Here is a 71,288-nt window from a genome sequence, read left to right as displayed (position 1 = left end):
ATGGCTCTCTCTCTCTCTCTCTCTCTCTCTCTCTCTCTCAAACAGCCAGTACTATCATAGAAAAAAAAAAAAAAGAAAAAAAAAAAAGGGAAGGGTGACTAGCCCAAACTTGAAACTACTTCGGCCTTACATAATCCCAATCCAAATATCTTCCGGGTCTAGATCTCTAATCATTTGTTGTCTGAATTGCTAATAATTCTAACAGTAATCACAAGTTTTTTTATAGGACAAACCTGCCCAAGCACGTGGGCAAACAACCCAAAATTTGCTTGAACAGGTCACACGTGAGCTCCATATATATTAACTCTCACATTTGATGTCTAAATTAATAGCATTCCAGGTAGCAATCCAGGTAAAAAAATTGCTGGAGATCTATCCAAATCTTTCTTGTAAATCTATCCATATCTTTCTTGTAGTGATCATGAAACTCCACAACATTTTGTGCATTTGGAAGTGGAAATTTTTAGCACAACATTTTTCCTGTCCATATGTTCAAACGCACAAACATCCAATCTTCAGGGCATTGTCCTTCATACATAACAGAAACTATAAGTCCCAGTTATGGCACCAAAAAGAGGTATAAGTAAGAAAAGGGAGTGCCCTTCCAAAAAAAAAAAAAAAAAGTAAGAAAAGGGAGTGAGTAGTCTTCAAAGAAACGAGCAACGGCAGCTCTTTTTCTGCTCATTTTAAATCCCCAATTCACAGCTGCAGGGTTTGACTTGTCCTGTCCACGGAAGAGTAATAATGCGATTCAAGCTCCTTGAGACTGGCAGCTGCCTCCTCTCCAATTCTAGCCAACATGCGGTCTGTCTTCTCTGCCTGCTGGTTAAACTCAGCTGTTCTTTGATCCACATGGTCATTAAGGGATGCAAATCCAGAAAAGATTGCTGTTTGCTTAAGCTCCGACACTAACTTAAGTAGAGAGTCAGATGCTTGAACCTACAGTAGAACGTGTAAGCATTCAATATCTAAAATAACAAAATGTTTAGAAAGCTTGCAAATTTATTTTGGGTCAAATTGATGAGGCTAAAGAGACTTCAACTAAGCACCATTAACATTTCTATCTTTTCAATCCACAATTGACAGCATTACTTTGGCAACAAACTCAGAATACTACCCAAAAAATGACTCATCCATAAATTGTCAAAGGATGGACACCCCTGAATTTGCCAAGCTCATATTTACTCTATGCCAAGTATATAGGTTAAATTTGTGGTGAGCGAAATCTCTCCAAATTCCTTGGCAATTAAAACCTTCTCTTTTCTCCATAACAACTTTCCCAAGTTCCAAATCTAAATATAGACGAACGCGATTTCAGCAACTGCTCTTACCATTCTAGCTGCACGCATCTCCATCATGAGAGATTCTTGTGAATTTCTGACTGGTGGATCATTCACCTACAATATACAAGGTTGTATCAAAACATATCTTATTTCATAGAACTTCCAAGCATATTGAGTACAACTTTTCAGAAATTATAAAAACATATTTCAATATTATAGCTGATATTTTTAAGAAAAAACAAATAATCCCTTGGAAGATCACTAACCTCTTTTTTGCAGTATACACCAGTATTAACATGGTAGTTTCAAACCTAAACTGGCCAATACTAGCGAATGTATTGTTATATATGCCTTGCAAATATTAGGAATAAGGCTCCCTCCCCTTTTACAGATCAAAATTTCTCATTCATACATAAAAGAATAGAAAAGATCCTTGCTGGCCCCCCAGGACAAGGTGTCACCAAACATAAGCAACAAAACAAAACATATAAAACAAAACATATAAAACAACTCAAGTTTCAAAATAACTGCAAAACATTATCAATAGTCAACAATAAAATTCCAGTTTCATTAAATCAAGGCAATGAACTCATTGGCACAAAAATTCAAAGCTGAATATGTTTAGGCATTCGCCAGGAGGCATCGTGCAGATAAGGTTTCTTTTCATTTTATTTTCTATTCCTTGCTGGTCATAAAGCTAGTTGTGATCATTCAATTAAACTAAAAAAAAATGAGAGAATTGAGTATGCTATTAAAAAAATGTTTTTTCCTTAATAATCAAACCCATCTGTTTCTTTAGGCAGCCCCTATATGTGAGCGCTCACCGACACAGCATGTGTGATGAATCACAATCTCAGTTTTGGGTATGCTTGTGTTGTGTGTCACCTTGACAAGATGCCTTGCATTGAGCGCTCACCTTTCTGTAAAGTTCAGTCAAGATAGTAATGGCAGAATGCACTAGATGATAAAGCCCAATGCCTCAAGGCATAACATCTCCAGTCAGCCCTTGAATGTTTCACACGTGGATGCCAATATCATATAAACCATGTACAAATGGAATGGCAAGAACACAAATCCAGTCAAGTAGCAACATCCAAAATATGTTTATGGTGAGTAGAATGGGACTGCAGTAGGTGAAAATCACCCAAAACAAAAGTTCCATTACCTTCGCCTTGTTCCTAGCCTCAAAACTCTTACAAACTAACGTGGTAGTCTACTTGGCACTCATCCAAATTGTGTTGTCAGTCACTAAAAAATTAAATTTACATGTCAAATTTTGTTATAAGGGATTGTAGCAAAAAGTTGTTGTACCTAAAGTATTTTCCTTTCCAATTAACTCAATATGAGAGTCCTCTGACATGCTTGTGGTTTCTAATTTCAGCTCCATGTGATATGTTTAATATGTTTATGAGATGGCCCATTAGTTTTTTTGGATCTTGAAGATTCATCTCTCCACTCAAATCAGACAAGAATCAAATTATTGAAGCATTCAGACATGAATTAGCAACAAACAATCATGGCAAATGATTATTATTATTTTTTAAAATAAAAGTATGGTAATTTTTGGAAAATGCATCCACAAGAACGAATATAAATTAAAAAGAAAAAGAAACAGGGAAAGATTACCCGGGAGACATTGACGAGGTGGCTGAAGTTGTCCACGATGCTGCCAATGTCGTTTTCGACTCTCTGCAGCAACATCTTCTGCTTCTGAGCTGCGGATGCCGCTGCCGCTGCGGTGGGCCCACTTCCGCCACCACCACCCCCACTTCCCAAGCCGCCGACTCCTCCTGCTCCACCTTTATTCATTTCCTACCCCTCCTCTCTCCTCTCTCTCTCTCCCTCTCTCTGTGAAGTTACTGTCACTTTTTAGAAACTAAAGAAATTATATTGAGCTTGGGCCAGAAAATGATGGCGCAGACAGATCAATGAAAACCCTCAAGACAGAAAATGATGGATGATGAACCGTTGGAGAGGCGACGAAGATGGAGGCCTTAATGCTGTGAGAAAGTCGAGAGGGTATCTTCTTTAGAGATTTTTATTGCCGGGAAAAAATAATCCAGAGCTCTGGGGTTTAATTTTTCAAACATTCATCTTTACCAATAGTTACCTGATTCAGATATGAGATCCAATTCTAGTAGATATTTCCCATATTTTCCCAACGGTCAGCTTAATAACCAAGAAATCAAGTGAAATCCAATTCTAGAATATATGAAAGCCAAAACCCAGATATGAGACTGGTCTGGTTTATTACCAACACATTTTCTAAAAGTTGGAAAAAATACTATTTTCAATCTTAGTTGACAGATGTAATAAAAACAAAATTGATACAAAAGTAGCAGCACACCAATCACCTTGACCATCAAATAGCATGTCGCAGTTGAAAACAAGTCTATCGCTCCAGCAAATCATCACAATCAAAATTTTAACTAAACCCTAACTCCACCATTCTGTTTGTTTACTAGGAAAATAATAAGATACAGAATAAAATAATATCATCTCTGAGCACAGTACAGTACCCGAAAGAACAAAAAAGTATAAAAACCCAAAGTTTCGGAGCCTATGTTGTTATTCTGAGATCCCAAAATGAAAAATCGGACATCCAAAGGTTTCCGAATCAATACTTCCCCACCTTTTCTAAGCAACCAAACATAGCATAATTTCAAAACGGGCGTAAAACACTGACTCGGTCATTCTGAACACGAAATAAATCAACTCAATGGCAAAATCATAAACATATATAAATCTTAGATCAAAGTTTTCGGAACAGGGATTTGAGACTGTAATAAAAAAAGCATACGAAACGTCCGATGCTATTGAATAGAGTACTTACCGATTTGGAGAGTTGACTCAGTGAGCGAGCGAATGATCCATCCGATGTAGAAGAAGAAAGCAGCGGCGACTCTGAACCCTAGCAGAGAGTGAGGGAAAAGCAGAGACGCCAATGTAAAGGCTTGACGGCGACCTCCCTCAGATTTTGTAGCGGATATGTTGTGGCATTTGTAAGCAGAGAAACATGCTGCCACATTTTGGAAGCTTAAGAGTTAAGAGGATGAGAGCTTCAGTAGATGGAGGATGAAGGATGAGAGATTTACTTTTGGACTTTTTCTAAAAGTTGGTTTTTTAATAGCATTAATATAAAAAAAATAATTGCATTATTGGCCTTTGAAGTTGGCCTATATTAAAAATTACTCCCTATGGCATAAAAAGTTAATGGATGGTCGATGTAGTAAATTAATTACGAATTACTCTCTAAACCCGTTTTTTGTCCACCAAATTAACAGATTCTGTTAGTTTGTCATGTCATACTTAATAGGAAATCGACACGTGGTCACCCTAGGCCTAGGGGAGGCTGTGCGTCACCCCCAGACGTGGTTGGGCCACCCCAGCAAGGCGGCAACCACCCCTTTGCTATTTTCTATTTTTTTAAAAAAAAAAAATAAATAATTTTAAGTTTTATTTATTTATATTTTTTTGATTGTAATGGACACGTGTCGATTTTTTATTGGATATGTCGTGACAAATTAACGGAATCTGTTAATTTGGTGGACGAAAATGGGTTTAGGAAGTGATTTGTAATTTAGATCAACCTCAAAGATCAATGGTGCAAGTATCCCTTATAATATATACTTTTCACATGCTTAAATGACACATGTCATTTTTATATGTGGGTTGTAGAAAATTTCTTACAAACTGATTTGTAGGAAATTTTTGTCCTTTTATTAATGTTATTAAAAAAACATGTAAGAAACACATGTTATTAAAACAACATATGATTCTCAAATGTTAAGAGACAATGTCACACTTATATATGTTATATATGGGTTGTAAGAAATTTCCTACAAACCCGTTTGTATAAAATTTATGTCTATAAAATAAAAATAAAAAATAAAAAAGTGATTTTCGCATGCTTAAAAGACACATGTCACTATTATATGTGGATTGTAAGAAATTTCCTACAAACCGACTTGTAGAAAAATTTTATCCCTTACTTTTTAGGGATAAAGTTGGAAAGGGAGAAATGAGGGGTTGCGATAGCAAAGGGTCTCGTTAGATATGCATGGTGAATAAAGAATATTCTCAAAAAAAGCCCAAAATTTGGTAAATATCTCAAAAAAGCTCACTCCAACAAGTTCTCTATAACTTTTCTATTTTGGCTCGGGTCAGAGTTTCATCCCAAATTTGACTCACAAATTCTATGAATTATTTAATTTTTTATTATTTTCGCTTTCAATTCCCACCTCTTTTTGACTTTCAAAACATTTTTTTTCTTTTTACTCTTTAAATCTAACAAAAGTTTAAAACTGCGTTTCGGAAGAATTTAGAATAATTTCCTCACACCCTATTTGGAAGAAAATTTTGATAATTTTTTTTTTTTTTTTAATATCACCAATTGGATTGATTGTTAAGCTGTAACTAATTATTGATATGATTTTCTTTCTTTATTTCGATAATAAAGCTTTTCCTTTCTATATCCATCTCGATCTCTTAATTCTTATTTACTGATTATCCAAATCCTAAAGGAACTCTAACATGCATGTATAGTGTTGTTGTTGTTTTTTTTTTTTTTTTTTTTTTTTCTAAAAAAAAATAAAAAAATAAAATAAAATTGAAGTGGTTCAATCTTGTAAAAATCTAATTATTATGTAGCTAATTATAATTAAGGAAAGGTTTTCCTTTCTCAATCCATCTCGATCTCTTCTTTAATTATCTCTCGTAGTTTTATCCTTCTTTTTAACTCCTTCCAATTCATTAATAATTATTGATTATCCAAATCATAGACAAACTCTAACATGCATGCATAGTTGTTGACTAGCTTGTACGTGATACTTTGAAACTGCCTAAGGATAGAATTCTTATTAGAGTAGTACTAGTAATTCTACGTACCATGCATTCATATCCGTATTATAGTATGAGATCTCCAGCGCCGGCATCGCCTATATAAGCTTCACATCTGATTTGATTCTCTATAATTTCCTTACTCCGATCGATCCTTCTTTCTCTGTTTCCGGCCATACTAGCTAGCTCCACTGCTTTCTCTGCAAATTAGGTTAAAATGGCTGGAGGAGTTATTGGTTCGTCCAATGGAAAAGACTACCCAGGAAACCTCACTTGCAAGGTGCTCGTAACATGCATCGTCGCTGCTATGGGTGGTCTTATTTTTGGTTACGATCTTGGAATTTCAGGTAACAATTACTATTATTATAGTTTATTTAATTACCATGTTTTCATATCATTACTTCTTTTTTTTCTTTTGATAATTAACCCGGGAATTGAAGCTTACATGGGTATACATATATATGTTTTTTGGTGTACGTGTTAATTATAGGTGGAGTTACATCCATGGATTCCTTCTTGGAACGATTTTTTCCGGCTGTTTACAGAAAGGAAGCATCAGTGAAGCCTTCCGATGATCAGTACTGCAAATTTAATAATCAGACATTGACGCTATTCACTTCGTCGCTGTATCTTGCTGCTTTGATCTCGTCCATTTTTGCAGCATTGATAACCCGAAAGTTTGGGAGGCGTATTACGATGCTTTGTGGTGGACTACTTTTCTGCGCCGGTGCACTTGTCAATGGCCTTGCTCAAGGGGTGTGGATGCTCATTGTTGGTCGCATGCTTCTTGGTTTTGGTATTGGATTTGCCAATCAGGTATGTACGTAGAATAATTTAGCTTAATTTAGATTCACATGTAGAATAAGCTAAGAGTACGTACTACTGCATGTCTTTTAATTTTTAATTAAGCTTAATATGATTCAATGGTACTGATGATTACATATGGTTAACGAATTTGATGGATTACTAGATTTTTTTAATACCCTCCTGGCTCTCCTTTTTATATTTAGCTTCTATTTAATTTATTGGGGTTGGTCGCCTGCTTCTTGGTTTTATATTAATTGGTATATTGGATGTGTCAATCAGGTAGAATAATTAAGCTTAATATCTCTCTTATCGCAAGAAAACCACTTCGTTTTGATGGACTTCTAATTTAGATTCACATGTAGAATAAGAGTCTGACGTCGATCTGTGTATTTTAGTTTTAATTAAGCTTAAAGGTTTTTGTTTTTTCTTTTTGTTTTTTTCTTTCTTTTTTCTTGAATTCAAGAAGAGAAATTATGTTACTATTGAACCAATTTTTATTTATTTTTTATTTTTTCAATGGTGATGATGACATAATAATAACGAATTTGATGTTTTACTAGCTAGATTATTTTTTAATACCCTGGCTCTCCTTTTTACATTTAGCTTCTATTGGTCATTTAATTTATTGGGTTTTTTTTTTTCTTTTCAATATTACATATTAAAAGGCTGTCTTTTCTTGAACACTAGAAGAAGAGAAAATTATGTTAATTTTGAACCCTTTGTTTCTTTTTTCTTTTTCTTTTTTTTGTTCCAATGATGATCATGATTCCATATTATTGTCTGATTTTCTTTTATTTTTGTTTGCAGTCTGTGCCAATCTACGTCTCTGAGATGGCTCCGTACAAATACCGAGGTGCTCTGAACATGATGTTCCAATTGGCAATTACAATCGGCATCCTCGTCGCCAATTTGCTAAACTATTTCTTTGCTCAGATCAAAGGCGGTTGGGGATGGCGCTTGAGCTTAGGCGGTGCCATCGTCCCTGCTCTGATAATCATTGTTGGCTCGTTTTGTCTTCCTGACACACCCAACTCTCTAATTGAACGTGGCCATTTGAAGGAAGCCAAGGAGCAATTGGTGAAGATCCGCGGAATTCCCGGCGTAGACGACGAGTTTAAGGATCTTGTTGCCGCCAGTGAAGGCTCTAAACAAGTGAAACACCCTTGGATTGCTATTTTGGAGAGAAAGTACAGACCTCAGCTGACAATGGCCATTGCCATACCCTTCTTCCAGCAACTCACTGGCATGAACGTGATCACGTTTTATGCGCCTGTTTTGTTCAAAACAATTGGTTTTGGAAGCAATGCTTCGCTCATTTCTGCTGTAATTACAGGAGGCGTCAATTTTCTTGCCACGATTCTTTCAATTCTCACTGTTGATAAGGTGGGAAGAAAGTCTCTTTTTTTGACAGGTGGTGTTCAGATGTTCATCTGTCAGGTATTCCATAAACTCATAAGCCTCTTTTCTTTCATTTTCTAATGTAGAAATATATGTATATGATGGGGTATAATATTTATATATAGGTCATTATTACAATTGCTATTGGCGCAAAATTTGGAGTGAGTGGAAACCCTGGCGACTTGCCCAAGTGGTATGCTTTTGGGTTGGTCTTCTTCATATGTCTATACGTGGCTGGATTTGCATATTCTTGGGGACCTCTAGGCTGGCTGGTACCTAGTGAGATTTTCCCTCTAGAAATCCGGTCGGCTGCTCAGAGCATCAATGTCTCAGTCAACATGATCTTCACCTTCGCCATTGCACAAGTCTTCACGTCAATGTTGTGCCACTTGAAGTTTGGCCTCTTCATCTTCTTTGCATGCTGGGTTGTGATAATGAGCTTCTTCATTAACAAGTTCTTACCGGAGACGAAAGGTGTCCCAATAGAAGAAATGGCAGTTGTGTGGCGAAATCACCCTTTCTGGCGCAAATTTGTTTGTTCCGATGGAGATGCTTCTGCAGATGGAAATATTCAGATGGGTAAAAGAGTAGACACTGCTTGATTATTGTATTATTTAAAGCATTTTCATTTCATTTTAATTAACAATTTAGTTTCATGGATTTTTTTTTAGTAATTCATCCAGATATGTTCATAATTTTGCATTTCATTGAATAGTCATAAGTTTTATGTAATCGTGATGAGCACTTCCGAACTGACACAAACTCAACACGAAATTAGTAAATTGAGATTGAGGTATCTAGCTAGCCCGTTTAATTAAATGAATTAGGTTAGATTTGACTTATATATTCTTATAGTCATGGCTTGAAACGACTCGAAATCCGTCACACGAACACGAATTGCATTTCACCCCTACGTGGCACAATATAAATGAAAAAAGAATTAAGCAACAAAATTTGGACAAAATTGTCCAAATTTAGCATGTCATTTGAACTTCTCCCATCTAAAGTCGATAGAATCAAGCAAATAGATACACAATGTTTGCTATGGTGTGAGGTGTCAAAGGTTCAATTAATTGACTTATACAGTTGATAATTCTAATTATAATACAAAACATGTCAAATTTGGTACTTTATATATATATAATAGAATTTGTATTTTTTGAACAATTTACTCTTCAAATATGGAAGGAATGCTACTATCTTCAATTTAATTTTCATTGGCCTACACAAGTAGTCCAGAAAAATGGAGGACTGTTGGAATGGAAGTTTACATTCCCCATTGGCCTAATAAATGGCCGATCCAATATCCATATGGCCCAAGCGTAATTTTACGGTTAGGTAGGAGCTTGCAAGTAGCCATAAGACATCTAACTTGAGGCATAACAAACACATAGCTAACAAGGAAACAAATTCCCACGATTATGAGGCAACAAATCACTATCATAAAGAAGGAAATGAGCGTCCGCCAAATGAATCACCTAAAATACTTTAATGTAATCAAAGGTCCGATCAGCCACTAAATCAATGATATTAGTTTTACACATGCATCCAATCAAGCCCAAACTACATCTATTAAGGGTGTACAAGTGAGGTGGTTATTAACCATTAGTAACTGCTAACTGTTAATAACTGCCAACAACTGTTAATCGCATAACTACAAATAACTGCAATTGAATCACCGCATGTGGTCCCTGTATAAATTAATACTAGTATTTACATAAATAAAATAAAGAGAAAAGTATTAAAAAAAAACAAAAAAAAACCATGAATTAACAATCGTTTTTAAAATAGCCATATGAAATGACAAGCGTGCTAAAGTGATACATCAATGATCAAACAATCAAGGTATGTCAAAAATGCCACCTTTTTTTTTTTTAATTATTATATTCCTATAATACCCTTATTCTCTTAAAAACTAAAATAATAATAATAATAAAAAAAATAAAACAAAACTATTTGTTTAAGCCCAAGGGGGTGGACTAACACAAACAAAAAATAAATAAACTTTTTTTTTTTTTTTAGATAAATGCAAAATCAGTCAATAGTCCATGTATTTCACCTAAATTTCAAATTGCTTCCTGAAGTGAAAGAATAATTTAGAGGTCTTCGAAGTAAGCTAAAATAGAAATTTAGTCATTCCAGTCAAATTCTGTCAAAAAATTTGACAAATTTTGTTAGTGTGTCACGTTAGCACCAATAGTATGATGAAACATGTCACTCTTAATAAAAAATATGTAAATTAGAAATTTAAAAATTATATATATATAAAAGAAAGAAAAGTTAAAAAAGAAATGGGAAAGGTGGCTATAGCCACCCCGTTGGGGGAGGGGGGTGTCCTATGAGCCACCCACAGAATTGGCTGTGGATGGTTTACCGCTAGCCTCGACCCATGGGCGTGGCTGCATGGCCACACTCATGAGCTAGGGCCTAGGGGTGGCTAGTAATGCTACTCCAACCTTGAGGGTGGCCCGCAAACACCCCAAATTGCGTCAAGAGTGGCTTGCAAACCACCCCATCCCTTGCCGCCATGCCCTTTTCCCATTTTTTTTTTCTTTTATAAAAAATATTTATTTTAAAGTTTTTAATTTTAATATATTTACATTTTTTTATTAAAATGACACATGCAATGATTCTATTAGTGCTGACATAACATAGTAACGGAATTCATCTAGTGTTTTTATGAAATTGTTCTAAAAAAAAAAAAAATGCTTTCTTTTTCACATTGCCTCCTTCTCGTTTGTCCGTTTTCACATTGGCTCCTTCTCCTTCTGATAGACAATGTAGGGAGAGGAATGGGTGACAGTGACCATGGTGAGATCTGCTCGGTGTCGTTTCATGGGCTATTTCATCGTTTTGAATCTGTTCCTCGCGGGATTCATTCCAGAGGTTACTTTCTCCGCTGGGTGTTGACTATTTTTGCCCCAATATCTATCAGTAATTTGTGAGTAATCTGGGAGATTGATTTTGTGGTGTTCTTGGATGAATTTTGGACGACCAATTCATGTAGATTATGTATGGGTTGGTTTCGAATATAAGTTTTTTTTGGGTTTAATTAATTTGCTTTTCTGTTAGAAATAATTAAATAACAATTATTTCTTTAACCTAACATGCGCAGCGGAAAATTAAATAGAACAGTTTTAGGCATACCTCTAGCCATATTTGCTCAAGCGTCTCCACGATCCATCTGAAGAACAAGAAAGATTATTTGAGGGATCTTCTAACCTATGCCTATTACCGAATTGCCGTACTGATGGTGTACACAGGCTGTTTATTTATAGGCTAGGTCAGGGACCCTTAAATATGGTAAATACCGTATTGTTTCCTTCCATCAAGGAGACAATATTGTTAATTGATTTTTAAAATCAATTAACCGATTCCATATTTACGGTAATCTAAATTAATAGAAATAACCATAATACCGATTCCATATTTACGATAATCTAAATTAATAGAAATAATCATCATACCGTATATGTTTATTAAAAAAATAATAAACATAACAAACACCGCAAAATGTGATATAAAGGCCACATAAGGGAATAATATCTTACATTCTCCCACTTGGCCTTTATGACACATGACCTTATGGTATTAGATTCTTTAGTTTGGCCAATCACTTATGGAATCCTCCCACTCAGATAAGAAATGTTTCACACGAATCATGGCGGTAAAACCATTATAAAATTAGGTCGTCCCTTCCATGTATCACAATGTAAAACACTCCTTACATGAGTACCTTATGGATAATCAAGCTTTATGAATGAACTTCCTATAAGTCATTCGGGTCCAACTTTATTTATCCTCATGGATAAAATAACAAATGTGCACAAAATCTTTATTATAATAACTTTATGTCTATAGACCAAAATAGACAAACCAAGCAAAAAATGAATTAATGAGTCTCATATATTTCGCATGACTTTATTCTTTCTTTACTGGTAAACTTTAAGTCATAGGATCCGCAATCATTGATTCAGTACTTATATGCTCAATAGACCCTTTATGTCTCTTAATGTTATCTCTCGTACTGAGATACTTGATGTCGATTTACTTCTGCTTCTACTCTTTATTCTGATAAAAGAAGATTATAGTAGAATTACCGCAGAGTATCTTTATGGTCTAACTGTAAAATCGACAATATTGAGACTTTCAACAAAATGTCTCAACCATCATGCTTGTGTACTAAATTCATAGCACGCTAGACTTTTTAGCTTTCTTGGTAGACGTAGCAACTATAGTCTACATACAGCATCTTTAAGATATATCTCTCAATAAAAAGAAATATACCCTAAAGTAGACTTTCTTCTATCTACACAATCAGCAAAACAACTAACCACCTTCAAATGGAAAGTGTATCCTTAGGTTAAATTGTACTTCTTGGTTCCTTGCATTTACCGCAAGACTTTATTTGCAGCACTTTATTGACCCAATGTTCTTATTGTCAGTCATATGGTTGTGCATAATGCAGACGCTTTAAAAACTTTTCATCTGCCCTTATTCCAATACTTTTGGGACATTAATCTGTATTTAATTGGTCCCTCTTAATTGCTACTGAAGGTGCATAATCCTTCATTCTAAATCTTCCCAAAACTTTTTCAATGTAGGCCTTCCGAGACAATGTTAATATTCTTTATGTCTCTGTGAATCTCTATGTCAAAAGACATAAGAGGTTTCACTCAAATCCTTCATTTCAAAGTTTTGTGAAATGAACTTTATGTAGCAAACCTAAATCACTACTTGCAAAAAAAATATCTACATATAGGACTAGAAAGATTATTGTACTCCCACTGACCTTAAAGTATATATACTAATTAACAAGGTTTTCAATAAACAATAAAACATTAACCTTGTAAAAAGTATATTACCGATGAGAGATCTATCACAGCCCATAAATAGAATTCTTTAATTTGCAAGCTTTCTAACTGTTATTTTATAAAACGTTTTAGGTTGTGTCATGTAAACCCCATCTTTAAAATCCCTGTTCAGAAAAGTTGTTTTCGCATCCACTTGATGTAGCTCTAGATCAAAAATAAGCTACTAATGCTATGATCATCTTGATGAACCATCCTTAGACACTGGAGAGAATGTTTCACGATAATCAATGCCTTCCTTATGAGTAAAACCATTGGCTACGAGTCTAGCTTGACTTTTGAGCAACGGATTTAACTCTTACTTCATGGCACTGAATCTCAATGTGGAGTTTTCTCCATTTATAGCATGTGAAAACAATTTTGGATCATCTTTATATCCAATGTCAACATCAGACTCTGGGAGATATACAACATGATCACTAAGAATTGTTGATCTCCTTATTCTATAGGATTTTTCTTAATTCTACTTCCTCTGCATTTTGCAATGGGAGAATAGATTTTGAACCTGTTCTGTATGAGTTGGTTGTTCTAGAAGTGATTGTGGCTCAGGATAATCAATCTGATTTTCCCTGAATACAATCAATCATCCTCTATGAGGAGGAGATTTGACCAACTCTAGTGCTTCCTCAAATTTCAATTTATGTGAATGAGCACTCCCACTAGGTTTCGCATCCTCTAGAAATTTTACAATCAACAACTCTAGGATTATATGAAGGATAATAAAACATTAAAACCCTTTAAAGTTTACTAGATAGCTTATAAAAGATCCGCTGGTTGTCCTTGAATCTAATTTCCTAAGGTGAGGATTATAAATCATCTCTTTAGCAAGGCAACCCCATATGTGTAAATAATTTAAACTAAGCTTCCATCTATTTCATACTTTAAAAGGTGTCTTATGGACAACCTTAGATGGAATACTGTTTAACATATACACAACGGTCTTCAAAGCTTTACTCTATAAGGGTAATAGCAGATTAGTATTACTAATCATTTCCCTTTATGTGTACCTACCTTAATACTCTATGCCTATATTAAATCTTATGATCTTCAAATTGTTTCTCCTCTTCTTCCTTATAGGTATTAAAAACATTCAATACCCTAACTTTAATATTTAGAAGATAGAGATACATAAACTTTATATGGTCATCACTAAAAGAGATAAAAATATCTCTGACCATTTAGGCAATGAGTATGGAAAGGTTAACACCTTTCAATGTACATGATCTCAAGAATTTTAAAAGGCTCTCTTTGGCACCTCTAATGGTCTTGTTGGTATGCTTTCCCTTATGCAGTCCACACAAGTACCAAAGTCAGTAAATTACCGACTTTTATTTTCTGTATAGAGATATATTTCAATCTCCAAAGCCATAACAAGAGCATTTTTAAATTCTCAAAGACTCTACTTTACGTCAACATCAGTATGCAGAAACAAACAAATAATTTTGTTTCAAAATTGGGATGTAGGTCAATTTTAAATAGACTTTAAATAAACCACAACCAATATTCCACCTAAAATAAGAAAATTTTCAAAAATAAAATTGAAATTTTTAACAAACCAAACTAGAAAATAAATTTCTAAAAGATTATGGAATATAAATCATTTTTTAGGTAAAAAATATAACTGAATCTCAAAATTAACCTATAGATCCCAACAACCTCAAATTATAAACACTTGTTATTCACTTTTAAAAAGACTCTGCATTTGTGTTGACAACGTGGATTGTTAAACCATAATCAATTCACAACATATTTGAATGAGTCACTAAAAGAGATTCACGACATACTAGATATATGAGATTATCTTTATTTTAAGTCATTTCTCATACTTCACGCAATCTTTCTTTATATGCCCTTAATTTTTCTTATTGCATGAGAAATAGGTATCTTGATTGCCATAATACTTTATTGGCACCTTATTCTCATACTTTAAGTGTTGAGCATGATTGCATTTATCGGTCTTTCCCTTGACATGAATAACCATGTGAACCCTTTATGAATTCTCTCATATCCTTGAACACACATGGTTAGAAGTTCACTTACTAACCATTTATCCTTATGTGTGTTAAAAGATAAAATTCTACACTTAGAAGAGAGAATTCAAAAAATGAAATAGACCAACAATGACTCAAAAAATCTCAATCTTTATAGACTTAGGCTAAGCTATAATTTCCTTCATTCCCATAATGAGATTATAAACACTTTAGAAACTGTAAAAGGTTTGTCTTTAAAGCTTTTTTCTATTAGGGTTCTGGCCAAGTTTTGTTTGAACTTACTAAATGTTCATAAACAACCTTTATAAAACTTTGGCTCTAAAACATTTGAGAATAAATCCCTGATGACTTTAGTGACATGAGATTTCATGAACATCTAACTTAAGTGATTAAATCACTCCCACCGTTCATGCTTAATAATCTCACGTGGCGTACTTAATTCCGCGGGAGTAGGTGGTTTGTCCACACGGAGCACCAAAATTTTTAACACCCCAAATAAAAAAGCATATTAATATTTTTCGGTCAGAAAAAATATTACCTTAAAGTATTGGAATATAAAACTACCAAAAGTAGAGTAATACGAATAGCTGCAATGACTAAGAATATAAAAATACTTTAATGCTATGAAGTAACTTTATTTTAAATTAGCCAATGCCAATTTAAATAGTAAATTTCAACCTACCTTTGGGCAAAGGTTGCATCACGCATGAAATTTACTCTTTATTGATAAGACTAATAAATTTAAATATTAATAAATAAAATTCTTCGTACCTTTGGGCAACCAAAAGAAATTTTACTTTTAATACTAAATTTGTTATCTCATTCTAATTAAGTCATAAAAATAAAAACTTCCCTTTGGAGATAGGTAATTAAATTTATGAGTTAATTACAATACGATGTTAATTTTTCTATATGAAGTTCATATGTACGATCCTTATGCAATTATTACAAAATTAGGATGCTTTGGCTCTCCCAAAATCATAATAATCACGCTGTAATTCATGAACATCTAATAAATCTTTATGAGGTTCATGCGTGTGATCCTGATGTAATTATCATACAAAAATGGGATGCTTTGGCTCTCCCATAATTATTATGATAATTACGTGTGTGTAATCTTGATGCAATTGTTATTCAAAATTGGGATGCTGTGGCTCTCCCAAAATTATCATGATAATTGCTACTTCATTAACATCTAACAACTTTATAGATGCCCCCTTAATAGCCCCAGGAATATAACAAACCAATACTTAAATGGGGTAAACAGCATTTTCCAAGGTGCAAGCAGATGAGCTCCCAGGAAAGTGAGAGGGGTCACACCGGACACACTTAAATCTCAAGACTTTCCTTGCCAGAACTTTCCCCGACATTGCATTCTTAGATATTATTGTAAACACACCAGTATATATGGTATTGTTAATTATTCTTAGGTCTAGGCATCAAGCAATTTATATTTAAACAATATAAATTCAACAATTAAAAATATATTCTTCAATTCATGTATTAAATAAACAATAATTTTAATACACAGTACTGTAAATAATAAAAGGAATAAAACCTTAATGTGAAAGCATAAAACCAGGCTTAGCTCAATGGTTTGAAGCTTGTCACTTTATGGACATGAAGGTCCCAAGTTCGAACCCCATATGAGCCAAATCTTTTATTTTATTTAAATGCTACTGTAATTGGCTACTATATTGGGTTGGGCTTCTGGGTCACAAGACTCCAAATGGGCTACTGTATTTGGGCAATTGGGTCAACCCACTTAATTGAGTCAGGCCTCTGGGTCTATGTATAGTGCTGGCCCAAACCAGGTCAGCCCACTTAAATGGCCCAAAACTGCATGGGTTTTTAAAAAACCATACCCGAAAAATATATCCAACCCAAAAACTTTAATGGGTCGAAACCCTACCCAGTCACCAACCAACCCGACCCGTAATGTTCCAGATGGGTTGAAAACCCTAAAAATGGAACCCTAGCTGCCACCCCTTTATGAAAATACCCATATCAAGATTACAACTCAAAATTAGGCAGTATATCACAATACACAGAATAGTGATAAAATAAAAAATAGTTATATCAAATTTATGGGTTTTCACACACAGTACGTGAACAACAAATATTCACAAAATAATCGCTAATGCGTTTCTATCATGTCACAAAAGACGAAATATTGCTCAAACAATATTGACAAACAGAAGTGAATAATATCAAATAGAATATACTTGATTCAATATTGATAACCAATAAAAAATACTTGATTCAATATTGATAACGCATAGTAAAATTATACGCTAAGCAAAATAGCACAGAGGATGGCTCTGATACCACATGTTAGAAATAATTAAATAACAATTATTTCTTTAACCTAACATGCGTAGCGGAAAATTAAATAGAACAGTTTTAGGCATACCTCTAGCCATATTTGCTCAAGCGTCTCCACGATCCATCTGAAGAACAAGAAAGATTATTTGAGGGATCTTCTAACCTATGCCTATTACCGAATTGCCGTACTGATGGTGTACACAGGCTGTTTATTTATAGGCTAGGTCAGGGACCCTCAAATATGGTAAATACCGTATTGTTTCCTTCCATCAATGAGACAATATTGTTAATTGATTTTTAAAATCAATTAACCGATTCCATATTTACGGTAATCTAAATTAATAGAAATAACCATAATACCGATTCCATATTTACGATAATCTAAATTAATAGAAATAATCATAATACCGTATATGTTTATTAAAATAATAATAAACATAACAAACACCGTAAAATGTGATATAAAGGCCACATAAGGGAATAATATCTTACATTTTCTTCTAAGTTCTTGAGAGACCCATTAATTTGATTAAACTCGATTTTTGAATGAGTTAGATTAATTTGAGTTGTTAAAGTGGTTGCTCTTAAAACCAATAAAAAAAAATAATATTTAGTTAAAATAGTGAAATATTTAAAGAGTTTGATGGAGGAAGTTTTCGAAAAGTAATAGATAAAAAAAAAAAAAAAAAAAAAAAAAAAGTAAATTGTTTAGCTAAACTTTGAATAAAATTTAGAGAGCTCACTAGGGATGCTCGATTCCATTTGTGTTCACTATTTTTTTTTTTAAAAAAAAAAAGACACTCTTTCGAATCCTACTTCCTTGATAATTATTATGTAGCTAATTATAATTAAGGAAAGGTTTTCCTTTCTCAATTAATCCATCTCGATCTCTTCTTTAATTATCTCTCGTAGTTTTATCCTTCTTTTTAACTCCTTCCAATTCATTAATAATTATTGATTATCCAAATCATAAACAAACTCTAACATGCATGCATTGTTGTTGACTAGCTTGTACGTGATACTTTGAAACTGCCTAAGGATAGAATTCTTCTTAGAGTAGTACTAGTTCTACGTACCATGGATTCATATCCGTATTATAGTATGAGATCTCCAGCGCCGGCATCGCCTATATAAGCTTCACATCTGATTTGATTCTCTATAATTTCCTTACTCCGATCGATCCTTCTTTCTCTGTTTCCGGCCATACTAGCTAGCTCCACTGCTTTCTCTGCAAATTAGGTTAAAATGGCTGGAGGAGTTATTGGTTCGTCCAATGGAAAAGACTACCCGGGAAACCTCACTTGCAAGGTGCTCGTAACATGCATCGTCGCTGCTATGGGTGGTCTTATTTTTGGTTACGATCTTGGAATTTCAGGTAACAATTACTATTATTATAGTTTATTTAATTACCATGTTTTCATATCATTACTTTTTTTTTTTTCTTTTGATAATTAACCCGGGAATTGAAGCTTACATGGGTATACATATATATGTTTTTTGGTGTACGTGTTAATTATAGGTGGAGTTACATCCATGGATTCCTTCTTGGAACGATTTTTTCCGGCTGTTTACAGGAAGGAAGCGTCAGTGAAGCCTTCCGATGATCAGTACTGCAAATTTAACAATCAGACATTGACGCTATTCACTTCGTCGCTGTATCTTGCTGCTTTGATCTCGTCCATTTTTGCAGCATTGATAACCCGAAAGTTTGGGAGGCGTATTACGATGCTTTGTGGTGGACTACTTTTCTGCGCCGGTGCACTTGTCAATGGCCTTGCTCAAGGGGTGTGGATGCTCATTGTTGGTCGCATGCTTCTTGGTTTTGGTATTGGATTTGCCAATCAGGTATGTACGTAGAATAATTAAGCTTAATTTAGATTCACATGTAGAATAAGCTAAGAGTACGAACTACTGCATGTCTTTTAATTTTTAATTAAGCTTAATATGATTCAATGGTACCATTAATTACATGTGGTTAACGAATTTGATGGATTACTAGATTTTTTAATACCCTCCAGGCTCTCCTTTTTACATTTAGCTTCTATTTAATTTATTGGGGTTGGTCGCCTGCTTCTTGGTTTTAATTGGTATATTGGATGTGCCAATCAGGTAGAATAATTAAGCTTAATATCTCTCTTATCACAAGAAAACCACTTCGTTTTGATGGACTTCTAATTTAGATTCACATGTTGAATAAGAGTCTGACGTCGATCTGTGTATTTTAGTTTTAATTAAGCTTAAAGGTTTTTGTTTTTTCTTTTTCTTTTTTTCTTGAATTCAAGAAGAGAAATTATGTTACTATTGAACCAATTTTTATTTATTTTTTATTTTTTCAATGGTGATGATTACATAATAATAACGAATTTGATGTATTACTAGCTAGATTATTTTTTAATACCCTGGCTCTCCTTTTTACATTTAGCTTCTATTGGTCATTTAATTTATTGGGTTTTTTTTTTTCTTTTCAATATTACATTAAAAGGCTGTCTTTTCTTGAACACTAGAAGAAGAGAAAATTATGTTAATTTTGAACCCTTTGTTTTTTTTTTTTTTTTTTTGTTCCAATGATGATCATGATTCCATATTATTGTCTGATTTTCTTATATTTTTGTTTGCAGTCTGTGCCAATCTACGTCTCTGAGATGGCTCCGTACCGATACCGAGGTGCTCTGAACATGATGTTCCAATTGGCAATTACAATCGGCATCCTCGTCGCCAATTTGCTAAACTATTTCTTTGCTCAGATCAAAGGCGGTTGGGGATGGCGCTTGAGCTTAGGTGGTGCCATCGTCCCTGCTCTGATAATCATTGTTGGCTCGTTTTGTCTTCCTGACACACCCAACTCTCTAATTGAACGTGGCCATTTGAAGGAAGCCAAGGAGCAATTGGTGAAGATTCGCGGAATTCCCGGCGTAGACGACGAGTTTAAGGATCTTGTTGCCGCCAGTGAAGGCTCTAAACAAGTGAAACACCCTTGGATTGCTATTTTGGAGAGAAAGTACAGACCTCAGCTGACAATGGCCATTGCCATACCCTTCTTCCAGCAACTCACTGGCATGAACGTGATCACGTTTTATGCGCCTGTTTTGTTCAAAACAATTGGTTTTGGAAGCAATGCTTCGCTCATTTCTGCTGTAATTACAGGAGGCGTCAATTTTCTTGCCACGATTCTTTCAATTCTCACTGTTGATAAGGTGGGAAGAAAGTCTCTTTTTTTGACAGGTGGTGTTCAGATGTTCATCTGTCAGGTATTCCATAAACTCATAAGCCTCTTTTCTTTCATTTTCTAATGTAGAAATATATGTATATGATGGGGTATAATATTTATATATAGGTCATTATTACAATTGCTATTGGCGCAAAATTTGGAGTGAGTGGAAACCCTGGTGACTTGCCCAAGTGGTATGCTTTTGGGTTGGTCTTCTTCATATGTCTATACGTGGCTGGATTTGCATATTCCTGGGGACCTCTAGGCTGGCTGGTACCTAGTGAGATTTTCCCTCTAGAAATCCGGTCGGCTGCTCAGAGCATCAATGTCTCAGTCAACATGATCTTCACCTTCGCCATTGCACAAGTCTTCACGTCAATGTTGTGCCACTTGAAGTTTGGCCTCTTCATCTTCTTTGCATGCTGGGTTGTGATAATGAGCTTCTTCATTAACAAGTTCTTACCGGAGACGAAAGGTGTCCCAATAGAAGAAATGGCAGTTGTGTGGCGAAATCACCCTTTCTGGCGCAAGTTTGTTTGTTCCGATGGAGATGCTTCTGCAGATGGAAATATTCAGATGGGTAAAAGAGTAGACACTGCTTGATTATTGTATTATTTAAAGCATTTTCATTTCATTTTAATTAACAATTTAGTTTCATGGATTTTTTTTTTAGTAATTCATTCAGATATGTTCATAATTTTGCATTTCATTGAATAGTCATAAGTTTTATGTAATCATGATGAGCACCTCCGAACTGACACAAACTCAACACGAAATTAATGAATTGAGATTGAGGTATCTAGCTAACCCGTTTAATTAAATGAATTAGGTTAGATTTGACTTATATATTCTTATAGTCATGGCTCGAAACGACTCGAAATCCGTCACACGAACACGAATTGCATTTCACCCCTACGTGGCACAATATAAATGAAAAAAGAATTAAGCAACAAAATTTGGACAAAATTGTCCAAATTTAGCATGTCATTTGAACTTCTCCCATCTAAAGTCGATAGAATCAAGCAAATAGATACACAATATTTGCTATGGCGTGAGGTGTCAAAGGTTCAACTAATTGACTTATACAGTTGATAATTCTAATTATAATACAAAACATGTCAAATTTGGTACTTTATATATATATATATAATAGAATTTGTATTTTTTGAACAATTTACTCTTCAAATATGGAAGGAATGCTACTATCTTCAATTTAATTTTCATTGGCCTACACAAGTAGTCTAGAAAAATGGAGGACTATTGGAATGGAAGTTTACATTCCCCATTGGCCTAATAAACGGCCGATCCAATATCCATATGGCCAAAGCGTAATTTTACGGTTAGGTAGGAGCTTGCAAGTAGCCATCAGACATCTAACTTGAGACATAACAAACACATAGCCAAAAAGGAAACAAATCCCCACGATTATGAGGCAACAAATCACTATCATAAAGAAGGAAATGAGCGTCCGCCAAATGAATCACCTAAAATACTTCAATGTAATCAAAGGTCCGATCAGCCACTAAATCAATGATATTAGTTTTACACATGCATCCAATCAAGCCCAAACTACATCTATTAGGGGTGTACAAGTGAGGTGGTTATTAACCATTAATAACTGCTAACTGTTAATAACTGCCAACAATTGTTAATCGCATAACTACAAATAACTGCAACTGAATCACCGCATGTGGTCCCTGTATAAATTAATACTAGTATTTACATAAATAAAATAAAGAGAAAAGTATTGAAACAAAAAAAAAAAAAAAAAAAAAAAAAAAAAAAACCATGAATTAACAATCGTTTTTAAAATAGCCATATGAAATGACAAGCGTGCTAAAGTGATACATCAATGATCATACAACCAAGGTATGTCAAAAATGCCACTTTTTTTTTTATTATTATTATATTCCTATAATACCCTTATTCTCTTAAAAACTAAAATAATAATAATAATAAAAAAAAACTAAACTAAACTATTTGTTTAAGCCCAAGGGGGTGGACTAACACAAACAAAAAATAAATAAACTTTTTTTTTTTTTTTTTGGATAAATGCAAAATCAGTCAATAGTCCATGTATTTCACCTAAATTTCAAATTGCTTCCTGAAGTGAAAAAATAATTTAGAGGTCTTCGAAGTAAGCTAAAATAGAAATTTAGTCATTCCAGTCAAATTCTGTCAAAAAATTTGACAGATTTTGTTAGTGTGTCACGTCAGCACCAATAGCATGATGAAACATTTCACTCTTAATAAAAAATATGTAAATTAGAAATTTAAAAATTATATATATATAAAAGAAAGAAAAGTAAAAAAAGAAATGGGAAAGGTGGCTATAGCCACCCCTTTGAGGGAGGGGGATGTCCTATGAGCCACCCACAAAATTGGCTGTGGATGGTTTACCGCTAGCCTCGACCTATGGGCGTGGCTGCATGGCCACACTCATGAGCTAGGGCCTAGGGGTGGCTAGTAATGCTACTCCAACCTTGAGGGTGGCCCGCAAACCACCCCAAATGGCGTCGAGAGTAGCTTGCAGGCCACCCCCTCCCTTGCCTCCAGGCCCTTTCCCCATTATTTTTTTGTTCTTTTATAAAAAATATCTATTTTAAAGTTTTTAATTTTAATATATTTACATTTTATTTTTATTAAAATGACACATGTAATGATTCTATTAGTGCTGACATAACATAGTAACGGAATTCATCTAGTGTTTTTATGAAATTGTTCATAAAAAAAAAATGCTTTCTTTTTCACATTGCCTCCTTCTCGTTTGTCGGAATGGGTGACAGTGACCATGGTGAGATCTGCTCGGTGTCGTTTCATGGGCTATTTCATCGTTTTGAATCTGTTCCTCGCGGGATTCATTCCAGAGGTTACTTTCTCCGCTGGGTGTTGACTATTTTTGCCCCAATATATATCTATCAGTAATTTGTGAGTAATCTGGGAGATTGATTTTGTGGTGTTCTTGGATGAATTTTGGACGACCAATTCATGTAGATTATGTATGGGTTGGTTTCGAAGTTATGTTTTTTTTGGGTTTAATTAATTTGCTTTTCTTCTAAGTTCTTGAGAGACCCATTAATTTGATCAAACTCGATTTTTGAATGAGTTAGATTAATTTGAATCGTTAAAGTGGTTGCTTTTAAAACCAATAAAAAAAATAATATTTAGTTAAAATAGTGAAATATTTAAAGAGTTTGATGGATGAAGTTTTTTAAAAATAATAGATAAAAAAAAAAAAAAAAAAAAGTAAATTGTTTAGCTAAAATTTGAATAAAATTTAGAGAGCTCACTAGGGATGCTCAATTCCGTTTGTGTTTACGATTTTAAAAAATGATTTTTTTAAAACACAGTTAAGCGTTTGACAAAATTGTAATTTGACCTTTAAAATCGCAAGTTAGCCTTTTAAAATTTGAATAATGATTCAATGCCACCTAAATATACAACTTTTCACCACCTTTCATATGTGACAAGGTGGTCCCTCACTACTTTTTGAGTTTTTTTATTTTTTAAAAATAAATTAAAGTGGGGGACCACCTTGCCACATAGATAAGGTGGTGAAAAGTTGTATATTTAGGTGATAGTGAATCATTGCTCTTAAAAATTTGCGTTTAAAAAAAAAACACCTCATTGACATTGCCTTTGATGTGAAAAAGTAATTTTCTGTGTTATCAAATTATAATTTTTTAAAAACTCAATTTTCAAACGGTTCATTTTCTATGATTTGGTTTAAAATCGCACTTTTTGTCTACGAAATCGCAAGCCCAAACACACCTTAAGAACATTTCATGAGTTATTAAATATTTTATCATTTTTCGTTTCGTTTCCCACCTTTCTCACTTCTTCACTTTTCTCTCTCCTGCTTTGTCACTCTCTTTTATTCTCTATGTTTCTATGATTGAGCCAAGAAATGACGGTGGCACCATCAGCTCGCGAGAAGAACATGTACATGGCGAAGCTGGCCAAGCGCTACGAGGACTCGAGGAGATGGTGGAGTTCACGAAGAAGGTGACAGCTGCGGTGGAGAGCGAAGAGCTAAGTGTAGAGGAGCGGAACCTGCTCTCAGTGGCCTACGATCCAGTAGAAGGAGCAGCGCTGTAGCAACGAGGACCACGTGGCCTTATAGCATTCCTAACGGCCTCACAAAAATAGTTAAAAAATTATTTTAAACAAACTTTAGCAGCCTCACTATTATAATCAAAGAGTTTGGTAAGTGAACAATACTCACCAACAATAGTGAGTGCTGTTCACTCACCAACAATAGTGAGTATTGTTCACTCACCAAATGATTAAAATATCATTAAATTTGTCTCTCTCTCTCTCTCCTTCTCCCTTTTATTTTATTTTATTTTTCGTTTCTCTCCCACACAGCCCCTTTTCTTCGTTCATCTCCCTTGTAATGTTGATTGCTGAGTAATGGTTTGATGAAAAACTTGAACATATTTCTTTATCTTACAGTTTTTGAGGTGTTGGGTTGTTTTAATTAATTAGGTGGTTTTTTCCTATATTTTCTTAGCATCCAAACAAAAATGTTCTAAAATGCTAATATGAGAGCACATTTTCGTATTCATAAAGATGACCATTAGGAGAAAAACAAAATTTTATAAATATAACAATTAGGAAAAGATAAACGTTCAAAAAAGATTATGGAAAAAGAATAAAGAAATTTGAAAAAAGATTATTTAAATAGAATAGTGATAGTTGAAATAATGAGGCTTCCGTGGATACTTTAAAAAAACTAATGGCTAAAAAAGAAAAAAGTGGATTTTAGCTGTTTTGTCTAGTAAAATTTAGAAGTACCAAATCATTTACTAAGAGATGATTACTAAAATGATGTGAAGCTCATTAATTGGCATCCATAATAAATCTTTTACCAATAGATGGGTACGAAAATGACGTAAAACTTATTCATTTTAAAAAAGTACCTCTAATATTTGTCTTTGAAAATAAGCTCCTTGCAATTTCAAAAAATGAAAATAATTTATTTTACAATTAAAATTTTATTTTTTTATATTTAACAATATACATAATGTCACATTATTTAAACATGGTGCCTTATCGAAAAAATTAAAATTATTACTTATGTGAAATCTAATATAAATTCTTTTCATTTTACCTCTAGCCAGGTAAATTAATGCTCCTTCAAGTTAAAGCCTCATTTGAATTAAAAAAAAAAGAAAGAAAAAAGAAAGAAAGAAAGTTGAAGCCTCATGGGCCTTATGAAAGCTTTGGGCTAAAGACAACCAGCCCATGGACCACGCTAAAATGACATAAATACCACTCCTCCCCTCCCAAAACCCTAATCTATCATTCCCCCCTATATAAATACAACCCCTTTCCAGTTTCATCCTTCATCCACCGCTGTGCTCTCATTTTCATCGGTTTTTTTTTTTTTTTTTAAGGGTTGTGTTATTCTTTGTTGAACAAAGCAAGGATAGCTTCTTGATCGGTGCCAACAAATGGTCCCTTGTCAATTCTTCTTTACAGACCTTGCGATATTCAAATCGCCGGCATCACTCGCCTGAACTTGACCTTCTCTCTGATTTTTCAGGCCCTTTTACTGCCGGCACATCGCTCTATTGTTTCAAATCTTGTGTTTTTTCTTCTGGATCTTCTTGGTTTCATCGTATCGGAAGCAAACGCACTCTGTCCCAAGACCGTCTGTTTGGACGATGATTTGTGGCAATTTCTTCGTTTGCGACATTCACGGATTCCGCTCCCGACTTACTCGCCCAAATGGTCTGTTCTTCAGTGGTCGTCTTGGGCACATTGTTGGGAGATATGTCAATTTTTTTTTTTGAATTATTTATTAATACTTTTGTTTTGAATTATCGAAGAAAATTAATTGTTTTTGAGTTGATTTAGGGTTTTCAAAATTAAGGATTATAAAATGTAATTAGCGAAAAAGTGGTTGAAGGCAACAAATTAGAGTCTCTGATGTGCTTTGTTGATAGCGTATTCAGTGCTGTACGTTGCCAATAGCGATGTGGGAGAGCTGTGATTCTGGCATTTGCCTTTCGTAGGGCTTTTGCATTCAGATTTTTCCTACAATTAGTTTTATAACCCAAAATCTTTTAGTTTTAATGGAATGGGCACCCTTGTGCCCAGATTTTCTCAAAGCTTTTTGGATCCTCAAACCTGTTCCCGCAGGCAACACTTGTAGTAGAATGGACAAATTCATAAAGAAAGAAGAAAATTTTGGCTCTTCATTTCTCCTAATAAAGATGATTTTAAAAGCCTTGTTGTATTTGGAGATAAATAGGGATAAGGGTCCTGCTCCTTGAAAAAATTTATGTTTTTAGACTTTTTATTGAGGAATAAAAACTGAGGAATCCAAATAAAAAGAGTCAAAAAATGGGTCATTAACATTTAATTGGACATTTTTTATCTGCAAAAAAAAAAAAAAAATTGGACATTTTTTTTTGGCAACACAAGGGAAGTGGGGGAATTAAAATACTTCAAAAGAAACACAGAAAATTAATGGAGCTGCCCAGGAAACACCCAAAAACAATTAGCACGGTGCAACTTAAACTTGAAAACCATGGAAATGGGACTGCTTGAATCTTGGCTCACTGCCCAAAAAAATCACCACCATAAACGGCAGTTTGATGCGCACTCCAAAGGCGGAATTGCTTGCAGGAACACTAACTACATCACCAAGGAAGGAGCGTATTAAGAAGTGAGGAGCAGTATCTCTCTAGAATTCTCTCTACCTTCTCTCTAGAATTCTCTGGTGTCCTCTATGAAAGTCTCCATGGGAGGGAAGCTTTGTGCTTCTCTCCCGCTCACCCATCACTGTTCCTTACCTCATCTCTTCATCCTTCCTGCCACCCATCCACCCTTCTCACCTTCCGTCATCCGTCTTCCTTTTTTAAGGTGTTTTAAGCCACTGGAGATAAGGCATAAACTCCATCTATCCCACTATCCTTTTCGATGTTTTAAGCCACTGGAGATAAGGCGAAATCTCCATCTACCCCTCTATCCTTTCAAGTTTTTCCACGCTTTCTGGTTTGTCACCACACAGCATATGTCTCTGGTTTTTCCCTCCGCCCCTCACCGTGTTCTTTGTAAATTTTGGAACGGTTTTAGGATCGAAATTTTCGAATCTAGATCTACTCTCCTCCTTCGATTTTTACATGACACGCTCCTCACCAATGGGTTCTCCGGCGTCCCCGGCTTCCACCGATAGTCTCCAGTTCTTCCACCGCCGCCTCCTCCCTAGCGCGTGGCTTGCACGCTCCAGAGCGTTTTTCGCTCTGGCCGGCGCGTGACCACCCTGTTTGCTCCCACAGCCTCCCACCACTTCGGCCATCGGTGGTTCCGGACGAAACCGGCGTTTCCTGTTGCTGAGAGGTCTCCCCTCGGCGGCGCGTGTACCTCACGCGCCGTCACGGCTGCTGGCTCCCACTGCTCCTCCTCCTACCGGACTTCTGCTGTTACTGTTTGTGTTTTTATTTTGTTGTTTTGGGCTTATTTGTTGTATCCCTCCCCCCCGGTTTACCCCTGTAATTGTGTTTGGGTCTTTGTGACTCAATACACTTGTGATATCACCTTTACTGGTGACCCCGGCTTTGTGGCATCAGTGCCTCGAGCCAATGGGCCCGCATCTTCGGAAGCATTGCCCCCGCGTACTTTCATTCTTAGTTTTCAATTTGGGTTGCCCAAGCCCTCTTGTTTTTGTTTTTGTTGTTTTAAGTTTTAATTGTAATAGTTTCTGATGTACTTATAAAAAAAAAAAAAAAAAAAAAACTACATCACCAAGGAAGTACCTAGGTCGAGACGGTTAGCATTTTTAAAAGTAGGCGAAAGCGTTTAATAGTTGTTAACTGCCTATTCTTTTAATAATAATAATAATAATATTATTGTGTTTTGTTACATTTTAAAGCCTTCTAATTATTTATAAAAGTCCATAACCATTAAAAATAGGCTCTAAAAAGAACTTCAAGTAATGTCCAAAATTTCAAAATGGATCAATTTTTAAAAAGCGGTTGTACAGTGCGTTTATGACTTTCAATAATCGTTAAATGACGGTTATTTTAAAACCGCTAACCACCTAAAGCGGAACAGTTATGATTACAAAAATTTGATAACTACCTAACGGTTGGCGGTTGGAAACAATAATCCATAACTGCAACTGTTTATACACTCCTATCATTAGGAGTGAGCAAAGTTACTTGTCGGATTAGCTTGGCTCGAGATCGATTCATTTATTAAATAATCAGAACTTGAAGAAAAAGTTCAAGTTCATATAAAATTTAGGCTCGGCTCATTTAAGTTCGTATAACTTTATTTTTAATTTTGTAATGAAAACACGTTAAGTAATTAAAAAAATAAAAAAATAAATGTTATTCATAATGTTATAAATATAAGTTAAATTATTGAATGGTGAGTCTGAATATAAATATAAGTGTCTTTATGGGTAGTCCGACCACGTCTCATGAAGCGGAAGTCACTAGTTCGGATCCCCCCTCCCACCTTTTGTGTGGACATGTAAAAAAGAAAAAAAAAAGTCTTTATGGGTATATGAGTGAGCTTGTGTATGTGTATATATATATATATATATATATATATATATATATATATATATATATATATATATAGACATGATTCGTGCAAATGTTGTACAGGATGAGTCTCACCATCTGGGTCTTACATGGGACCCACTCCATGTCTCTTGTCTCTTGCACAACTGTTATGCGAGAGACATTTCTAATATATATATATATATATATATATATGTATGTGTGTGTGTGTGTGTGTGTGTAATAATAATAATAAGAATAAGATAAACATATAAAAACAATATAATACTCAAAATATTTGATTTCGCACAACTCAGTTACCAATATTCTCAGTAATGAAACACATAACTCAACCAATGGCACTCACATAGGTTTTTTTTTTTTTTTTTTTTTTTTTTTTTTTTTTTTTAAATAATGTGGAGTTTTTTTTTTAGTAATTTTGATTGGATTCCAATTAAAGTATATAGGTTGTTACCAAACTAAAGAGTAAGAATAACCATTCCATTTTACTATCTTTTATTTTCGATAATAACTAATCTATTTTCCAATGGAATACTCATTTCGCAAACCAAACGAGACCTAATTGAGTGGTTCATGATCAAGCTGAGTTCGTTCGAAAAATAAATGAACAAATTATCTAGTTCGTTGATAAGCTCGAACTCGACTCATGTTTGAAAAAAATTAAACAAATTAAACTTAAACATTTAATATTCAGCTCAACTCGATTACAGCCAAGTCGTCAATTCCGATTCGATTACAGCTTTAAGCTAAATGCTAACCATTTTTGGTCAAATTTAAAAATTAAATTTTATTGCTTTACTCTTTTATTGTGGTATTATTTATTTATTTATTTTTATTTTAGCACGTGGCATTCGCGTTGATCTGGTACCGGTCCCATTCCAGCGATTCCACTCCCTATTTTGTTATAAACTCAATGAAAGAAACCAAAACCCTTTCGATATTCAGAATTCTCATATCACCCTTCTCTCCGCCCGTAAAGCCCTCGAAGTTGTTAAATCTGCGAACTTGGTCAGCTCAGTCGATGATTTTGTTTTTGATTTGAGTTTTTCTTTTCAATTTGTTGTTGTTGATGATTGTTGAATTGTATGGCATATTGCGATGTTATGAATTTATTGTTTACTCTGGGCGTTTGGTGTGCTGCTTATCTCGCTGTTGCAGTTCTCTCCTCTTTTCGCTTCCTCAACTCCCTCTGCCCAAATCTGGACTAGTCCTTTTTCAAAACCCCAAACCCAGAAACAAAAACACACCCACACACTAAAATACATAATGGGTTATGCACAACTCGTTATTGGTCCTGCTGGCAGTGGCAAGGTAGAATCTCTCTCTCTCGATATATATATATATATAATTCCATAAAGACAATGCATATGTTTTTGGTTTTTCTAGTAAATATGTTGTACTAGTTGTTTTTATGATGCACATATGTATGCTTTGTATATTTAGTTGTTTATTTATTTATTTCTTTGAATGTCAGTCGACGTATTGTTCTAGTTTGTACCAACATTGTGAGAAAATGGGGCGGACCATACATATTGTGAATTTGGATCCGGCCGCCGAGAGTTTCAACTATCCTGTGGCAATGGGTGAGTGGGGGTCGTTGGATTTTTGGCTTGATTGTTAATTAATATGTTAATTTTAGCTGATTTGGTTGACTGGGGAAGATGGGTGTTGTTTTGTTTGGTTGCAGATATAAGGGAACTCATTAACTTGGATGATGTTATGGAGGAACTTGGACTGGGTCCCAATGGGGCCCTTATGTACTGCATGGAGTATCCTTTTCCAATTTGTAGAACTTTTTCTTTGGGTTACTTGCATGCTTTTGTTAACTGCTTTTGCTTGTGATTGTTGTCTATGTTAAAGGGCTTAAGGGCCTTGAATGTTTTAGTAGGCAAGCGTGTTCTCTCCTACTGAGCACCTTGAATGACTTATCTTGTTGCAAAATGAATGGCCTTAATTTCCATGTTTAGACACCTCGAAGACAATCTGGATGATTGGTTGGTGGAAGAATTGGACAATTACCAGGATGATGATTACTTGGTTTTTGATTGCCCAGGTATCTGCACTCATCTAGTTTCGTGCTTATCAGCATTATTATTATTATTATTATTTTATATGTATTGTGTTCTTGAATTTGATTGATGGCAAAGATGACTATGAAGAGGTGGAGGGTTCCTTTGAACTTTAATAACATATGAATCCGAGGCTTGGGATCCTTGTCAGTTGACTTGGTTCAATAAGTTGACAGTTTATGGATGTCTCTCAAGATCATGGAAAATGCATAAACACAAGAGTAGTGAATACCTTAATATAAGTTCTAGTTACTTTGATTCTCCATACCGCCTTCTTTCCTTCATAGTAGTAGATAGTGTCTTGCCTAGTAAAAAGATAAACATAATAACAAAAAGGGCCAGTGGTATTTGGATCAAATGGCATCTTCTCCCCCCATAGATAGCGGGTTGAGGTTAAGGTCACGGATTCAATTCCATAGAGGTGTCTAAATCATACTAAGTTACCCATTTAAAAAAAAGTTAAAACGAAAGAAAAAATGTCTATTAAATTTTTTTGTTCCATGAATCATTGGTGAACATTGTTTAGAGTTGGCAGGATTTTCATTGTTCCTTTGATGTTCACTATTGTGCAAATGAAGGCCAAGTGATAGTTAATTAAATATTGGATTATTTATTTATTTTTATAAGTAATCGAATTAAAAAGCAAAAAGGCGCAACCCAAGCATACATGAATTATATAAGAGAAACACCTAATTAGAAAAAAAAAAAAAATCATAAAAAAGAAAAAGAAAAAATATTAGTTAATTAAATATTGGATATATGATATCCCATCCCAATCTTGACTTGGTAAGTATTATAAAAGGGAAAAACTTTGAGGTATTAGGTAACTTGACTAGTAAAATCTCTTGGCATCCCATTTTGTAGCCTATAGGCTCGACTAATCTCCAATGAAAGGAGAAAATGTCTCTCTCTCTCTCTCTGTTTATTTATTTTTTTTGTCTGTGTGCACTAGAATGGAGACTTGGAGCTTTTTCTTTTAAATTAAAAGTGGTGAGTTACAATGTGAATTGAAAAAAAAAAACAAAAGATAGATAAAGGAGTGACATGAGCCATTAATCCAACTAAAGTGTAATGGAAGAATTTCTAGATGAGTTGGTAAAGCATATCCTCCCTATTTCAGTGAGAAGATGTTTCTAGCTGCTCCTGATGCCCATTTTAAAAAAATTTGATTCTGCATTGCCACTCATAGCCTAACACTACGATGTGATATAGAGTCGATATGTTAAGCTTGTAACTTTGACATGCCTGTTTCATTGATGAAAACCATGTTATGAGTGGTCTGAACCTTCAATTATTTTTACAGGCCAGATAGAACTTTTTTCACATGTGCCAGTGCTGCGGAATTTCGTGGACCATTTGCAGCGTAGAAATTTCAGTGTTTGTGGTGTATACTTACTTGACTCACAGGTCGTATGAAATCTATTACTTTTTCTCTTTCGATATTTCTCCTTTCTTGGCGTGCACATTCTTTTCATTTAATACAAATAATGCACTTTCTCTTAATTAAAACTAATACTGTCAATATTTATTTAACCAGTTTATGACGGATGTGACCAAGTTCATTAGTGGTTGCATGGCATCGCTTTCTGCAATGATCCAACTTGAGTTGCCCCATGTTAATATCCTTTCTAAAATGGACCTCGTCCCTAAGAAAACAAATATTAAAGAGTGGGCTCTTTTACCATTTATTACTTTTGATAACTTGTACACCATTTTTATTTATTTTAACGATCTAATATGTTTTGTACTTTTCTGTTGTCAGTTTTTTGAATCCAGAGCCTCAATTTTTGTTATCAGAGTTGAATAAACGCATGGCTCCTCAGTTTACAAAGCTGAATAAAGCTTTGATTGAACTGGTAAGTAATAAAACTACTTCACACATATTTTTTGTTAAAACTATAAAAAATAGTTCCACAGAAAGCTGCTTTTCAGGATTACGATCGCAGTTACTTCATATGTTCTACTTTCCATCTCTTTTGTTGTGCTCATGTTATCAGCTTTCTGACTTAATTATTGCCGTCCTTAACTACTTTTCCTACATTGTGGGAAATTTTCTGTCAGAAGCATCTTTTTTTTTTTTAAAAAAAAAAAAAAAAAAATTAGAGGTGCATATTTAGTTTCTTAGAAGAGTGGCTCATTAATGAATAGTCTGTTTTCCTTAGGGTCTTCTGTATGGTTATTGTAGATGGCATGATTTGCCTTCGTGGTTGTATGATATGTCAATATTTTTTCCCCCATTGGAGAAACGAGATAGTCTCGTATAACATGAGCTGCATGGGGTATTTTAGGTTGTACATTTACCTGAGAGGGTATAAGGTCCTTTAGGATGAAGCTTTTTGAGTATGCATGATTATACGATTTGCTATAATTATTGGCCTTCATTGGTTGTTCAAAGACATTTCGATTTCTCAAGGAACAACATTATTCTGTATCCTTCTAGCCCAAATTGTTTGACCTGCATTGAGAATTGGTTGGACTTTTTTGTAACTATATTATAATTTTTGTTGTGTTAGGTGGATCAGTATAGCATGGTCAGTTTTGTGCCACTTGACCTGAGTAAGGAAAGCAGGTACTCTCTCTCTCGCCTGTAATCATAGCTTTATTCTATAAAGTGAACTTTGGTGTTGGATTGATGAGATGCAATTTAAAGTTTTAATCACAAGGTTTCGTTTACAATGCTGGTGTCTCTTGATAACTCAAAATCCGTGGAGTTATTATTTAACAGAAACTTGGCGATAATTGAAATGTAGTTACCAATTTCAGATGGTTTTTAGATTTAAATTTTGGGACTATGATTCTTAGAGTTTGTACTGTCTTGTGGTCTGAATAAGGTGTGGCATTAGGTGGTAAGAACCTTGGTCTTTGTGGTAGTTCCATGAGGTTTAAGGTTCGAATCCCCTTGGGTTCAAACAATTCTTTGGGGCCAACTTGCCAGCGAAGCCAGAGTATTACCCAATCCGTGTGGAAGGGGTGCTTTACATGGGTCCGAGATTTACTTGACAAGGGTGAGTATATGAAGTGGCCTTGCTTTGGAGGGGTTCCTCGTCATTTTTAAAAAACAAAAAAAAAGGGTGTGGCATTAGGTTCTTATTTGTTCCATTAAAGTAGAGCAGCAATGTGTTGAGTGGCCTGCTTTAGCATTGAGTTTTTGCCTTAATACCTTGTCTTCTACTTAATAAATTTATTAGTTCTGTAACTCTTTGGAATAGGCATAGGATGATGATATATGGACAGAAATCAGAAGACTAAATATCTCAGTATTAGGTGAAGTTGTGGGGCTTAATTGTCAAGATTGGTTAAATTAGCTAAGGAAGACAGATAGTTGATTCTCTGAAATCACTGCAAAGAATGGATAAAACAAGAGTGAAAGAGAAGAAAGAAGAGAAGATCACGGTGTAGAGAAGAAGAGGAACAGGATGGGGACAGGAGGATGAGAGGTTTTTAAGTTATTGCCTTTTCAGTCCAAAATTCAGGTAAGACAAGCGTATCAATAATGCTCCTACAGAAGCCCTAAATGAAGTTTTTCAATAGTAAACTTAGGAAATGACTTACTGTTGTGGTAGAATTTCAATAGTGCTCCAATAACCACTTTCTGAATGGTGTACCATTGCAAATGTCATGGTGTTAAGATATCATCCATTTCAAATAAAATAGCCCCTACTAACAACACCCCCCCCACTCCCCCCCCCCCCCCCCCCCCCCCCCCTCCTCCCGGCTTACCTTCCAACTCATACAGTCACCTCTAACTCCTGTGTGTGTGTGTGATGCCGGAAAATTACATTTGGATATTTTTAATTTGGTTTGGTGAAACTTGGGGATTTTTTTGGCTTCCTAATGCAGCCTGACCTCTAAAGTATCACACTCAACCTACGCATGAGTGTCTTTTCAAGTCCAGTCAAGCACCTAAGTGCAAACCTTCTCAAAACCAAAGATATATTTTTCTGAACTGTGGCTAAAAGGAAACCATAGTTAGGAATGATTCTTCCGCCACCTGCTGCATGGAAATGTAAGAGAGATTTTTAGGCTTCATTTGATAAATTCAACTGGTGGTGGAGAAAGTGGACTAGATATTTTCGTTGTAGTTTTTTATTTATTTTTTTTTTTTTTTTGGGGGGGTGGGGGGGTGGGGTTTGTTCTTTGGATCTTTTTATTCATTCTAGTTTGTTTGTTTTTGAAGTTATGAAATCCTTTCGTGCAAAGAAAGCTAGTCACAGAGATGGCAAAGATGAACTTTTGGCTGCTCTTGTATTTAACTGATTTCTCTTATAATTAGGGAGTAATATTTGTTTCCCTTTTACAGTATACGATACGTATTGTCTCAAATCGACAGCAGCATTCAGTATGGCGAAGATGCGGAAGTGAAGATTAAGGATTTTGATCCTGAGGATGATGAGTAGATTTATCATGTGTTACCCTAGTGACAATATATACCAACCGTTGCTTGCCCTAGATTACCATTTCATGGAGTGAAAAATGTTGGGTTGTGGTACCAGTGTCAATATGTAGGGCCAAACTATGAACTACATCTTTTCTATTTGAGTGCCAAACTATGAATTACATAGCGTGTCTTATGAAAATGGCATTTGATAAAGGTTAAAGCTAAGAGCCCTTTTAGGGCTTCTACAATTTTTACTACAAGTTCCTAACATTTGTGGATGTCTAAATTTATTGTGGCTGACATGGTGTGTTACATGAACGGTCACGTTAGTTTATAAGTCCATGTGTCATGGTGAGTTTGAGTGCTCCCTCACATGAATTGCTCGTATTGCCTGCAATCCGGCCAGGTCATTAGGACATGACATTAAACGAGTTTATGATATCATGTCGTGGTATTAAAACCGAGACACAAAGAAGGTTTTATAAAAGTGATTTGCTTTGATTAAGGGGCATGAAAACTAGGGAAACCAGCTGAATGTATAAAGAAAAAAAAAAATGCTTCAGCTGCAAGAGCATATCCAACTTCTTTTCTTTCATGAAATATAATCTCTTCAATAATTATCGGTTACAGGGTTAAGATAACTCATATAAAATCGATTATATACTCTAATCAAGGTCGATGGAGCTCTATAAATTTAAATCAAGTCTAATATATTTCGTTTTTAATACAAACCAGAAAACTTACTCGGTGTAGAGGGTGGAGAAGAATTGAGAGACAGTGGCAGTATAATATTTGCTCTTTGTCTTATTTGAAGTCTGATGTAAGAAAACTTAAATGGTTATGTGTGTTTTGCATTGTTTGAATTCGGTTTTTTAGAGGTTTGAAGTCTGATGGAAGAAAACTTAAAACAGTTATTTCTAATTTGCATCGTTTTATTTCGACGCACATTTGACACTTAAAAACTCCAAATGTCGTTCATTATGAAACGCCACTTGTCGCAATATTATGCAGTCGTCTGATTGATTCCCCTATATATATATATATATATATATATTTACACACACATTTGTTTTTGTTGTCATTTTATTTGTATAAAATAGACTGTTATTGGGGTACTCTTTAGAAAATGATCACAAAAATTATATCAGTTTTCTTATTGTCCTTCTGTTTTTGTTTTCTCTTCTACTCCATATATAGTCTTTCCACTTTTCCAGTTGCTAAGATGTTTTTGATGATACATTTATCGGCAAGGTATTAAAAGCTAGAGGGAAAATCATGCTCTTCTACTTCAAAACTCAATCTTAAACCAAAATTAACACCATCACGATAAGATGAATTTAATAAAATTTTACTTATAACCTCTGATTTTTCGTCACTTTTATAATTAAGTATTCAAATTTTAAAAATTATCAATTTAGGATATCCATCTTTCAATTTTTTTTTCCAAAAAAAAAAGGGATGGATATTTGAGAAATTTTAAAAGAATTTAATGAAAAATTATAATGAAGAGTTGAAATTGAAAAAAATTGAAAAATAGATACCCTAAATTGACACTTTTTAAGGTGTAAGTATTTAATTACAAAAGTTATGAAAGATTAGAAATTATAAGTAAAGTTTCCCTTTTAGTTTATATTCATCTTAATCAATTGAAAAATTCAACCCTACTCCTTATCGTGATGGTGTTAATTTTGGTTTATATATTTCAATTGATTAAGATAAATTGATGAAAGATTGAGGTTAGGATTTTGGAAATGCATGCTTGAATTGTGAATTTGTTGGTGCAACTGTGATTTCTTCCAATGGAAGGATTATTCTGTTATGAAATTCAGGTCCCTAACTAAATGTTTAAAGTCTCAATTTGGTATTGATTGAAAATAGATAAGTTTTTATCAGCCAGAAGAAAACCCCATCTTAAGATTCGTTCTTAGTTCCATGTAGCAACTGTTCGTTTAACATCTAAATTTGAAGCAACCCAAAATTTTAATTTTCCCACAAGAGAATATTACTACCTTAGCATTAACATCTTCTAACAAATTAAGCTCATCAAATTGGGTGCTTATAACAAGCTTCTCCCTCAGAGAGAGCTCTGTTTTGTGTTTGAGAGAGAGAGAGAGAGAGAGAGAGAGATTCCGAAATGGCACAAAGCAGCAAGCTAGAAAGAAGCATAAAAACAAAATTTACATTGACATTCAAATGCTTCTCATCTCATCTTAACGAGTCATGTCATATTTGTTAAGAGTCCTACATTGCTAATGTATGCTTTGGTCGTGGATTTTATAAGCCTCGAGCAAAGCTCTTCCCTTGAGGCCCATTTTGAGGATGAGTAAGGCTTAATGGACTTTAACAATATTATTAAAAATATTTGTACTCATATTGGTGGTATATATAGTATAATGGCCAAAAAATGGAACTAGGTGGCAACAGAAAACAGCTAAAAACACAACCCACTCAAATATTTTTGAACAGCCAAAAAATGGAACTAGGTGGCAACAGAAAACAGCTAAAAACACAACCCACTCAAATATTTTTGAACAGCCAAAAAAGAAAGGTAAATCATCCGTGAATTTTAACATGAAAAAAAAAGACCCTATATATTTCTTAATGCTAAAAGTACTAAAAGTAAAAAAAAATTAAAAAGTAAAAAATAAAATCAGCAACAGCCCAATATTCTGAGAAGTACCTCCTCCTCTAACAGCTTCCAAAAATAACAAACATTTAATTGAAAGCTAGTCGACCTATTGTGAAGGACCAAATTCCTGCAGTTGTCATGTAGAGAATTCATTCTTTTGTACATTCAAGAAAAAGATAGCCACTCATCTAAAAAGTTCCCAATCCAGCAAAAATATAAAATTTTATGGATTATAAAGAACTGTACCAGGATTTTAAGATCAGAAAAGAAATTGCCTTTGTCCAAAGATTGGCAGAGCTAAACAAGCTTATGGAAACATCATCATCAAATGCTGTGTCAACACAATATTCCTCAAACCCATATGGTTCTTGTTGCAATTTTTCTGAACCATATATGGGTAGTATCCCCAATAGCAAAGTTACCACTAGAGCTTGACAAACTTGTATCAAATGATTTTTGCCAATTGATAGATCAAACTATCATCCCTTTGGTAACTAAGTTGTGCACATAAACCTGGATAAAGAGGTAAAAATGATCAAACAAATTGATTGTAAGAGCACAAAGAGACACTTACTAATCAATAAATGTACCTCTGAGCCACCAGTTGGAACATATGCAGGGAAGAGCATGCCACCAAAGCAAAAATAGACACTGGACGTTTATACCACTTCGGAGCTACATAGAAGAGATGGTTAAAAAGGAGCTGCTAGGATACTAAATTTCATAGGCGCGCAATGGAATCAAATTCCGAAAAATAACAGGGATGGGCGGGGAAAAAGAAGAACTTATTCTACTAAGCATTGAACTAATGGGATTTATAATAACAGACATACTGTGAATTGTTGGAAAGTAGCACCAGCTTTGTGCTTCTACAGACCATTCCTAGGCTTTGAATGATAAGCCAATCCAAGATCATACTTGTTCCTCTACAAAGACAAAGAACACTCTTAATTAACAGCTAGCTAGGTGTCATTCTCTTGATCGTTAGTCATTTCAGCTTTCCATGATTTCATGACATACTGAACAAACAAAACCTATGTATATACAATAGGTTCTTGTGGGGGGGGGGGGGGGGGGTTGGCTCATGCTAAGGTTTCATGGGAAAACATTTGCTTTCCTAAGTGTGAAGGAGGTTTGGGAATTAAGAATTTGGCGGTGTGGAATATTGCCTCTATGCTGAATCATATCTGGTCTCTCTTCACTAGAGCCAGTTCGCTATGGGTGGCATGGATTGAGGCTACTTGGCTAAAAGGGAAGAGTCTAGGGCAGATTTCTATTCCCAAAAATTGTTCAGGGAGTTGGAAGAAGTTGCTGAAACTTCGTGATGTTGCTAAGCCCTTTCTGAGCTTCAAAGTTGGAGATGGTTTAAATATTTTCTTTTGGCATGATAGATGGCACCCTGCTGGGTATTGGCTTGGTTCGTTTGGGACTCGAGCTGTTTATGATTCGGGTTTCTCTTTGGATTCCAAACTGTCAACTATAATCCGAGATGGGAATTGGTTTTGGCTGTATGCTAGAGCTGATGCTATTGTAGAGATACAAAGTCGACTCCCTGAAGTTATGCTAGGGATGCTGACTTATCTGTTTGGAGCTCTAACAATGGTGTCTATTCTTGTGCTTCTACTTGGGACCATCTGAGAAGGAAGAAGCCGACTACTGATTGGTGGAAGTTAGTATGGAACTCCCTCTCAATCCCTCGACACTCTTTCTTCTTATGGCTAGTATTCAAGGAAGCTATTGTCACCCGGGCTCGTACATGTACCTGGGGGTATGAAGGAGACGGCCTTTGCTTGTGCTGTTGAGGATGTCAGGAAAGCCAAGATCATTTGTTTTTTCTTTGCGGTTTCAGCAGAAGGATCTGGTTTTCTCTGATGGTTGATTGTTCTCTTCCCAATCAACCTGTTGTATGGGAAAATGTTGTGCAGTGGAGTCTTTTGAAGATGTGGAAAAGGGCTGAAGGCTAGTCTTGGTAAACTTTGTCTAGGGGCTTGTATTTACCACTTGTGGAAGCAGCGAAACGCTTTGCTTCATGGCAACAATCTGAGAACAGAGGAGGCGATCCTTGAGCATATCCGATGGGAAGTGAAGACTAGACTTCTTGCTAAGGTTTCTGTCAAACATTCTGAGAAGGATGCTGCTTTAATTTCTCGATGGAGGCCTGTTGTAGTGTCACTCGATGTAATGATTTAGTGCAGTAGTTTGGCCTGTGGGTTACTGCACTGAAGCAGTGTTTTTGGTTTTTCTTCTTTTGGCTAGTGATGCCGTGTTTTGTTTAGCCTAAGGGGTCTCTGGTTGGTGTTTCTCCCTGTTTGATGGGAAAACTCGATCCAGTCTTGCTAGAGTGTATTGGTTGTTTGTGCTTTATAATATTTTGATTCATCCAAAAAAAAAAAAAAAAACTTCTGTATATATGCATAATGTATAACCTAAATATGTTGTATTGCATGTATTTATGCATGCATGGACATGCACATGCACTCTTTATAGAAAACATTTTTGACATCCAGGCACATACTAACCAAACAAGAAGCCAGTTAGTTTGACAATGGCTCACCTCTTCTACCAAGTTATGCCACTCCATTGATTGAAAATCTCAAGTCTGGAAAGTCATGCAAGATACCGTAAAAAAAAAACTCATATCTGCATAATAAAATGAAATATTATGAAGTGTACAAATGATTGAAAACTAGACAAATCATATGAATAGCAGCATATGATCTTTGATGCACAGATGCCTAAAAGTAAATAATCTAAAAAAATTTAGAATAAGCAATCTTTATTTAAGGGAAAGCCACAAAAGAAAAACACTTTTAGTTGAATTGTAATATTTACTAACATGGTCTTGCCAATAAACTTCCCTTGCATACACAAAACGTCTATATCAGAGGAAATCAACAAGGAAAATTACAATCCAGTCTAGTTGCACTGGACCAACTACTTAGCATAGTTATCAAACCTTTGGATCATGCATAAGACGAAAACTATGTTAACATATCTCCTAGAGTCCCTCCTCATGACAGCACACATGCAGCCAAAGTCCCTCCTCATGACAGAACAAAACATGCAGCCAAAGTCACTATTCATGACAGCACACATGCAACCTCCAACACATCAGCAGACCGCACAGATGCAACCAATCCTTTCACATCAGCAGCCAGCCTACCTAGCCTAGCAAACCTTCCCATATCAACAGCCTACCCTTCCATATCACCAGCCGCATATCATGCTGCATATTATGCAGCAAATCTTCCTATATCAGAAACTAATCACCCCATATCAACAGCACACCATACTGCCGCATATCCACAAGATTCTAGACACAATTTGCCATCTGGTCTAACAACTCAAGATGGAAAGGAAATCAACCATATCAGCCGCTACATACAGCCTTATTTCTTTATGGTATCAAACGTGATCTCCAAGCCAAGAGTAACTTCCAAGGCAACAACAATTCCCAAAGTTAGCATGTCACTCAAGATCAAATCCTCTGGAGAAGGGAAGAATCAATGCATAGAAAGGAAAGATCCAGCATCAATTATACAAAGCAAATCAGTGCTCTCATTGTAACGATTTTGTGAAAAATTGTTTCCTTGTCAATAGTTTTTGAACTTGTCAATGGCCGTGTATATAAGGCCTACTAGTCTCTCAATGTAATTAAGCTTTTGCAATATAGCATTACAGAATTTTTCATGGTATCAGAGCTTTTATAGGCACTCGCCAATTTCAATCTGATCCTACCTATGGCCTCTTCTTCTTCAAATTCTAGCCCTGCTGTTCCTATCTTCACCCCACCTACCACCAATCAGAATGCTTCTCTCAAACTTGACAACAACAACTATCTTATGTGGTTGACTCAAGTCCTTACTATACTGCGTCACCATGATTTGTTGGGTATCGTTGATGGCTCAAAACCGTGCCCTCCAAAGTTCATCACCAATGATGAACAAAAGGAAGTCCTCAATCCAGAATTCATTATCTGGAACAAGAAGGACCAATATCTCTCAAGTGTTATCACCTCCTCTCTCACAGAAAATGTCCTAGCATCTGTCTATGGACGACACACAGCCAAACAAGCATGGACTGCCCTGGCAACCAAGTTTGCCTATCAATCCAAATCCCGAATCTCCCATATGAAGAAACAACTGCAAACACTGATTCAAGGACCATAGACTTGTTCAGAATTTCTGTAGACAGCAAAGAGTTTGGCAGACCAACTTGCTACTGTTAAGGATAGAAGCCCACCCGAACAGCCCTCAGCCACCACTACACTACACGAACCCTACTCTACAGCTTCAGCCACTCTTGGAGACAGCAGACAAACCCTAGAGCCGTCAGCCATGATTCAAGGAAGACTTCCTAAAACAGACAGCAGAATATCCGCACCATATCAGACCTACAACGGCTAGCACACCTTCGGATCCTCTCCTTATTTACCTCTCTCTCAAACGGCTATATTGCCTTTAGGACAAGATACCGCTTACTGTACTTAGATTATGAATTTATAGAATAGAACCATTGTAATTATATACTGCCACACACGGCATCTTGTAACACTTCTATATATACTACATCAATACCAAGACCTAGACATTTAAGTGTCTAAGGCTTTTTACCCTAATATTCTTTTAGTTTACATGGTATCAGAGCCAACCAACAGCCAACGCTCATCCATGGCCGCTGTCAATCCTGCCACTTCTGAGATCATGCCCAATGTCACACAACTTGGAAGTATCAAATTGGAGGGACCTAACTACCTTGTACGGGTTGCTCAATTCCAACCCATCTTATGTGGTTATGAACTCCAAGGCCTACTAGATGGATCGGACCCATGCCCCCCAAAACTCATCGCCAATGCAGCTGGTGATGCTCAAATTCCAAATCCAGCCTATGTTTTGCAGCTGTGCAGAGATCAGCAATTGCTGAATCTCATTATCTGCTCTCTTGCTCCTTCCTTGGTGCCCTCGATGTACGGTTTAAAGACATCACGGCTAGCTTGGAGCAACTTGGCAACATGTTTTGCCGCCCAATCAAAATCCAGGATTTCCCATCTCAAGCGTTGGTTACAAAGCTTGCAGCAAGGGAATAAATCCTGCACCGAATATCTCAATCAAGCCAGGTCTTGGGCTGATGAGCTCTCAGCCGTGGGTAAACCCGTTGAAGATGATGACCTCATCTCACTTGTTATTAATGGAATCAGTCCTACCTACAACTCCTTTGTGACTGCCTTTACCTTGCGAGATCGTGAAACCTCCTTTCATGATTTTCAATCTGAACTACTGAGTCATGAAATTCTTCTCCAAAACCAACAGCAAGCACTCAATCTGAAAGCAGGTTCCTTTGCTCTTCATGCCCAACGATCCCGCCCACCTCACAGCCCAACAGCCTTCAAAAACAGCCCCAATACCTTCCGTAAACCCAGGTGTGTACCACAACCCCTGGCCAATTTTGTCACTCATCTCCCCACAACTCATAACATACCCCTTCCTTCTCTCCCAGAAATTCACCCCCACCCCAATCTCATAATTCCTCTGCCAACCATCATTCTTCCAGTGCTGCCCCACCTCCACGACAGTACTCCCCTTGTCAGATTTGTGGGAAAAGCAGTCACTGTGCCCTGGACTGCTATCATCGCATGGACTACTCCTACCAAGGCCGACACCCGCCCATGGAACTTGCTGCCATGACTGCTCAGACTAATGAAAAATTTGCCAATCAAGACTGGCATGCTGATTCTAGTGCAAACACCCATGTCACTCCCGATTCTTCCCTTCTCACTGATGCTCAGCCCTTCAATGGCTCCGACACTGTTGGTGTCGGAAATGGTGCAAGTTTGCATATTACACAAACTGGCTCTTCTCTTGTTCACTCTTCTACTACTCCATCTTCTAATTTTCTTCTTTCCAATATTCTACATTGCCCTTTTGCTTCCGCAAATCTACTTTCTATAAATAAATTTTGTAAAGATAATAAATGTTGGTTTGCTCTCACTGATGTTGATTTCATTGTGAAGGACAACTTGACAAGGATGGTGCTACTACATGGCCCCAGTGAAAATGGGCTGTACCCTATCAGATTACATCCTAAGTTCCTGAATAAACGTAGCAGGTTCACGGCTCTTCTTGGTGTTAAAACTACTGACATGGTTTGGTATCAACGACTTGGCCACCCCTCTACCTCTATTTTCCAGCATTTACTTCGTCATTAGCACCTCCCTCTTCTCGGTTTTGTTAGTCTATCCACCATGTGTGTCATGTCAACTTGGCAAGTCCAAACAACTACCTTTTTCAAAGTCCAATAGGAGTTCCTCGAGTCCATTAGAAATAATACACTCCGATGTCTGGACCTCTCCGGTTCCATCCCTAAGTGGATGCAAGTATTATGTTTTGTTTATTGATGAATACAGTCGATTTACGTGGCTGTATCCTATTATGAATAAAAGTGAAGTTTTTCAGTGCTTTCTTAAATTTAAATTACTTGTTGAAAACCTGTTCTCTACTACTATTAAATATTTACAAACCGACAATGGTGGAGAATACATCTCCACTCAATTCAAACAGTTTTTAAGCAACCATGGTATTTTTCACCGTCTCACGTGTCCAGACACCTCTCAGCAAAATGGAATTGCTGAAAGGAAACATCGACACATAGTCGAAACCGGCTTAACACTGCTAGCTCAATCTGGCATACCTCCAAAATATTGGGTCGACTCCTTCCTTACTTCCATCTTCCTTATCAATCGTCTCCCTTCTCCTGTCACACAACATTCCTCACCCTTCTTCAATCTCTTCAAGAAAGAGCCTGATTACACTCTTCTACGCTCCTTTGGTTGTCTATGTTATCCCCTACTTCGCCCCTATGCTGCCCATAAACTCTTCTTTCGAAGCAAGCCTTGCATCTTCCTCGGGTATGGTGCCAATCAATGGGGCTACCGATGTTTTGATGAGTCCAAATTTCCAGCCAAAGCTCCTTCACTTTCTCAAGGTGCCTGTAAAATCACTACATTGCCAGAAGTTCACATTCTTTTTCAACTAGTAACCGTATCCCCTCTCCATCCCACCATACCCTCCCCACCTGCCCCTCCATCCCCTATCCCTGCCCTCTTTTCTCCGACTCCCACTTATCCCACATCTCCATCCGCTACTCCCATTCATCATCCCTCTCCCATCACCAACACAACCTCTCCTCCTCCCACTCTGCCATCCTCCCCACCTACTGAATCCATTTCCTCTACTGGCCCGGCTCCTCCTCTCCCAAACAATCTCCTTGTCCCTAGCAACCGTCCTGTTACATGTCCCAAACCGGGTCCTCTAAACCTAGATCCTATCCTGGTTTCACTACCTTTCACGCCACCAACCATCCTCTCATCACCTACACCTCTGTTTGTCTTCCCCCTGAACCTTCATCCTACTGCCAGGCAGCCTCCAAACCCGAATGGGTTACTGCCATGACCACTGAATTCCAAGCCTTATTATCCAACCACACTTGGTCCTTATGCCCCCGACCTTTGCACCACGATGTTGTCCGCAACAAGTGGGTGTTCAAGATAAAACAAAACCCCGATGTCAGCATTGAACGTTACAAGGCCTGCCTTGTAGCCAAAGGATTCGACCAACTTTCTGGGATTGACTACCATGATACTTTTAGTCCAGTCATTAAACCAGCTACTATCCGTTTACTTCTTGCCTTGGCCGTCCAGTTTGATTGGTACATCAAACAACTGGATGTCTCCAACGCGTTTCTTCATGGACTTCTTGGTGAAGTCGTTTACATGGAACAACCCGAAGGATTTGTGGACCCTAAGTTCCCTGACCATGTTTGCCGGTTGCACAAAGCACTTTATGGCCTAAAACAAGCCCCTCGGGCCTGGTTCACACGGCTCTCACAATCTTTATTAGATATTGGCTTCACTAGCTCTCAGGTTGATCCATCTTTATTTACTTACCACACTCACGGTTCTCACATTTTTCTTCTAGTCTATGTGGATGATATAATTGTTACAGGTAACAATGCGGCTACCATGCAAACCATCATTGCCAAACTTCAAGTCGATTTCGCTATGAAGGACCTCGGCCCTTTATCCTACTTCCTCGGCATCCAAACCAACCGGGACTCCCATGGTTTACATCTCCGCCAATCCAAGTACATTCAAGACCTTTTCAACCGTGTTGGCATGACCGACTCCAGCCCTACTGCACACCCTGCATTTCTGGCGCCAAGATGTCCTGGTTTGCTGGTGAAGTCCTCTCCAACCCATCCGAATAGCGTCAAATTGTCGGTGCTCTTCAGTATGCCCCCCTCACTTGCCCGGACATTGCCTACTCCGTTAACCAACTATGCCAGCATATGCATGCCCCCACTTCAGTCCACTAGACCGCTGCCAAACGTGTCCTTCGTTACTTAAAGGGCACCATTGACTCCGGCCTCTACTACACCAAAGGTCCCATCACACTCACAGGTTTTTGTGACTCCAATTGAGCAGGTAATCCTGACGATCACCGCTCTACAACTGGGTTGGTATCTTCGTTGGTTCAAACCTCATTTCATGGTCCGCCAAAAAGCAACATGTTGTTTCAAGATCAAGCACCGAAGCTGAATACCTTCACCGCCAACCATCTGGTGTGACAATTCAGGCGCCCTATCATTGGCCACCAACCCCGTGTCTCATGCCTGCACCAAACACATTGAAGTTGATGTTCATTTCATCCGTGAAAAGGTCACCAACCGCGACATTCAACTCCGTTATCTCTCCACCCTGGAACAAGCTGCTGACATCTTCACCAAAGGCCTCACTGCCGATTGGTTCTGCTTCTTGCGTGACAAACTTCCGGTCGTTCCTCCCATCCGTTTGCCGGGGGGGAGGGGGGTGTTAAGGATAGAAGCCTACTCGAACAACCCTCAGCCGCCACTACACTACACGAACTCTATTCTACAGCTTTAGCCACTCTTGGAGACATCAGACAAACCCTAGAGCCGTCAGCCATGATTCAAGGAAGACTTCCTAAAACAGACAGCAGAATATCCGCACCGTATCAGACCTACAACGGCTAGCACACCTTCGGATCCTCTCCTTATTTATCTATCTCTCAAACGGCTATATTGCCTTTAGGATAAGATACCACTTACTATACTTAGATTATGTATTTATAGAATAGAACCATTGTAATTATATATTGCCATACACGGCATCTTGTAACACTTCTATATATACTACATCAATACCAAGACCTAGACATTAAGTGTCTAAGGCTTTTTACCCTAATACTCTTTTAGTTTACAGCTGCAGCAGGTAATCCCATTCCTGATGAGGAACTTATTTCATTTATCACTAATGGGTTGAATCCACCCTTCACCAGCTTCATTACCACCTACTCCTTTAACACTCGGGAGAATCAAATCAGCTTTGATGATTTTCAAGATGAGCTGCTCAGCCATGAAATATTGCTCAATCAACAGCAAGTCAAAGCCACAGACAGCTCAGCCATTGCATTGGCAGCACAACGTCCTCTCAATCCTCAACTCTCCAAAGGTAAAGGACCTATGTATCCACCATCCAGGTATGCTCCTATAAACCATCCTCCAAGGCCAAACCATGGCTATCAAAGCCGACCCCATTACAATCAATACAACAAGGGCCCTACCTCTTACAATCAGGGGTCTCACTACTTTTAGCAGCAGTATTCTCAAGGCTCTCCACAGTCACCTCATCTACAGCCAAGACCTGCCTTTTCCAACCGACCACCATCTCAGAGACTCCTTCCAACCTCGGGCAACCTCTTCACCAACAGCATGAGAGCACCCTGCTAGATATGTGGCAAGTCCAGCCACCTTGCCATTGATTGCTATCATTGGATGAACTATGCTTTCCAAGGAAGAAACCCTCCTGCTCAGCTGGCAGCCATGGTTGCTCACACCAATGCTGCATATGAAGAACCATAATGGCTTGCAGACAGTGGGGCAAATGCCCACATCACTAACTCTTTTGGAGAACTTGCACATCCAGTAGCCATTCCAGCAGACTGAGGAAGCCACCGTGGGCAATGAAATTGGCCTTGCTATAGAAAACACCGGTTCATCTCTCATTCACACCTCTCATTCCACCTTTAAACTCAAGGACATATTACATTGTCCTTAAGCTACTGCCAACCTTCTTTCAATTCAGAAATTCTGTCTAGATAACTCTTGCTATTTTATACTAACATCCTCTCATTATTTTGTAAAGGACCTGAAGACACGCCCTACTTGCTATTGGTTGGGTGATTGATTTATCTATCCCATACTCGTTCAGGCATTGCATATGCTGTTAGTGTGGTGAGTCAATTTATGCATTCTCCGTGAGAGCCTCACATAGAAGCTGTTTATCGCATTCTTCGCTACTTGAAATCCTCACTGGGTAAGGGACTGTTGTTTTCTCCACATGATCATTTGAAAATAGAAGCCTATACAATGCAGATTGGGCTGGCTCGATTATAGATCGAAGGTCTACATCAGGTTATTGCACATTTGTGGGAGGTAATTTGGTTACATGGCGGAGCAAGAAACAGTCCATGGTTGCCAGATCTAGTGCAGAGGCAGAATTTAGAGCTATGGCTCAAGGAGTGTGTGAAACATGATGGTTGAAAATACTATTGGCTGAGCTTGGGTTTGACTCCAAGGACTCAATGCGACTGTATTGTGACAACAAGGCAGCCATCAGTATTGCTCATAATCCAGTTCATCATGACTGAACCAAACATGTTGAGATTGATCGACACTTCATTAAAGAAAAACTCAGAGATAGTATCATCTGCACACCATATGTGAAGACTGGAGAACAATTGGCCGATATGTTGACAAAAGGTGTTTCTAGTGGTACTCTTCATTCAGCCTTATCCAAGCTGGGCATGCAAGACATCTATGCCTCAGCTTGAGGGGGAGTGTTGAAAATAACGGATCTTTCCATATTTTATTCTCTGATTTTATTCTGATTGTATTGTCTATTTTCTTTTCATATTAGTTCGTAGGGTTTCTCTTATTTAAACAATGTAATCGCATGAGGTTATCAAGCAATAAGAATATTTCTCTTCTTCCTCTACAATTTTTCAATATATTTCGTTCTTAATACAAACTAGAAAACTTACTCGATGTAGAGGGTGGAGAAGAATTGAGAGACAGTGGCAGTATAATATTTGCTTTGTCTTGTTTGAAGTCTGATGTAAGAAAACTTAAACGGTTGTGTGTTTTGCATTGTTTGAATTCGGTTTTTAAGAGGTTTGAAGTCTGATGGAAGAAAACTTAAACAGTTATTTCTAATTTGCATTGTTTGATTTCGACGCACATTTGACACTTAAAAACTACAGATGTCGTTCATTATGAAACGCAACGTGTCGCAATATTATGCAATCTTCTGATTGATTCCCCTATTTTTTTTTTTAATATATATACATTTGTTTTTGTTGTCATTTTATTTGTATAAAATAGACTGTTATTGGAGTACTCTTTAGAAAATGATCACATATATTATCTCAGTTATCTTATTGTCCTTCTGTTTTTGTTTTTTGTTTTCTCCTCTACTCCATATATAGTCTTTCCACTTTTCAAGTTGCTAAGATGTTTTTTATGATACATTCTATCGGCAAGGTATTAAAAGTTAGAGGGAAAATCATGCTCTTCTACTTCCAAACTCAAACTTAAACCAAAATTAACACCATCACGATAAGATGAATTTAGGAAAATTTTACTTATAACCTCTGATCTTTAATTACTTTTACAATTAAGTACTCAAATTTCAAAAAGTATTAATTTAGGGTATCCGTCTTTCAATTTTTTTTCCAATTTTAACCCTTGTTAAAATTTTCCATTAAATCCTATCAAAATTCTCAAAATACCAGTGTTAAAAAAAAATTATAAATTTTTTCAACGATTTAGGTATGGGTATTTTTGCAAATACTGTTAAATTCTAACCAACAGTTAAATTCTTGCATTTTTTTTTCCTAAAAAAAAGGATGAGTATTTTAGAAATTTTGACAGGATTTAATGAAAAATTATAATGGAGAGTTAAAATTGAAAAAAATTGAAAAATAAATACCCTAAATTGATACTTTTTAAAGTTTGAGTACTTAATTATAAAAGTAATGAAAGATCAGAGATTGTAAGTGAAGTTTTACCTTTTAGTCTATATTCATCTTAATCAATTGAAAAATTCAACCCTAATCCTTATCGTGATGGTGTTAATTTTGGTTTATATATTTCAATTGATTAAGATGAATTGATGAAAGACGGATACCCTAAATTGACACTATTTAAAGTTTGAGTACTTAATTACAAAAGTGATGAAAGATCAGAGATTATAAGTGAAGTTTTACCTTTTAGTTTATATTCATCTTAATCAATTGAAAAATTCAACCCTAATCCTTATCGTGATGGTATTAATTTTGGTTTATATATTTTAATTGATTAAGATGAATTGATGAAAGATTTAGGTCAGGACTTTGGAAATGCATGCGTGAATTGTGAATTTGTTGGTGTAACTGTGATTTCTTCCAATGGATGGATTATTCTGTTATGAAATTCAGGTCCCTAATTAAATGTTTAAAGTCTCAATTTGGTATTGATTAAAAATAAAGATCTTTTTATCAGCCAGAAGAAAACCCCATCTTAAGATTCATACTTAGTTCCATGTAAGCAACTGTTTGTTTAACATCTAAATTTGAAGCAACCCAAAATTTTGATTTTCCCACAAGAGAATATTACTACCTTAGCATTAACATCTTCTAACAAATTAAGCTCATCAAATTGGGTGCTTATGATAAGCTTCTTTTTTTTTTTTTTCGATGAATAAGTAATCAATATTATTAACAACAAAAGTCACCACACAAACAAAGTACCAACATTACAACCAAAACAATCAGCAGCAAAAACTGTAGGAAAACAAAACCAAACAACTGCAGTAAAACAAACTGCTATAAAACGACCAACAAACCCAAACTGGAATTAGTCCAAAATAGAATCGGCTAAATTAATTCTGACATTTTTCCTTGTCTTCTTGAACTTTCCTTTACCAGAGATTCGGGTTCTAACTTCCCAAAAAATCAATTTGAGAATCTGCTCCTCAAATTTTGGATGACCATGAAACCAGATTTCATTCCTAGCTCGCCATATACTATACAAAGTAGAGCCAAAAACGAGTCTGCAAAGAACCCCCAACATGGTCTTTTTCTTCCAATTTCGGCATCCCTCATTCAACACATCCTGCCAAACAAGAAAACAGGTCAAACCAGGACATCTTTGCATACATGAGTGCAAATACGAGAGCTAAAACTACAATCAGAAAACTACACTCAGAAAAGAGGTGATCCCGGCTTTCAACACCATGCCTACAAAAACCACAAAGTGTTTCACCTCTAAAACCCCACACCAGAAGCCGATCACTAGTAGTTAACCGGTTCTGCACAACCAACCACAGAACAAAAGCATGCTTCGGAATGGCATGAGAATACCAGATTAAATGCCACCAATCAACATCAGGTTTCTTATCCCTCAAGAAATCCCAAGTGTTTGAACTCACATATGAACCCTTCCGGCCAATAGTCCAAACAAGTTTGGAATTTAGACGGCTATTGGCATCATAGATGATTCGAAAACCATACCTCTCAAACAACACACCCAAAGGGTACCAATTATCCTGCCACATATGTATATTACTTCCATCCCCAACTTCAAATGTAATAAAACTCCTAGCAAGACCCCAGAGCTTTAGAAGCCTTCTCCAACACCAAGAACAGTCCTGAGGAATGTTCACACTCCAGAAACTCATTCCTTTCAGCAGATAAGTTTTAGTCCAAGCAACCCAAAAAGAACCAGCACAAGCAAATAAATTCCAGATATGCCTCAAAATAGAGGACTTATTCCAAACTTCCAAGTTTTTCAACCCAAGACCACCTTCTTGTTTTGGAAAGCAAACATCACTCCAAGCAACTTTAGCCTTTGCAGAGTCACTATCCTTCCCATTCCACAAAAACCGATTAAGCTTCTGATTGATATCCTGAATAATTTTCTTTGGAAAGATGAAAATCCCTGACCAAAACACTTGTAGACTATATAGGACAGATGACAGAAGTTGAAGTCTCCCAGTAAAAGATAGATTCTTTGAGGTCCAAGAACCCATACGGTTGGTGATTCTGTCAAGCAAAGACTTACAATCTGCTACAGACAATTTAGTGGAGACCAAAGGAACTCCTAAATACCTAAGAGGAAAATGACCTTCCTTCATTTTCAATCTGTCCAACAAAGAAGACTTCATACCAGTAGAAATACCCGAGCAAAAGAGAGAACTTTTGGCCAGATTGGCCTTCAGGGAGAGCTTTGTGTTTGAGAGAGAGAGAGAGAGAGAGAGAGATTCCCAAATGGCATAAAGCAGCTAGCTATAAACAAGGAAAAAAACAAAATTTAAGTTGACATTCAAAAAAAATATTTGTACTCATTGGTGGTATATATAGGAATGGCCAAAAAATGGAACTGAGTGGCAACAGAAAACAGCTAAAACACAACTCACTCAAATATTTTTGAACAGCCAAAAAAGAAAGGTAAATCATCCGTGAATTTTAACATGAAAAAAAAAAGACCCTATATATTTCTTAATGCTACAAGTACTAAAAAAATAAAAAATAAAATAAAAATGTAAAAAATAAAATCAGCAACCGTCCAATATTCTGAGAAGTACCTCCTCCTCCTCCTCTAACAGCTTCCAAAAATAACAAACATTTAATTGAAAGCTAGTCGACCTATTGTGATTTGTGAAGGACCAAATTCCTGCAGTTGCCATGTAGAGAATTCATTCTTTTGTACATTAAAGGAGAAGATAGCCACTCATCTAAAAAGTTCCCAATCCAGCAAAAATATAAAAGTTTATGGATTATAAAGAACTGTACCTGGATTTTAAGATCAGAAAAGAAATTGCCATTGTCCAAAGATTGACAGAGCTAAACAAGCTTATGGAAACATCATCATCAAAAGCTGTGTCAACACAATATTCCTCAAACCCATATGGTTCTTGTTGCAATTTTTCTGAACCATATATGGGTAGTATCCCCAGTAGCAAAGTTACCACTAGAGCTTGACAAACTTGTATCAAATGATTTTTGCCAATTGATAGATCAAACTATCATTGCCTTGGTAACTAAGTTGTGCATATAAACCTGGATAAAGAGGTAAAAAGGGATCAAATAAATTGATCATAAGAGAACAAAGAGACACTTACTAACCAATAAATGTACCTCTGAGCCACCAGTTGGAACACATGCAGGGAAGAGGATGCCACCAAAGCAAAAATAGACACCAAATGGGACGTTTATACCACTTCAGAGCTACATAGAAGAGATGGTTAAAAAGGAGCTGCTAGGATACTAAATTTCATAGGCGAGCAACGGAATCAAATTCCGAAAAATAACAGGGATAGGTGGGGAAAAAGAACTTATTCTACTAAGTATTGAACTAATGGGATTTATAATAACAGACATACTGTGAATTGTTGGAAAGTAGCGCCAGCTTTGTGCTTCCACAGACCATTCCCATGCCCTGAATGATAAGCCAATCCAAGATCATACTTGTTCCTCTACAAAGACAAAGAACACTCTTAATTAACAGCTAGCTATGTGTCATTCTCTTGATCATTAGTCATTTCAGCTTTCCATGATTTCATGACATACTGAACAAACAAAACCTATGTATGTATGTATAACCTAAATATGTTGTATTGCATGTATTTATACTCTTTATAGAAAACATTTTTGACATCCAGGCACATACTAACCAAACAAGAAGCCAGTTAGTTTGACAATGGCTCACCTCTTCTACCAAGTTATGCCTCCATTGATTGAAAATCTCAAGTCTGGAAAGTCATGCAAGATACCGTAAAAAAAAAAACTCATATCTGCATCATAAAATGAAATATTATGAAGTGTACAAATGATTGAATACTAGACAAATCATATGAATAGCAGCATATGATCTTTGATGCACAGATGTCTAAAAGTAAATAATCTAAAAAAATTTAGAATAAGCAATCTTTATCTAAGGGAAAGCCACAAAAGAAAAACACTTTTAGTTGAATTGTAATATTTACTAACATGGCCTTGCCAATAAACTTCCCTTGCATACACAAAATGTCTACATCAGAGCAAATCGACAAGGAAAATTACAATCCAGTCTAGTTGCACTGGACCAACTACTTAGCATAGTTATCAAACCTTTGGATCATGCATAAGACGAAAACTAAAGCATCCATGTCCAGCTTCTTTTGGACTAGGACATCCAGAAATGGTCAACACTAAAAGGTCTCAGTTTGGTAAGCAAAAAGTAAAAAAAGGCACAACAAATTGTACAAACTTGAAATTGATTTCATCCTAGACTGGTATGCATTAGCAAGTTTGGTTGCTTTGCCAGGTTTTCCAAATTACTACCACCAATTTGAAGCACAATATGATGTTGTTACAGAGGATATGCCATGATTTTGTCCTGAGCATGCAATAGAAACAAAAAATACAAAGAATCAGGGGTATTCAGTTAGCAACACACTGGATGCAACAAAATTTGAGGAAATCAAGGCATAAGAAGTTGAATATATTTTGTACTTGAAGTCCAAACAATTAGTTGGACTACAAATTACCAAACTTAAACTTGCACTAGGCCCATCACAACTAATCTTTCATTTTTTTTTATCCAAATACAATTGAACACCAAACTCTTAATTAGTCGCTAAAGAATCACGTTTTTAACAAATTTTGCATGCCTCATCCTATAAAGTCAATTTCTTTCGAGTTCCATATTTTTTAGTTGTTCATAACACTGGACATACTTCTTAACTCCTTCAAAAGGCAAGTCTATTACAAACTTACCAGATTATCCTAATGATAAACAATTGCTTCAACACCAAGCATCTATGTGTACAGCCATGTGTGTTTCAGTATAAGTCGGGCAAGAGTCCAATAATGATTATCCATCTAGTAAATCACTGTAGCCACACTGGATAACAAACACCAAAATCAAATTAACTTCATAGAATCAAAGGCCAAAGAAACAAATAAGTTTGATTTGGCAAGTTTGACTCTTTGGATCATAGCACAGAGGCGAAGAATAAGTCAAAAGACCATATCTTCAAAATAAATCAAGAAATAGAAACTCATTATTTTCATGGTTTTAAGAGCGAGATTCAAATAATGGTTTTAAGAGGGAGATTGTTCGTTTCTCATAACAACATACATCACCTAATTCAGCGAAAGATGCCGCAAAAAAAAGTAGGAATCTGCAACTAGATGCAGCCTGGGGGGGGGGGGGGGGGGGGGGGGGGGGGGGTGCTGTTCATGCATGTGCATATATACTATCATCTACCTTCAACATGAAAAAGTAGAAAAACATGTGTAAAATGTATGGAACAATTCCACAATGTTAAAGAACATAATGAAACAAGTATGACATGGGGGAAAATAATTCAGCAACAATTTTTTCCTCTTTTTTTTTTTTTTTTTAGATTTGAAAAAAAAAAAAATAGTTTAATCAAATCTAGGAGTCTGGTATTTACGGTGCTCAAACAATCATTGTTTACCATAGGCAGAAACAACCTGCAAGTGAAAAGTGACCTGTGCAATGAGAGAGTCCTTCAAAATACATTGAAAACAATTAAATCATAAGATAGAATAACATCTTCATCTCTGAAACTTTTGACAGATATTCACATGTTCATTAAAAGTAAAAGATGAAGCTCTTTAAGATGAATATCTAAAGCACCTTTAGTTATGGTGAACGACTCACCTTAAAGTATTGATCTTGCCAGCTCTCCCACAAGATGCACCACATACGTGAGCAATAGCCAAAGCATTGACCATTTTATTTACAGATATGCTATGTGCAACTGCCTCCTTGTAATCACCAACAATTAGAGCACATTGGACACCAGTATCAGCTGCCGGGTCATCACTCTGCTCACATCCAACTGGTTCTTGTTGTAATTATTCTGAAGAATGCACAATATCCCCAATAGCAGAATTATCATGAGAGCTTGGAAAAGGTGCATCTTTACTAATTGACTGAACAAATTGTCTTCAGTAACCAAGTTAAGTGCAACCAGCTTAATATTGTTGCACTTTAAGAAAAACATTTTTCAAAGAAAACCAAAAATCAATCAATAATCTAAATGGTGATATCTTTGCTTTGTGTAAATTGAGCAAGCCAAATCCTAAGCAGGGTTAAATTAACTTTGTGTAGCTTACTCTACTTCAAGAACTTCCAGAGCACCAAAGAATTATCCAAAAAATAAATAGAAAACGACTTACTAAATCTTCTTCCAAATACTACTTCTGGACCAAATAATCAGAGGCCAAAGAACAAACTTTCAAGATCATTCAATAAGAGAGAATAACTTCCGTGCAATAAAACCAAGCACCATAAAATAAAGAAAAAGAAAGAAGAAATGAAAGAACAATAAGCACGAAATTGACATGAAATGTTTGTGAAGCATACCCATTGCAGTGAGAACTCAAAATGGCATAATCAAGATTGAGCTTGTAGAATGATAATTGAATTGGGCATTGTGTCAACAAACATCAGTTTCCCTTAAGCCAGTCCGACATAGATGAAGAGGAGCACCAATTGAGAAGAAGTGAGAGGAGTGGTTGACCATCTGCAACCAAATCCATGATGACACAAGTGGAGTTTGTATTTCATTCTAGATGGCCTGCACCAAAGGCAAACACCTCTCAGAATCCAACCGATTTGGAGTCTTCTGGGCTTTTAATTCGTTTTTATTTATTTATTTATTTATTTTTTAATTTCTGATGGATTAAATTAGACAAATGTCTAAATTAAAACCAGAATTATTAAACAAAAATAATGGAAGAATAAATAAATTGGGTAAATAATTCTATCCTCAACAAAGAGAGAAATTAGCTGGTTGAAGAGAGAAAGTACCTGACTGTAAAACCTGATATTATAACAGAAAGTGGAGACTTTTAACTCATTCAATCCATTTGTGCTGGATGTGAGCAATCTTACGCCATTCTTTTCCTTCTTTCTTCTGATACTCTTTCTTTAACAAAGGACAAAAGAAGATATTTAGAGTAGAAAGGGAGGCAGGCAGCCCATCTTCTGGCATGCACTCGAGCTTAGGGCAGCTCCCGATCTCCAATTTTTCAAGAGCAGTGAGGTGTTGAAGCCCCTTGTTGTCCAAATATTTCAAATTTGGAAAGCATTTGATGCAAAGATAAGTAAGACTGGTAGGCAGCAACCCCACCCCTGGAAAGGACACCACATCTTCAGATTTGCTACGGATTTTGAATATTCTAACAGACGGGAGTTTTTGCAAACCCCACCCCATCCAGCTCGCAAAGAGTTTCTCACAATTTTCGATGTGAATTTCATTCAAATTGGACGGCAAGCCCCCTTTGGGAAATGACTCAACTTCCGGACAATCTTGTATATACAATTTCTTCAGAGATGGAAGAAGTATGTGCATCTTGTTAGGTAGTGATGGCAGACTCCCACAATTGGTGATGCAAAACTCTTTAAGGCTGGGGGCATGCAGTCCTCCTTTTGGAAAATATACAAAATTAGGGCATCCATTGATGTCTATTAGCGAGAGGAGTAGATCATGTTTATGTTGTTCTCGAACTGTAAGAGATTCTAGATTCCCACAACCCCAGATTTCGAGACGACGAAGGTTTGGGAATAAATCTAATGGAAAAGACTTGAGATAATCACAACCGTCCAACAACAAATATTCAAGGGATGAATAGCCCAGGTGCATTGGGAGCTCCAACTTCATACAACTTCGGATGGTAAGCTCTACTGCATCAAATTGTCGAATTTCGAGCTCCTGTATTCCAGTTGGTGATTCATTGAATAGAACCACCGTATTGCAATTTTCAACCATCATTTTACATTGAGAAGAAGCCCTAGGGAGTGAAGCCACTAGCTGGGGACATTCATGAATGTCAAGTTTGACTAAACAAGGAAGATGGACAGGCAAAACTCCTGTTAGCTTAGGGCAGTCCTTAATATAAAGCTTTTTAAGTTGAGGAAAAGCTCCACCTATATTTTCAGTGTCAAAAGAAAACCATTCCTCCCACTTCAACATATTCTCGAACTTTAGATCTTTCAAGACTTCAAATGGCTTCATTGAAGAAGATCCACTGCCATAAAACTCACGACCCACTATAACAACTCCATCCAACCCAACAATAGAGAGAACCTGCAAAGAGGGCAGTTGCCCAAGCGGTGGCAAGCTGCAACAGTGGTTACAGTTTCGTAGATGAAGTGATGCTATATTAGAGAATGAAGGATACCCTACCCAATCTGGAAAACTTTTACCACCATAGCCATTGATAGTAAGGCTTTTCAAGCTTGAATGAGGCTGGAGACCATCAAGTACAATTATATGACTTTCTGAAGCATTAGTATCAACTATCCACTTCAATACCAACTTCTCAAGGTACTTCTTATCCCTCAAGTTTACATTCTTAGCATCATTGGGAGATTCAACATTTTGGAGCTCCAAAATAGAAAGCGATCCCCGAAGATTTGTAAGTTTCCCTAGCTCTCCAATGCAAGATCCACTATGTTTGCCCACCATAAATTTAGTTAACGTTTGAAGACATTTTAGTTTACCCAGATTTATGGGCATCTCCATTATCTTAGTTTCATCAATATCAAGATGACGCAAATTAATGAGTTTATGCACATCTATTGGCAAGGCAGCAAGATCCCAACAATTTGATAAATTCAATCTTTGCAAATTAATGAGTTTATGCATATCTCTTGGCAAGGCAACAAGATCCCTACAATGTGATAAATTCAATATTTGCAAGTTGCACAACTTACATAAGGAATCAGGCAACCGTTTAATCCAAGTGCAAGAAAGGTCCAAATAACGTAGATTTATAAGTTTACCAATCGAATTGGGCAAACTTGTGTTCCCACGGTGAGATAGAATGAGCACCCGTAGGTTTCTTATCATTGGTAATAAAAATTGGGTTTCAGAAAGGTAGAACACATCATCCGTAAAGAGATTTAATTCTACAATAGTGCGCAACCTCTTAGCCTCATTAAAGGTCTCAAATTTCACAATAGGATTTTTTTTGGAATAATACGAGAAATGGCGAGTATTGCTTCCAATTTCACGAGAACTTTCATCTTCATGGCTTAAAGTGAATTGTTTAGATATAAATTTTGCCAAATCGATGACAAGATCATGCATTTTATATTCATTGTGATTTGATCGTTGGAATAATGATCTTGATACAAGAGCAAGGAAGTAATCATCACCAACTTCTTCCATTGTTTTGTTTTTGGGTTGCGGCAAGAAACCTTCTGCCATCCATAATAAGATTAGTTTGTCCTTTTTGAAAGCATAATCCTTTGGGAATATGGAGCAGTATGCAAAGCATCGCTTTTGATTTGGCGAAAGATATTTATAACTTAATCCTAGAGCAGGAAGTATGCCTGTCTCCTCAATTGATAAATCCCATAATTCACTTCTCAATACCTTATCCCATTCATCAACATTTAATTTAGACCGCAAGAGAGCCCCAATCGCCTTGATTGCTAAAGGTAGGCCTTTGCAATTTTCTACAATTTGTTTTCCTATTGCTTCTAGTTCTGGATATGCATTAGAGTTACCATCGTGGAATGCATATTTTACAAATAGTGACCAACAATCTTCTCTTGATAACTCCATTATAGGACGAGTTGCACCAGCGCCCATGACTCTTGCAACCTCGGAATCGCGTGTTGTTACGATGACCTTACTTCCTTGTGCCCCAGATTTAAAAGCATTACTTAAGACCTCCCATTTGGCATAAGTCGTATCCCAAACATCATCTAAAACAAGTAGGAATTTCTTTCCTGTCAACATCTCATTGAGTTTAATTTGAAGCTGATTCAGATCCTTAGTACCACTGAGTTGAATTTGCAGCTGATTCAGATCCTTAATATCACAAGGTGACGGAGTTATTGCCTCCAGAATTGTTTTCATTACAATGAACACGTCATATGGGTCTGCAACACAAACCCATACTTTGAGGTCAAAATGCTCCTTCACCCTAGTATCATTATATACTAACTGAGCAAGGGTGGTCTTTCCAATCCCTCCCATGCCAACTATGGCAATCACACCTATCTCACTGCCACTCGCATCATCAGAGAGCAACGAGTTAATTATAGCCTCCTTATCATAATTCCTACCACAAATATTAGATTCTTCAATCAAAGAAGTCGTGGGCAGTCTTTCTAATGGTTTCCCTCCAACACCTGCTCTCAGACCCAAAACAAGTATTTGTTTTGCTAGATCTTCCAATCTGTCAAGTGCATCTTTTATCTTCACTTGTATCTTTTTGACAAAAAAAGGATCAGAGATAAAGTGTCGTACCTTACTTGCATTGGTTCCAAATTCAGAATCCAACTTGCGCTGCAAGTCTTTGGTAGCAATCTCGTTCAAGATGTCCTCTGCATCATAGACAGCATCTTTCAGTTCATCGAGCCACTCTTTCACACTAGTCTCCGTAAATTGTCTGTCCTCCGCGTCTTCTAGCACTGCATTCACTGCCCACAATGATGTCTTCAACTTCCTTATGAGTCTGTCTTTGAGTTTTCGCTCCCGAAAGAAGCCATCGAACTCGTGAGAAGTCATTCTTTCAAAAAACACTTGCAGGAAGGGAGAGAGAACTAGGCCTGTAGCTGTAAGTGCAACCTCAGCCATGTTTTCTGCTTTGCAAATCAAAGCAAAACGAAGGAAAGTGATTGCAAAGAGCAGAGCAAAATGAGATTGGAAGCTGTGTTCTGCTTTAACACCAAACAATTGAACTAGCTTTTATGTATTGGCCGGAAACATCCTAAGACGACAGCTGAAGGAAGCGTACAAGAAATTTCTTTCATATTGTTTAACACTTTAACTTGACTAACTCACACATCAACAACATTAAAAACTTCTTGACTTTTCTTTTATTCACGTGGCATGTTTCAGGCCGATTGTTAAAAGAACGCCTGCAACACGTTGATAAATTGATGATTTATAATTATTTGTCTAAATTTAAAAAAAATTATCAGATAATCGTGAGAAACACTTATCAAATTTATCTAAACAAATAAAAATTAAACTGTTGAACTATTTATCGGGTTAAATAAATTTCTTAAGTGATCTCACAAATTCTTGTAAATTTGAGCAAATAATTGTAGAGAATATCATCAAATCTCCGGATCCTTTGTTTCGAAAAAAAAAAACCACTCCTGCTCATTTTCTCTAACATCTCTCTCTCCATTGCAGAACACCACGGTAAGCTTTTCTATCTCTAGCATCTCTCTCTCTCTCCATTCCATGGGTACGCTGTTTCCTATGGGTTTATTGTTTGCTCTTTTAGTTTTATTTTTTACTATAGGTGGTACTTGTGCTATGAAAAAAGTTGCAAATGGTACCTCCATCTATTTTTTCATCCAAAATTAACAGAAATTCACGTCAGCGCCACGTGGTACCATTCAAAATGCGACACGTGGCCACACTTTTTTTTTTGATGATTTTTTTTTTTAAAAAAAAAAGAAAAAAATTTAAAAAATTGTAGGGGTGGCTGGGCCAAAAGAGGGTGCCCAGCCACCCCATTTGGCCTGGGGGTGGTTCGGCCACCCCTAAGGCAAAATCCTCACATTTTTTTGCTTCTCATTTTGCCCTTGGGGTGGCCGAACCACCCCTATGGGCCACGAGGGTGGTTCGGCCACTCCCAAGGCAAAACCCTCAAATTTTTTAGCTTCCCGTTTTGCCCTTGAGGGTGGCGAACCACCCCCATTTGGCTTGGAGTTGGTTCGGCCACCCCCATGTGCCCCAAAAGAGTCACCCAAAAAATTATTATTATTATTTTTTTTAAAAAAAAAGAAGCCTTAAAAATTATATATATATATATATATATATATATTGAATGGTACCACGTGGCACTGACGTGGATTTCTGTTAGTTTTGGATGGAAAAATAGACGGAGGTATCATTTGCATCTTTTTCCGTAGCACAGGTATCATCCATGATAAAAAAGTAAAACTGAAGGAACAAAAAATAAAGTTTACAAACCACATTGGGCAAGAATGCATTTAACCCAAAAAAAAAAAAAAAAAAAAAAAAGAGACAGGAAAAAACAAGCTTACCAGTTATCTCCGTGGATTGATGGTGGCGTTGCTCTTTCTGCAACGGAGAAAATAGAGAAAATTAAAAGGGGGAGAACGAGAGAGAAACTGAGCGGTTGTGTCTTGCCAATTGATTTTCTGGGAACATGCTGCGTGTAAAAAGATCCTGTCCCCCACCGGTTGTGAGAAAAGTTTTCTTTAAGTAAGAATTGACGGAGAGAAATGGTAAAATCTAAATGTAAATTTAAAAATAAGATATAAAAAAAGTATAGAAGATATAAAAATTTCATTCCTCTTTGAGGGAAAGGGAGACCCAAGATATTATGTTGGAAAACCCCTTTGAATAGTTTTGTCAAAGTTAATTGGAATGCAGCTGTTTATAAAACTATGAGGAAGACGGATATTGGTGTTATTATCAGAGATTGCGAGAGTGAGGTAGGGGCAACTTTGGCTGAGCCTAAAGACCATATAATTGTATCTGACGTTGTTGAAGTCATGGCGGCTTTGAGGGCAATAAAGTTTAAGTTGCAATTTGGGATATTACCATATTATTTTAGAAGGTAATGCTCTCAAAATAGTGCAAGCTTTGAACAAATATGGGAGTAATTGGAAAGTCTATGCCCATTTTTTTTTTTGACACCCTATGACCATATTATTGAGACATGGGGGTAATGAACAATTTGCAAAATTGAAAGGTTCACCATGTTAGGTGCAATCTAAATGGTGTGACTCACCGACTTGCAAGGAAAGCTTTATCTTTACGGGAGATGATTGTTCTCTTGAGGAAATTTCACTTTGTATTGCTGATATTATTGCTGTTGAGCCTTGCTCTTAAGTTTGTGTATTTATAAGATGTGCTTGGTTCTACTTAAAAATAAAATAAAATGAAGTGGAGTGAAAAGAAAAAAAAGAAGAACAAGAAGAGTTAAGGAAAAGGAGAGAAAAGCGTATTTTTAAATTGAGAAATATATGTTATAGCTCATTCTAGCGTTCTTATAGATGATGTGAATTTAATTTAATTTAATTTTTTTTTTTTTTTGCTTAAAAAATTACATTTCGTAAGTCACCTTTTGAGATAAGTTTTTTTTTATTATTAAATCCATGTCATCTAGAGTGACATTAGAAAAACGCTAGAAGGAATTTTAGCATTTTTCTTTTAAAATTCTTCCTATTTTTCTTGACCGGTCAAACACAATTATGAGATGCCACTTTCGGGTGAGATGGATGGCTTTACTAAGATACCGATTTGTTTGATAAATGTTTTAAGTGTCTGTCTGTTCTATTTCCTTTTATAAATGGTTTTACTTTTTAAAGTTTAGGGTAAATGCCTTACATGTACATATGATTAGGCTTAAAATCAAATCATTGCTTTGGTTTCAAATAGTGTGACATGTGGTACCGTTGTTAATGAAAAAATTCAGCTAATACTTCTGTTAGTCATTCGTTCATTTTTAAATGGCCCTCCACATCACTCACTTTAAAATGTTGACACTTATCTCTCATTCCACGTGTCCCATGTAACACAAGTGATATTTAGAGTTTCAGTGTCACGTGAGATGAAAAAATAGTAAAAAAATTACCTCATTTTTTTTTAAATAAAATATAAAAAAGGAAAAAAATTAGGGTTGACCGACCATCCTAATATTTTTTCCTTCATTTTTTTGTTCATCCTGCGTGGCACTAAAACTCTAAGTATCACCTACGATACGTGAGTCACGTTGAAGGAGGAACATAGGTCAGCATTTTAAGGTGAGTGACGTGGAGGGTGATTTAATATCGGGTCTAACCATAAGTACCTTTGCGCTAGGTATTTAACCCTCAAATTTATGCAGTAAAATCAAGTATTAAACTATAATTAATCTTAAAGGCACATTCATGACCGAACATACTCTTCAAGAAACAGATTCAAAATGAGCGAATGGAATTGATGGGATAAAAAGGGAAAAACTACCCCCCAACTCCAACCAATTCACAAAGAAATTTTTAAAAAAAGGACAATAGTATGTTTTAAGAGATATGATATTTGGTATATTCTTTTGTCTTTCATAACTTAACACAAATTAAAGTACTTAGACTGAGTGATAGCCCTCAAACGGGTTTCTTAATTTCGACAAGATTTTTGTTGATCATCACACCAACTTTGCTTCTCATTAACAAAAAGAGAAGGTAAATTGGAATTATGCCCGACCACTAATAAAAACAAAAGATTAATGTTTAAAAATTTAATAATAAAAATAAGAAATAATATTTAAAAGAAAGTAGAAAAGATAATAGATAATTTGTTCTTTTAAATTAATTGTTGAATATATATTAAATATTTTAATGGTATGAAATATAATAATTTTAGTTACTTTTTTTTTTTTGAACGAAAGATCTGAGTATTTCATTGATCAAGGATCACGAGCATAAAGTTCTTACATCACAAAGTATAAAGCTATGCAAAATCATAGTTACATGTTATGAAGTTATAAAGTCATAAATATAAATAAAATTCTTACAATAAAGTAATATCTATGACTTTCATCTTCCGCTAACCCATGTATACAAATAGTTAAAAAGCATATCTGCTCTGAATAGATTAGATCTAAGACAAGGGTAGCAAAATATCCTAGAAAAATTTATTTAAACAGGCCGTGAGAGATAATCTCTTACATCTGACTAACCTTCATCCTATAGATCATCTATGATAGCAGATCTAAAGAGAAGAAAAATTCTTATTCAAAGCAAAAACACAACTAGCAAACAGCAGCAGCGACTAGGGAAGAGATGAACGGCATAGCACAGAGATAAATGAATGGATGCATAGCAGGTAGGCTAAAATTACTGATCTGGTTGAAGAATACCTACAAACAAAAGAAAAAACCATAATGAGAGGGGGAGGGTAGGAGCGGGTAGTAGAAAGATAATTTTCTGAGAGGTGAATACTAGGGTCGGCTTTTTTTTCTTCCGTCATAGGTTTTATTGAGTCCCAATTACTTATATCAAGGTAGATATAGCAAATCTGCCAGTAAATCCTTGCTTAAGAAGAAAATAAATTATAAGTTATAATTATATCTTTTAAGCGATAATTAAATTTTGTTGAATTATTTATTTATTTCGTTAACTATATTTTCAATTATTTTTCTTTCAACTCTATCTTTTAATCTTCCCTCCCCCCGAACCTAGATTCTGGATTCGCCACTGGATCAGGCCATATGCACTCTTGTCCAATTGAAATGATTTTTTTTTTTTTTTTTTTCTCTACTTAATGGTAAGAGTGTGCAAATGCAATATATAAATTTTCGTTCCTGAAAAATCTTAAATCAGAAAGAGTTCATGAAATTGGATCCAAGTCAAATCATGTTAGGGTGTAGTTTCAATTAGGACTTGATCATCGTTGAGATTGAAATAATCTCAACAAAAAGTGGACCCAAACCAATTAAATTCATTCTCTTACAAAATACAATAATAGCCATTTGCAATGCGAAGAGCCCCTTTTATAAACATTTAAACAAAGAGAGAACTTTTTATATTCAAAATTTGGGATTGCCATTTTTTTATATTATATTCTACTATTTTATATTATATTTAAAATTGTGAATATGGAGATAATTTACTTTTTGAAATTATGTTTAAATGATTTAAAAAATTGAGACAAAATTAAAAAAAATTGGATAAAATCTGAGTATAATTTGAATTCTAAAAAACAACCCAAACATGTTTTTGAAAAATAATAAAATATAATAAAAAAAATTGTTACCCACCAAACATGCCCATAATTAACTATTTTAAATGGACACTGTTTTTTTAACAGAAAAATAGAATCCTTAAAAAGCCAAAAATAAAAAATAAAAAATAAAACCAATGATTCGACGGAAATGATGGATGTGCTCTCTTTTCAGTCTCAACAACCCTAAACAACATCCACCACAAGTTGTCAAGCTGTTAATACCTAACAACAACCTTGGCCAACCGTCTTGTTAAGGATTTTCCATTTCTTCATCCTTCTTAAATTCATTGTTTTATCTTCCTCTCTCAATTTTTTTTTTGTCCAAATTAAAGTTTACATTATTTATTTCAATTCTTTTGGGTTCAAACCTTCGATCTTGCAAATACAATTAATCTTGTCCTTTTCAACTCTTTTGTTTCCAGTTATTATTTCATGTGATGGATCCTGGTGAGCTTCGACGTGTTTTTCAAATGTTTGATCACAACGGAGATGGCCGGATTACAAAGAAGGAGCTTAGCGATTCGTTACAGAACTTGGGGATCTATATCCCGGATAAGGATTTGATCCAAATGATCGAAAAAATCGATGTGAATGGAGATGGTTACGTTGATATTGATGAATTCGGAGCATTATATCAAACTATAATGGATGAGAGGGATGAGGAGGAGGACATAAAGGAGGCGTTCAATGTGTTTGATCAAAACGGAGACGGGTTTATCACGGTGGAGGAGTTGAGGTCGGTGTTGGCATCCTTGGGGCTGAAGCAAGGGAGGACCATAGAAGACTGCAAGAGGATGATTAAGAAGGTGGATGTGGATGGAGATGGGATGGTCAACTTCAAGGAGTTTAAGCAAATGATGAAAGGTGGAGGGTTTGCAGCCCTAAGTTCAAGTTAAACTCATGCATGGAGGATGGATGTAGAGGCTTTTTCTTTTTCTTTTTGTTTACAATTCTTTGAGATCATAGAGGGAGATAGAGAAAGAACGAAGATCGAAGAGGGAAGAGGGAACCTTACATGTGTAGGAGACCTCTTGTATTGTTTTATTAAAGAATACAATATGCTTCTTCGTGGGGTTTCATGTTACAAACTTACAATGGTATATTTATTTTATTATAATAATTACCTTTTCTTTTGTGTTTAATGAATCACGTTTCAAATTTTGTTCTATTTGATTTTGATTTTTTTTTTCTTCCCCCAATATGGTCTCATCTAATAATATAATACTTAATGCATGTTCTGTTTAGACTTTTAGAAAGTAGGAAATTTCTTTCTCTGATCTATCAATGGAGATAAATGATACACATATCTCTCTCTTGTTGTTGCTGTTTGGACATGAAGGAGGATTTCCTCCTTCCCTCTTCTCCCTTGTTTCTAGGATTTTTTTTTTTTTTTTTTTTTTTTTTTTTTTCTTTCCTTTTCTCTAGAACTTGGGAGCCCGATTTGCCAGTGTTCAGCCCTTCTCCTCCACACACGTGCCCCATCAACCCACTCTCAGGTGTCTTCCTCTCCTCCTCGGCTACTTTGCCCCACCACCAATCCTACAGTTTTGACGTGCACACGCATGGTCTTTGGCTTTCTGCTCATTCCCACGTCAGATCTCTATAGTTGGGTTGCTGTTTTTGGCTATGGTGATCTCCAAAAATGGTTGCAGAACTAGGTTTTGACATGTCCAACAGACGTCAAGGTGGTGCATCGCCCAAGCAGCTCGGTTCTATCAAGTTTCAGTGCACTTTACATCTATGACCTTCAAGTTCGAATGTTGCTACAGTTGTTGAGTCTACAATAGTTTTGTAAATACTTAAACATTTAAAACTTTTCTTCCATAGTAGAGTTTGTTGGCGGGTCGATTGTTCTGAATGGTTTTCACTTTGTCAACAAAAATCTCTACATATTGCTTTTTTATTTATTAAACACTCATTGTTAGACTTTTGTTGATTGATGTTGTTTGGTTTGTGTCCCTCTTGATTCTAATTGAAAATTTTGTCCTGAAGAACCTATTCAGTCCCTCTAGATCGATGTGCTTCTTTGGGTCTAAACTGTTTTTCACCATTTTCGATTGCTCATGGCAATCTTGAAGTCAAGTTAATCTTTCGTTGTGATCAAACGACGTTAATTCCCAAAATGATGTCGTTTGGAATCGATTTATCACTGCAGAAGACAATGATCACCTAGTTGTTGTCCTCTGAAAATACAGAACAAATTAATTAAGGCATTTGAACACAACTCGCTCAAGAAAATCCAAAGTCCTAAACCTAAAACTGTCGCCCATTTGAGAGAAACAATAAAGGGGATAATTAATCTTAACTATGCTGGTCGGGGTCCAGGTGTTGCTGCATGCGGATTCGAGAGCTTCGGATTTGAAGCTGCAAATGACACAATTAAGGTCGGATTTTCCGATACCTTATATTATCTTACACGTCATCAATTTTATTAGGAAAAACTTTATAAAGCTCCCGCTGAAATCCCATTCGTTTTTAAATGACTCTCTAAAGTTAAAAAAAATTCTCAATTTTCACTCATCAAATTTCTAATTTGATGCAATGTCTCTCCTCCATTAGGGTTTAGCATTAAATCAAATGACAAAAAAGGGTGAAATGACCTTTATACCCCTGAAACTTTTATAAAATTTCAAATTTATCCTTACTTCAAAATATTATTATTATTATTTTAAAAACAGACCCACGTTGGGTCACAGGTGACCCCGCCTTGGGTCAAAAGACTCTGTTGGCTGTGGGTTACTAAACTCACGGCAAGGTGACCTAGCGTGGGTCACGGGTGACCTAATTAGGAGAGGGCAAAATATTTGATTACCGCCTACCAATCGTCACTAAATTGTTATCGACCGCCTACCGCCTCTACCGACTTTTGGTAGTCGGTTAGTAGGCATAAAAAACTCTATACCGAAGTAGGTTTCGTTCGGTTAAGCAATATAGTTTTTTATTTTATTTTATTTTATTTTTATTTTTATTTTTTTTTCGATTAAGCAAACAGACCTTTACCAACATCTAACCAACCGAACCAAACCGAACCACACATAAGAGACGGTGTTATTTTACTTTGGATAGAAGCGACGTCATTTCATTTTAATTGTAGATGTCGTTTCATTACAATTGAAACGAATTCGTTTTGAACATAGTATATATAAATCTCTTTTTTTTTTTTTTTCTTCCCCCTAACCCTAACTCATTCCTCACTCTCTCTCTCTCTCTCTCTCTCTCTCTCTCACTAGAGTCTTCATCGGTGCATCGCCCCACTTGAAGTCCTAGCTACTCTCAAGCTCTCAATCTAACTCTAACGTTGTTAGGACCCTAGATTTACCCTAGATTTATTAGTATTTTCTGCCCAACTCTCTCAAGATATTGAGAGAAGTATTAATGTTATTTCTTTCTATGCAAGTTTATTTCTTTCCATGTAAGTTAGTATATTTTATTTCCTTAGTAAGAGTCCTAGTACTAATTGGAGTTGTAAGAAGCTTCCTTATATCGGAACTCATGTTTCCTAGTTCAAGATAGAATAGGTTTACAAACCTAATTCTAAGTCAATTGTAATTCTATTTAAGCATAAGTTTTGCTATAAAGTGGTAGAGAATTATTTAGTCAATCAACACTTGTACTATGAAGTTTAAGACCCCTTTAATGACTTTAAGGGTCTAAGTTCCCTCTAAGAACCTAAATTATCCCTTTACGAACTTAGGTTCATAACAACTTGGTATCAGAGCCAAATTCCATAACCCACAGCTTCAAGTTATGGATGATCATCGTCTATATCAACTTGTGAAAAATATCAAGCAAATCATGCAAAAATTAGATAAGTCGTTTGCTAGAATTGAGAGCTGTTTTGCAGAATATAAATATGAAGTCAAGCGTGAGCGGCAACAAATAGCATCGTATTCTTTGCAACCACTACATAGGGGTGTACAAATGGTTATAACCGGTAGTTATTGGTTAAAACCTTTAACCGCTAACTGCCTAGGTGGTTATTGCATTTTACTAATCACAACCGCTAATCGCTTAAGCAGAAATGATTATTTTTATAACTGTCAGTTAGCAGTTAGTCTTTATAACCGATGGTTTTAAAACCATTTTTCAATTTGATTTTTGGACTGGGTTTGGGTTGGGTTTGTGCAAATTTTAATTTTTTCAAAAAAAAAAAAAAAATTAATAATTTTTGAACCTTTTGCCTTTTGGTACAAAATTAACAAATCTAAATACAAATCCAAAATATTTATTAAAAAAAATACAAATCCAAAACACAAACAAATAACCACATAACCATATCCAAATCATTACAAATCCAAAACCACATAATTACAAATCTAAATACAAAACCAAATAACCAATTACAAATCCAAATAAAAAAATTTCATATTGTCAGCCTTCTGTTGTGAAGTAATTTCTTCCTTCACTAAGCTTTCAGGTTCCTCATCAACAACATCCAACCCCCTAACTTTAGGTTCTAGTCTAAATACCTGAACAATCAAAATTTAAGAGTTCCATTTTATTGTGAACTACATAGCTCGATGCTTCTTCTTCTTCTTTGTTGGGGTCTCGTAAAAATTGATGGATAACAGAACCACAATAAAATCAATCAAATTCAGAACCACAATAAAATTTTACATAGTGAGCTTATATTAAAATTTTATATAGTGAGCTTATATGAGAGAGCAAGAAGGCACCTGACAGTTGTGAGCTTAGCAACCGCAGAAAATGTATCATAGTGATTGAAACCTTCTTGCTGTAACCCTTAGCAACTAGCCTAGCTTTATATTGTTCAATTGACCTATCTGCCTTGAGTTTCACCTTATAAACCCAATGACATCCAATCGGGATTTTGTTTGGAGGCAAATCAGTAAAAAGCCAAGTATGATTGTATTCTAATGTAGTAATCTCAGCATTCATGGTATCACGCCAATGCTGAAACTTGGTGGCTTGATAAAATTGGGGTTCATAGGTGGAGGATACTAATAAGCAAAAGGTTGTATATGAAGGGGAGAGTTTAGTATAACTAAGAAAAGAAGAGATAGAAAAAGGAATACCTGAATCCATGGAATCCGAATAAGGTGAATGTGAAGCAACTTGGTAGTGATATTGTTGAAGATAACCTGGTTTACA

General features: G+C 36.0%; 6 protein-coding genes across 8 annotated transcripts; 4 read left to right on the top strand and 2 right to left on the bottom strand.

The window, feature by feature from the left end:
- Positions 1 to 383: 383 nt before the first annotated feature.
- Positions 384 to 4,358, bottom strand: LOC133880176 (mediator of RNA polymerase II transcription subunit 22b-like). Of its 3 annotated transcripts, none has more exons than XM_062319072.1 (4): positions 4,117 to 4,358; positions 2,910 to 3,283; positions 1,332 to 1,397; positions 384 to 939 (listed from the first exon to the last, which is right to left on the bottom strand). In XM_062319072.1, exons 2-4 carry the CDS (start codon positions 3,090 to 3,092, stop codon positions 700 to 702), a joined length of 489 nt encoding a protein of 162 aa, XP_062175056.1. In that variant the 5' UTR covers positions 3,093 to 3,283; positions 4,117 to 4,358; the 3' UTR covers positions 384 to 699. The 3 variants fall into 3 exon arrangements, with proteins under 3 accessions (XP_062175056.1, XP_062175058.1, XP_062175057.1); XM_062319074.1 differs by having other exon boundaries at positions 2,910 to 3,142; XM_062319073.1 differs by having other exon boundaries at positions 2,910 to 3,131.
- A 1,981-nt stretch (positions 4,359 to 6,339) lies between these two features.
- Positions 6,340 to 8,929, top strand: LOC133880316 (sugar carrier protein C-like). Its single transcript, XM_062319264.1, has 4 exons — positions 6,340 to 6,469; positions 6,613 to 6,938; positions 7,737 to 8,366; positions 8,453 to 8,929. Exons 1-4 carry the CDS (start codon positions 6,340 to 6,342, stop codon positions 8,927 to 8,929), a joined length of 1,563 nt encoding a protein of 520 aa, XP_062175248.1.
- Positions 8,930 to 18,759: 9,830 nt separating this feature from the next.
- Positions 18,760 to 21,325, top strand: LOC133880320 (sugar carrier protein C-like). Its single transcript, XM_062319268.1, has 4 exons — positions 18,760 to 18,889; positions 19,034 to 19,359; positions 20,133 to 20,762; positions 20,849 to 21,325. The coding sequence occupies exons 1-4, from the start codon at positions 18,760 to 18,762 to the stop codon at positions 21,323 to 21,325; spliced, it is 1,563 nt and encodes a 520-aa protein (XP_062175252.1).
- An 8,836-nt stretch (positions 21,326 to 30,161) lies between these two features.
- Positions 30,162 to 35,969, top strand: LOC133878811 (uncharacterized). The gene is made up of 10 exons (XM_062317353.1): positions 30,162 to 30,270; positions 30,421 to 30,573; positions 30,737 to 30,845; positions 30,950 to 31,031; positions 31,230 to 31,315; positions 32,635 to 32,738; positions 32,869 to 32,999; positions 33,094 to 33,187; positions 33,845 to 33,900; positions 35,632 to 35,969. Exons 2-10 carry the CDS (start codon positions 30,529 to 30,531, stop codon positions 35,726 to 35,728), a joined length of 804 nt encoding a protein of 267 aa, XP_062173337.1. The 5' UTR covers positions 30,162 to 30,270; positions 30,421 to 30,528; the 3' UTR covers positions 35,729 to 35,969.
- A 2,286-nt stretch (positions 35,970 to 38,255) lies between these two features.
- LOC133878825 (putative disease resistance RPP13-like protein 1) lies at positions 38,256 to 61,127 on the bottom strand. The gene is made up of 14 exons (XM_062317368.1): positions 57,278 to 61,127; positions 56,831 to 57,044; positions 56,123 to 56,324; positions 55,210 to 55,336; positions 54,161 to 54,245; positions 53,835 to 53,927; positions 53,590 to 53,679; positions 53,245 to 53,511; positions 53,037 to 53,125; positions 40,893 to 40,978; positions 39,172 to 39,264; positions 38,929 to 39,013; positions 38,585 to 38,851; positions 38,256 to 38,465 (listed from the first exon to the last, which is right to left on the bottom strand). Exon 1 carries the CDS (start codon positions 61,059 to 61,061, stop codon positions 57,324 to 57,326), a length of 3,738 nt encoding a protein of 1,245 aa, XP_062173352.1. The 5' UTR covers positions 61,062 to 61,127; the 3' UTR covers positions 38,256 to 38,465; positions 38,585 to 38,851; positions 38,929 to 39,013; positions 39,172 to 39,264; positions 40,893 to 40,978; positions 53,037 to 53,125; positions 53,245 to 53,511; positions 53,590 to 53,679; positions 53,835 to 53,927; positions 54,161 to 54,245; positions 55,210 to 55,336; positions 56,123 to 56,324; positions 56,831 to 57,044; positions 57,278 to 57,323.
- Positions 61,128 to 66,477: 5,350 nt separating this feature from the next.
- LOC133880618 (calmodulin-like protein 3) lies at positions 66,478 to 67,268 on the top strand. Its single transcript, XM_062319603.1, has one exon. The coding sequence runs from the start codon at positions 66,614 to 66,616 to the stop codon at positions 67,070 to 67,072; it is 459 nt and encodes a 152-aa protein (XP_062175587.1). The 5' UTR covers positions 66,478 to 66,613; the 3' UTR covers positions 67,073 to 67,268.
- Positions 67,269 to 71,288: the final 4,020 nt, after the last annotated feature.

This window comes from Alnus glutinosa, chromosome 10 (assembly GCF_958979055.1).
Source record: "Alnus glutinosa chromosome 10, dhAlnGlut1.1, whole genome shotgun sequence".
In the NCBI taxonomy this organism is placed as follows: domain Eukaryota; kingdom Viridiplantae; phylum Streptophyta; class Magnoliopsida; order Fagales; family Betulaceae; genus Alnus; species Alnus glutinosa.
The sequence above is the reverse complement of the archived record's forward strand: the minus strand, read 5'-3'. Positions and strand labels throughout refer to the sequence as shown.

What these genes read in the sequence shown, in the direction of transcription:
- LOC133880176 (XM_062319072.1), bottom strand. Translation starts at nt 3,092, where the DNA reads ATGAATAAAGGTGGAGCAGGAGGAGTCGGCGGCTTGGGAAGTGGGGGT. An exon ending in ACCTCGTCAATGTCTCCCGG is followed by an intron (nt 1,398 to 2,909) that starts GTAATCTTTCCC and finishes TGTATATTGTAG; the next exon opens with GTGAATGATCCACCAGTCAG. An exon ending in AGATGCGTGCAGCTAGAATG is followed by an intron (nt 940 to 1,331) that starts GTAAGAGCAGTT and finishes GTTCTACTGTAG; the next exon opens with GTTCAAGCATCTGACTCTCT.
- LOC133878811 (XM_062317353.1), top strand. Translation starts at nt 30,529, where the DNA reads ATGGGTTATGCACAACTCGTTATTGGTCCTGCTGGCAGTGGCAAG. An exon ending in GCCCTTATGTACTGCATGGA is followed by an intron (nt 31,032 to 31,229) that starts GTATCCTTTTCC and finishes TTCCATGTTTAG; the next exon opens with ACACCTCGAAGACAATCTGG. An exon ending in ATAAAGCTTTGATTGAACTG is followed by an intron (nt 33,188 to 33,844) that starts GTAAGTAATAAA and finishes TTGTTGTGTTAG; the next exon opens with GTGGATCAGTATAGCATGGT.
- LOC133878825 (XM_062317368.1), bottom strand. Translation starts at nt 61,061, where the DNA reads ATGGCTGAGGTTGCACTTACAGCTACAGGCCTAGTTCTCTCTCCCTTC.
- LOC133880618 (XM_062319603.1), top strand. Translation starts at nt 66,614, where the DNA reads ATGGATCCTGGTGAGCTTCGACGTGTTTTTCAAATGTTTGATCACAAC.
- LOC133880320 (XM_062319268.1), top strand. Translation starts at nt 18,760, where the DNA reads ATGGCTGGAGGAGTTATTGGTTCGTCCAATGGAAAAGACTACCCGGGA. An exon ending in GTATTGGATTTGCCAATCAG is followed by an intron (nt 19,360 to 20,132) that starts GTATGTACGTAG and finishes TTTTGTTTGCAG; the next exon opens with TCTGTGCCAATCTACGTCTC. An exon ending in TTCAGATGTTCATCTGTCAG is followed by an intron (nt 20,763 to 20,848) that starts GTATTCCATAAA and finishes ATTTATATATAG; the next exon opens with GTCATTATTACAATTGCTAT.
- LOC133880316 (XM_062319264.1), top strand. Translation starts at nt 6,340, where the DNA reads ATGGCTGGAGGAGTTATTGGTTCGTCCAATGGAAAAGACTACCCAGGA. An exon ending in TTACGATCTTGGAATTTCAG is followed by an intron (nt 6,470 to 6,612) that starts GTAACAATTACT and finishes TGTTAATTATAG; the next exon opens with GTGGAGTTACATCCATGGAT. An exon ending in GTATTGGATTTGCCAATCAG is followed by an intron (nt 6,939 to 7,736) that starts GTATGTACGTAG and finishes TTTTGTTTGCAG; the next exon opens with TCTGTGCCAATCTACGTCTC.